We start from the raw sequence: 72,089 nt of genomic DNA on the forward strand, positions 1-72,089 counted from the left end.
ACAATCCTGTGGATTCTAACTTCAAAATATATGCAAGAGCTGACAACTTCTCGCTATCCCTACTCATACTATCCTGGCTTCAGCCACCATAGTCTATGACCTGGAATATTGCCAGTAGCCTCCTAGGTTTTCCTATGTCTACAACTGTGCTCTCAGTCTGTCCTTAACATGCAAGCTATAGTGATCCTGTTACATCCTGTTAAATCATCAGTTAAATTATGTTATTTCCTCTCCTAAAAACCCCCTCCATGCCTTCCTATCTCACAATAATTAAAATCCAGAATGTCACATAGGTTCTATGTCAATAGTGCACCAGCAATTCCTTAACACCCAGTTTTATATTAAAACAAAAATACTGCATATGGGTGTGAGTGGTGTGACACCCACCAGTATACATATGCACACATATTTATATTTAAAGTTTATTGTTTTAAAGAAGTACTAGCATATAATTTACAAATATTACTCAAATATACAACACTTTTTTGAAAATATCGAAGAACCTATTGATTCTTACAAAATGCTTTTATTGAATTTTGCCAAACTCTTGTTTCCATAACCAAACTATGGCTGCAGCTGATGAATGTGTTTAGTTTCTTTTCTTTTCTTTTTTTTTTTTTTTTATTTTTGGAGATGGAATCTCCTCACTCTGTCGCCCAGGCTGGAGTGCGGTGGCGGGATCTTCGCTCTCTGCAACCTGTGCCTCCCGGGTTCAAGCGATTCTTCTGCCTCAGCCTCCCGATAAGCTGGGATTGGATTACAGGCATGCACCACCAAGCCCAGCTAACTTTTGTATTTTCCGTAGAGATGGGGTTTCACCATGTTGACCAGGCTGGTCTCGAACTCCTGGCCTCAAATGATCCGCCCGCTTCGGCCTCCCAAAGTGCTGGGATTACAGACGTGAGCCACCACGCACAGCCATGTGTTTAGTTTCCACATAAATGTTGGTTGATATTTGTATGTGTTTTAATGAGTAAGATAAAAGTGAAACAAGAAAGATATATGTTGGAACATCACTGGTTCATCAATGACAGGAATAGCTTCTTCATTGAATCAGATAGTAGTTTTCAAATAGTGGAAGGATATTTTCTCAGTTTTTTACTATTCACAATGCAATGCCTACAGCCATGACACCCTTTTAGGTTAACAATCTGCATTGTTAACATTTTCTCCATCATATTTTTAAGTGTAGATGATCAGAAAAACAATAAACTAGCCCTTATTTGAAGCATTTTTAAATTTCCCTAGTGTAAATATTTCCACCATGGTTGATTTCAATGTGATGTCACTAAATGCAGAAATATTACTAGATTTTTAAAATGCTGCACTGCCATCGCACGTACAATAAATCTATACAAGCTGGAGTCGTGGTTACCTGTTATAGGACACGTGTTCAAGGTCATTCTTCTGTAGAGGAGTTGAACTGCTCCCTGAAAAATGGTAGCTGGATAACAGTAAGAGATTACAGATATAATTGCAAGGTGTCAGAATCAACCTAAGAACTTCCTGTGACTTTGATTGAAAGCTTTGAGGCTTAGGGGTATTAGAATATCTATAACTACAACACAATTTTACATATCTGAAATTTGAAACTTTTATGTTTTCTCCAAGCATTTGTTAAAGTCTGGTTAAATTGTTTCAACACAGCCTCATCTTATGCTGTAGAGAACTGAAGAAAAGGCCTTTTTCTATACTTGTGGAAAAACAGTAAAGGGAAGAATGGCAGCTGAGCAATGGAAGCAAGTTAGGAGCTGGCAGTAAGGAGATAACAAGCTGGAATCAGACAACTGGTTGAGATAAAAAATGAGAACAAGCTGGATGCGTGAAACATGGACAGATTCCGTTGGGATTTCTAGAGTTACATAAGGAAAGGAACTTGGTAGAAGACAGAGCTAGTAAAATGTTGATAAATATTAACTGTATCATCTTATGATGATAATGGTGCAGAGAAACTGGTACCTTTGAATACTGCTGGTAAATGTTCACAGGATTTTTTGAGAGGAAAATGATAATATTTATTAAAAGCTTAAGGAATTTATACCTTTGGACTCAGTAATTTCACTTATAAAAATTTATTTTAAGGAAATGTTCAGAGAGACACAGACTTATGTACAATATTGTTGATAATAGCATTATTTATGAGCAAAAAACCATGAAAACAGCCAGGTGCGGTGGCTCACGACTATAATCCCAGCACTTTGGCATGCCAAGGCGGACGGATCACTTGAGGTCAGGAGTTTGAGACCAGCCTGGCCAACATGGTGAAACCCTGTCTCTACTAAAAATACAAAAAATAGTCGGGCATGGTGGTGCACATTTGTAATCCCAGCAACTTGAGAGGCTGAGGTGGGAGAATCGCTTGAACCCAGGAGGTGGAGGTCGCAGTGAGCCGAGACGGTGCCACTGCACTCCAGCCTGGGCGACAGAGCGAGACTCCATCTCAAAAAAAAAAAACACAAAACCAAGAAAACAACTTAAATTCTATGCAGATGAGACTAGTAAAATAAGATATGGCATATCCATATAATGCAATACTACTTCGGTATTATAAATCATATTTTCAAAACATATTTCATGACATTCAGAATTTACGAAAAATAATATATAGTATCAAAAGTAGGATACAATCCACATGTACCATGACTCTAGTTTTGTTTAAAAAGAGTAATAATAGCAGAATAATAAAATAAAATGTTAGCACTGGCTATAATGTGGAGATAGAATTTTGGGTAATTTTTAGTTCTCTTTCTTTTTTCAACTATTCTAAAAAATATGTAATTATAAATATAATGTTTTTGCCATGATCCTGTATTTAAAAGTTTGTATTTAATATAGTACATATACAGAGAATCAAACACATTAGGAGGATTTATCTTGCTGAATTTTCACAAATTGAATGAACCCCATGTAACTTGCACCATGATTAAGAATAAGATATCACCATCACTGGTCCTCTTCATGCACCCCAGAGGTTTTCAGTCACTAACCCTCCCAATACATACACGAACGTGCACACACACACACACACACGCACACATACACAGCCTTTTCCACCTAGGGTCACAATTATTCTGACTCTAACAGATTATATTAGCTTTACCTGTTTATACAGTTTACACAAATACAATTATATAGCATGTAGTCTTCTTTTTCCCAACAATTTAAGTTGCATTTCTCTATCTATGTTTCAATACCTGCTATGATTTGAGTATGTCCCTTCCAAAATTTTGGTGTTGCCAGTGTGATGGTTTTAAGAGGTGGAGCCTTTAAGATATAATTAGGCCTTGAGGGCTCCTCTCTCACGAATGGGATTAGGTGCCCTTTTAAAGGGGCTTGATAGAGGAAGTTCTTCCTCTCTTGCCCTTCTGCCTTCCACTATTGAGGACACAGCAAGAAGGTCCCCATCAGATGTCGGTGCCTTCATCTTGAATTTCCCAGCCTCCAGACCTGTGAGAAATAAATTTCTGTTCTTTATACATTACCCCGTCTCAGGTATTCTGTTATAGTAGCCCAGACAAAGACAATGAACTAAAAGGAAAACATGAGGCTGGAAATAACAATGAACACTTCTTGTCTCCTGCAATGTCCTTTGTGAATGAGTAGCTCACAACACAGCTACTCTTTCTGAAATGTCAGGATTGTTTAGTTTCTGGACAATTCTCCAAATCATCATAAACTGATCAATTAAAATACTACTGTGGCACTATTCACAATAGCAAAGACTTGGAACCAACCCAAATGTCCATCAGTGATAGACTGGATTAAGAAAATGTGGCACATATACACCATGGAATACTATACAGCCATAAAAAAGGACGAGTTCATGTCCTTTGTAGGGACATGGATGAAGCTGGACACCATCATTCTCAGCAGACTATCACAAGGACAAAAAACCAAACACCGCATGTTCTCACTCATAGGTGGAAACTGAACAATGAGAACACTTGGACACAGGAAGGGGAACATCACACACTGGGGCCTGTTGCGGGGTGAGGGGAGAGGGGAGGGATAGCATTAGGAGATATACCTAATGTAAATGATGAGTTAATGGGTGCAGCACACCAACATGGCACATGGATACATATATAACAAACCTGCACGTTGTGCACATGTACCCTAGAACTTCAGGTATAATAAAAATAAATAAATTTTAAAAATAAAAAAGAAATAATAATTGTGATAGTAAAAATAATAAAACATAAATTCTCAAGAGGAAAAGACAATCTGTGGGAATTTATTTTAAATTTATACATTAGATTCTACATGAAGATAAATTAGTTGAGAATAAGGCAAATCAATAAATTTTATATAGTAGCTACTATTTGCATGTACCTGTTATATGCTAGGCATTTTACATATATTGTCTCATTGTTTAACCTTTACAATAAACTAAAGGATTAGAAGATAATATTCCTATACTACAAATAAGTAAGTCTCTGAGAGGTTTTCTGCTCAAGATTGCTAAAATGCAGAGAACAGTATTATAATCCAGGTTTCTCTGATTTTAGAGCCTGGACTGTTTCTGCTGTGATGCTTACTGTTAGTTATTTCAGGAAATTGTGTTTTTAGTTCACTTCCTTTTGAGTTCACATAGTAGCATCTGATTTTGATTCAGAGTGTGATTAACGCAGGGAACTTTGAGCGGTAACAAAGTGCTGATTGTCAGGAAGGCCTGTTTATACCTTACCTGTTTTACTTTAATCAGCAATACACTTATAAATTATGCATCAATTTATACTGATAATAAAATTTGCATTTTTTAAACATCCTGGATTCCATAGAAACTGAATGCATTGTTGCTTTTCAGTTAGATGTGGCAAAAAAAATGCTCAGAATTATTGAAATGACTATTTCATCAGAAACCACCTTTCAATGTTCAATGAATAACACACCATTTCAGCTTTGTCATGCTCCCGGCATGCTGTGCAGGTCTGCTTGTTTCCTGAGGGCGTGGGGTAGCCATGCAGTTTTGGATGTCAAGGTCTCAGTCATTCAGTCTGGCCTAGGCTCTGGGCAGCTGGGGTCGTGATGCTGCAGGCAACCATACGCACCTGGTGGCACGACGGTGGGACCTCAGAGATGAAGAGAGTCCGTTGCTACTGGTCCCCAGAGCAGGATGCACTGTATTAGTGGGTCCATTTCAAGATGGTGCTGAGTCACAGCAGTTTAGGTCGCTGGTGCGGAGGGTGCTCATGTTGAGCTCCTACTCTGAGGCAATGCAGCTACACAAACTCCCAGCTACTCTCCAAACTGGATTCAGAGACTGTGAGGACTGGGGGACTCTCTTGTAGCAAGGATTGTTAATGTTTGTGGCATAAATGAGGACTACTGTGGATCTCTAGCTTACCTTTTAACTGTAAGATTAATTTCCTCCTGACTCTGAGCTGATCCCCATGGGGGAAACGGTGTTGCAAAGGCAGGCTTCCTCATTCCCCTTGCTATGGTGCTGTCCTGGATTTCATTGCTCTGTGGGGTTTTCACCACTCCCCTGGTGCTCTCCAGAGTGCTTCCTCGGTCACTGTACACAAAATATAGTTGTTCACTTGTTTTTTGTCCCTTTTTGTGGAGAAAATGGGCACCACTTAACTCTTGTTAGCCATCTTGGTGACGTCACTCTGTACCCTGGTCTTTTAAGTGGCCATAGTTTGCCCATTTCTATTATGGAGGGATAGAAATAACCCCAACTGTGTAACATTATTTATTCACATAATTATTTTGCTTTTTTTCCTAGATTAGCCAACTGTCTTTATGGCCACTGCTTGTTCTGCCACCTGGGTCAGGCTGGCAGAACAAGCAGGAACATTTCTCAGCAGACTGCCTGCCTTCTGACTTCCTCATTCAACAGAAGCCAGGAGACTCGCTTGTCCTACAATTTCACTTTGCTTCCCTAATAACCATCTCATTGAATCCTTTAGACATCTAAGTCATAGGACCACTAGTTATCTTTCCTTGTCACCAGCAGTCTTAAATCAACACTGTTAAAACCTACCTTTGGTGACAAATAGCAAATTCAATGTGCTTTCCAGAGGTGAGCTGATAAAACCACTCATGTAGGTATATAAATGACTGGCAGAGTTTAATTTATAAGCTTTCATAAGGGTTTACTCCCCCAAAATGTGTATGTGGTGTGTGTGTGCGCGCGCGTGCACGTTTCAGTGTTATTTTGGAGAATCATTTCATAGATGACTAACCCTGTCTCTGTTAGGTAATCATCCATTTTTAATACATTTTTTATATCGTGGAAGACTCGGACCTCTTCACCAATAGATATTCATTGTGTGAAATTAAGCTTTTAACATTATTTTTCTCATGAGGCCAAATGAGTGTGGTTTTAGAGTTAGGTTTACTGCACCTCCTGGGACAGATCAGGCACCTATGCACGGACTTCCCAGCGGACTGCATTTTAGCTTCCTGGTTAATCAGAAATCTGCAGCTTGTTTTGTCCTGCCACCGCGCTTTCCCACCACAAGAACATGACTGATGCCTTGATCTCAACAGATGTAAGACTGTATAAGTGATGAGACACTTTCATATTCACTTAACATTGAAACTATAACATAGATAGCACCAACTTGATTTTAGTAGAGAAGGAAGGGAAAAGGGACAAGTTAAAAAAATCCTGTTTCTCAGAGAGAAAGAAGTAAAAGAAAAAGAAACTTTAAGGCAGGTGCCATTAATTGCCTCTTTCCCGGAGGGAAGTGTTTAGAGAGCTTGAAGCTAACAGGAGAGAAGATAGCTAGATAATGGCTACACATCTGTGGCTTCTTATTTAGAAAAATAATTGTTACGATATGTTGTAATCATTTTCTCACCAGCAACATTTTCTCATTGGCTACTATTGCACCAGGTGACTATTCCTTCACGTTTTGGCATCCTCTCTTTCCCTAGCAATAATGGAAAAGACAAGGGAAATGGATTCTGCTGAGTTCTTCTTCAGCCAATCACCTTCTGACTGTCCCGGCCTTTAACATCTTTCCAATAGCCCCAGCTATTCCCATTCAGATTTCTGTGTGTCCTATAAGCTCTGAGGTAATCTGTCCTACCCCAATAGCCCAACCTAAACTAAGACAAGGAAGGCTTCATCCTACACCAGAGTTTTCATCGTCAGCACTATTGTTTTAAGCCTGATAATTCTTTGCACAGAGACTCTCCTGTGCATTGCAGGATATTCAGAAGCATCTCTGGCCTTCACCCACTGTTAGGAGCACTCACCTCCCACCAGTTATAGCAACCAAAAATGTCTCCAGACATTGAAGAATGTTCCCAGAAACAAGGAGGTGGAAATCACTCCCAGTTTGATAATGACACTGATGGGAAAACATAATTGCAGGAGAGCTTGGTGTGAGACAGTGGGTCTTTTGTCCTCCCCTTACATGGCACCAGGACATGCTCTGTGTCCAGGTGTGAGTCTACACTATGGATACAGCATGCCCAGAGCACTCAGCAATGGCTGGAGCTCCTATGAGCTTCTGAGAAGACGCTAAGCCAAGGCCTGAGCTTTCTTGAGTGGTTGGCCCTACAGAACACAGATAAAACATAAAGGAGTAGCTGCTGATAAACACACACAGGTTGACTGACCTCCTCTGATCACTCCATGTCTCTCAATTAATATCTGCTCACTCATCAAAACTATGAAATAATTCCCCAATGTGGCATTCCAGCAAACAACAAAATTTCCACATTAATTTCATTTTGGTTGACAAATTGTGTTACACCCTTTTAGGCAAAATAAGCACATGCCTATGTATGGATGAAATGGAAAGCCTATTTTTTAAAAAATATGGCTCATTAAGAAATTGTCCATTGACTATCTCTCTGTAGAACACTACTGGAGTTTGGGGGGGCTTCTAACATCCTGCACAGGGAAAAGAGTCAATGTTTGGGGTAGCAGGTATCTCCCTGGGCCTCTTAGCACCACTCCTGCTCTTGGCTGCTGAGCTCACAAAAACACTGGCCTCCTTTATTCTCATGGATCCCAGACCCTGGCCCTAACATTCCTTCAAAGCATCCATCCATCATGCAGTACTTAAAATCATGAACTCTGTAGCTGCACTGTCTCGGTTTGAATCTTGGATCCACTATTTACTAGCTGCATGGCATGGGCTAAGCTAGTCATCCTCTCTGTGCCTCAATTAGTAAATATTGAGTACTCATATGTTCCAGGAATTATTTCTTCATTGTTTCTAAAAACTAAATTAGCTAATACTTATTTAAAAATTTAATAGTGTTGAATATGTATTAAGTGCAAATGCATTAGCTATTATTATTATGCCCAACTCCTCTCCTTTTTTTACCCCAAATCCAATTCATCAGCAAATCCTCTATGCTCTTTTAAAATACTTTTCAAACTGGCCCACTTCTCACCATCTCTAACATTACAACTCTCAACCAAATCATCATTATCCCTCATCTGGATTACTGGAATAGACTCCTACTTGGTATTTCTGCGCCATCCTTATCAATCTGTAGTTCATTCTGCACACAGCTTCTAGAATGATCTTTTAAAAATTTATCACATCACTCCTTCACTCAAAACTGGCAATGGCTTTCCAGCTCGCTCAAAGCAAAAAAAAAAAACAAAACACACTTTATGTCATTTGGAACCTGCTACCTCTGTGACCTTAGCCTCCATTATTGTGCCTGTTTCTTATTCTTCTTAGGTCGATATGACCTCCCCATGATTCTCTATATATGCCAAGCACATTTCTGCTTCAAGAATTCAGCCTTTGTCCTGAATGAAAAACAGTTCATTATTGTTTTGAACTGCTTTTCCTCAAATATCTACATTACTGGCTCCCTCATTTTCTCGCGGTTTTTTCTCAAATATCACCTTTTCAGTGAGGTTTTACTTGAACTCCCTATTTAAAACAACATCCCCTCAGCATTCCCTGAACTCCCATGTTCTACATTATTTCCTCCATTTCAATGTATACTATCTCAAATAGTATATATTTAGCATATTTATTTTCGCTTATTGCCTGCCCCCTCTCCCCAGAATATAAGCCACGTGAAGGAAAAAAAATAAATGTTTGTTCACTGCTATATCTCTAATATCTAGAGCAGTGCTTGATTCAAAATATGTGCTCAATCAATTAAAGTATGCATTGAACATAATAAATAATTATAAGCTAATTGATTGGTTTTCTTTCTGAGATGGAGTCTCGCTCTGTTGCCCAGGCTGGAGTGCAGTGGCATGATCTCGGTTCACTGCAACCTCCACCTCCCGGGTTCAAGCGATTCTCCTGCCTCAGCCTCCCAAGTAGCTGGGATTACAAGCATGCACCACCATGCCCCAGCTAATTTTTGTATTTTTAGTAGAGACGGGGTTTCACCATGTTGGTCAGGCTGGTCTTGAACTCCTGACCTCGTGATCTGCCCGCCTTGGCCTCCCAAAGTGCTGGCATTACAGGCATGAGCCTCCATGCCCGGCCAGCTAATAGAATTATTGGTAACAGTGATGTTAATGTAGCTGGAGCATGTGATACAGGGCTAAGTAAATATAAAGATTTTATATGAGATGTGATCTTTGGAAATGCTAACGAATGTTTATTGAAAGCTTACCTATTATCTCATTTAATCCTTGAAGCAACCATATAAAATTGATAATCTAATTATTATTTCACAGATGCAGAAAATAAGGCCAAGGTGGTTAGGGTCACACAGTAAGTGGCTTAGAGAGGATTTTAACTCAAGGTGTTTGGCTTCAGAGCCCTTGTGCGTAACAACTAAGTGTTTTATTGTCCCTAAAATGCAGTTTGGGTAATAGTTTGAAAGATGAATATTTAATCAGAGAGCAAGAGAGTAGAGAAACTGGCTTTGAAACTACACTTCATTGAGGAATTATGTACTCATTCTTTTGAACAGCTAATATTGATCAAGCTCTGTACTAATCGTGAATAATGTACAGAAGAAATAGCATATTTGCAGTCTTTCTAACCCACAGTTAAATGAGGAAACAAACACATAAATAATTTGTGAAAAAACATAAGATAAGCACTGTTCTACACATACATATGAGGATTTACAGAAATTTAGAGAAAGAATCAGTCAACCAGTCTCCAGGTAAGTGAAGGTGAGTTTACTAGAGGAGATGATATTTAAGTTATCTTTATAGTATAATTAAGAGTTCACATTGACCAAGATGGAAAGAATATTCCAAGCAAAGGAACCAATAGCATGTGGAAGTATTAGAAATGACAAAGATCATAGCCCACTCAAAAACTCAGAGAAATTCAAATTTGCAATTAAGGTTTTCTGAGGGGAAAACGTAGCAGGTGAAGACATGAAGGAGAATGGGGTGCAAATCCTAAATAATTTATATATTTTTAAAAGCTTCAGAATTTTTGTGCAGATCATAAAAACTCTTGTTCCCCTTCTCCTCTATCCTCTCAGGCATTTTTCCCAATAAATCTTTTGCACTTCTAATTATGCCTCGACATCTGCTTCCCAGACGTCCAGAAATGACACATAATGTAGTAAAGGGTGCTCTTTCACAAAATATTTTTAACTGTAATCCAATCAAGCCTTCAGATTGAACTACCAGTTTATAGAAAATACAATAGCTATCAAAAGTAAATTACACCATGAGTAAATAAGCACACAATTTCAGAATCCTGGGATCAAGATATCCGCCCATCTTGGTATTGCAAATGTTGAGATTACGGGCATGAGCCACTGTGCCTGGCCTTAGAAGATATTACTTTTGTTTGCTATCTTAATAGTATTGCAGTTTATTTTTTAATGTTGCTTTTTAGAGATACATACTAATATGGTTTGGCTGTGTTCCCACCCAAATCTCACCTTGAATTGTAGTTCCCATAATCCCCATGTGTCATGGGAAAAATAGGTGAAGATAATTGAATTATGGGGACAGATTCCCCTATATTGTTCTCATGATAGTGAGTTAGTTCTCACAAGATCTGGTGGTTTTATAAGAGGCTTCCCCCTTTGCAGGACACTGATATGGTTTGGCTGTGTCCCCACCAAAATCTCATCTTAAATTCCCACATGCTGTGGGAGGTACCCTGTGAGAGGTAATTAAATCATGAGGGCAGGTTTTTCCCATGCTGTTCTCTTAATAGTGAATAAGTCTCACGAGATCTGATGGCTTTATAAGGCAGAGTTTCCCTGCACAAGCTCTCTTTTTGCCTGCCACCATTCATGTAAGATATCACGAACTCTCCCTTGCCTTCCGCCATGACTGTGAGGCCTCCCCAGCCACTTGGAACTGTAAGTCCAATAGGCCTCTTTCCTTTGTAAAATTGCCCAGATTCAGGTATCTCTTTATCAGTTGCCTGAAAACAAATGAATACAATAAGTTGGTGCCAGGGGCATTGCTGAAATTATACCCAAAAATGTGGAAGTGACTTTGGAACTGAGTAACAGGAAGAGGTTGGAACAGTTTGGAGGGCTCAGAAGAAGACAGGAAAATATGGGAAAGTTTGGAACTCCACAGAGACTTCCTGAATGGCTTTACTAAAATGCTGATAATGATATGGACAATGAAATCCAGGCTGAGGTGGTCTCAGATGGAGATGAGGAACTTGTTGGGAAATGGAGCAAAGGTGACTCTTGTTATGTTTTAGCAAAGAGACTGGTGACATTTTGCCCCTGCCCTAGAGATTTGTGGAACTTTGAACTTGAGAGAGATGATTTTGGGTATCTGGCAGAAGACATTTCTAAGCAGCAACACATTCAAGAGGTGACTTGGGTGCTGATAAAGGCATTCAGTTTTATAAGGGAAGCACAGCATAAAATTTTGGAAAATTTGTAGCCTGACAATCCAATAGAAGAGAAAATCCCATTTTCTGAAGAGTAATTCAAGTCAGTTGCAGAAATGTGCATGAGTAACCAGGAGCCAAATGTTAATCCCCAAGACAATGGGGAAAATGTCTCCAGAACATGTCACAGGTCTTCACAGAAGCCCCTCCCAACACAGACCTGGAGGCCTAGAAGGAAAACATGGTTTCGTGGGCCAGATCCAGGGTCCCTGTGCTGTGTGCAGTCTAGGGACTTGGTGCCCTGCATCCCAGCTACTCCAGCCATGACTAAAAGGGGTCAAGATGCAGCTCAGGCTGTGGCTTCAGAGGGTGCAAGCTCTAAGCCTTGTCAGCTTCCACATGGTGTTGAGCCTGTGGGTGCACAGAAGTCAAGAATAGAGGTTTGGGAACCTATACCTAGATTTCAGAAGATGTAAGGAAATGCCTGGGTGTCCAGGCAGAAGTTTGCTGCAGGGGTGGGGCTCTCATGGAGAACCTCTACTAAGGCAGTGTGGAAGGGAAATGTGGGGTTGGAGCCCCCACACAGAGTCCCTATTGGGGCACCGCTTCGTGGAGCCGTGAAAGGAGGGGTACCATCTGCCAGACCCAAGAATGGCAGATCCACCGACAGCTTGCACCGTGTGCCTGGAAAAGCCACAGACACCCAACACCAGCCTGTGAAAGCAGCTGGGAGGGAGGCTGTACACTGCAAAGCCACAGGGGTGGAGCTGCCCAAGACCATGGGAACCCATCTCTTGCATCAGCGTGACCCAGACGTAAGACATGGAGTCAAAGGAGATCATTTTGGAGCTTTAATATGTGACTCCCCTACTTGATTTTGGACTTGCATGGGGCCTGTAGCCCCTTGTTTTGGCTAATTTCTCCCCTTTAGAGTGGCTATATTTACCCAATTCCTGTACTCCCATTGTGTCTAGGAAGTAACTAACTTGCTTTTGATTTTACAGGCTCATAGGTGAAAGAGACTTGCCTTGTCTCAGATGAGACTTTGGACTGTGGACTTTGAGTTCATGTTGAAATGAGTTAAGACTCTGCGGGACTGTTGGGAAGGCATGATTGGTTTTGACATGTGAAGACATGAGATTTGGAAGGGCCAGGGGCATAATGATACAGTTTGGCTGTGTTCCCACCCAAATCTCAACTTGAATTTCCACATATTGTGGGAGGCGCCTGGTGGGAGGTAATTGAATCATGGGGGCAGGTCTTTCCCATGCTGTTCTTTTGATAGTGAATAAGTCTCATGAGATTTGAAGGCTTTATAAGGCAGAGTTTCTCTGCACAAGCTCTCTTTTTGTCTGCCGCCATTCACATAAGATGTGATTTGCTCCTCCTTGCCCTCTGCCATGATTGTGAGGCCTCCCCAGCCATGTGGAACTGTAAGTCCAATAAACCTCTTTTTTTAGTAAAATTGCGCAGTCTCAGGTATGTCTTTATCAGCAGCATGAAGATGGACTAACGCAACACTCATTTTTCTCCCTGCTGCCATGTGAAGAAGGATGTGTTTGCTTCCTCTTCTGTTATCATTTCTAAGTTTCCTGGGGCCTCTGCAGCCATGCTGAACTGGGAGTCAATTAAACCTCTTTCCTTTATAAATAACTCAGTCTTGGGTATGTCTTTATTAGCAGCATGAGAACGGACTAATACACATACCAATAAATTAAGTTACAAAATGTCAAAATGTCTATAAGTTTAAATACTTCATAATGTAAAAATATAGATGAAATAAACATGTAAAAGAAATCTCTAAAGGCTATCATCCCTAAGATAAAGAGCAAAATAAAGATGTTTACTTACACCACTATTATTTCTCTTTTCTTTTGAAGTTGCGGCCAATAAAATAATATTAATAATGGCAGCAGCAACAAAAAAACCCTTTATAGTGCTTATTATGTGATAGGCATTGTTCTAAGCATTTTGTCTAAATGAACTCATGTGATCCTTTGATGGTCCAAATCACCTTGTGTGTTAAGTAACTGTCTCTCGGTTTTAAAGAAAGTTGAGGTTAAGAGATGTAAAGTATCACAGCTGGTAAGTGGTGAAGCCATATTAAAATATATGAGCTCTAGTTCCTATAAATAAATAAACAAATGAATATACACATATGTGTAATAACAATGTGTAATTCCTTATAAGATATGTAATTATCTGTAGATTACATTCTTATATACCGAGAAAATCTGAGAAAATTCATTCTATATCTTTTTAGAACTAATTAGAGGTTCAGTATGGTAAAAAGTGGGCATATTTATTATAGTAAACAACAACAGAATGTATTTAGGAATAATCAAAGTAAAAATTTCTATTTTATGTAAATGTAATTATAATTTTTATTCTGTTCCAATCAAAATATTATTTAAAAATAAACTGGCAAAAGGACTCAAAGATATACCTGGAATAACAGGTGATACTAAGATACTTTTGATAAAGACGAATGAGGGAAGACCGGTCCCAACATCAATGCCATTATAAAGATAGAAAAAACAAAACAGTTGGTATTGGCAAAGAGCAATAGCTAAAAGGAACACAGTACAAAGTCTGGATTTAGACTCAAGAATATATAATTTAGTATATGATAAGGCAGCATTTAAAATAAACACAGTCATATCAAATTGGCATGTAATGTACCCCATCTTGAAACTTGCTACTATCTTGTCTTGTGTGTGGATAGCATATTATATTAATGCCGAACAAATTAGTAATGCCGAAGTAGCTGGCACCTAAATGGCTTAAACGCGGAGAAACCACTTACTGATGATGGAACAAAAACTGACCAATCAGATTATAGAGCGGGCTTTTTAAAATTTAAGAAGCTTCTTTGTAGCTAAACCAACAAGAACAAAGACACAACATACCAGAATGTCTGAGACACATTCAAAGCAGTGCGTAGAGGGAAATTTATAGCACTAAATGCCTACAAGAGAAAGCAGGACAGATCTAAAATTGACACCCTAACATCACAATTAAAAGAACTAGAGAAGAAAGAGCAAACACGTTCAAAAGCTAGCAGAAGACAAGAAATAACTAAGATCAGAGCAGAACTGAAGGAGATAGAGACACAAAAAACGCTCCAAAAAACCAATGAATCCAGGAGCTGGTTTTCTTAAAAGATCAACACAATTGATAGACTGCTAGCAAGACTATTAAAAAAGAAAAGAGAGAAGAATCAAATACACGCAATAAAAAATGATAAAGGGGATATCACCACTGATGCCACAGAAATACAAACTACCATCAGAGAATACTACAAACACCTCTATGCAAATGAACTAGAAAATCTAGAAGAAATGGATAAATTCCTCGACACATACACCCTACCAAGACTAAACCAGGAAGAAGTTGAATCCCTGAAGAGACCAATAACAGGCTCTGAAATTGAGGCAATAATTAATAGTTTACCAACCAAAAAAAGTCCAGGAATAGAAAGATTCACAGCCAAATTCTACCAGAGTTATAAGGAGGAGCTGGTACCATTCCTTCTGAAAATATTCCGATCAACAGAAAAAGAGGGAATCCTCCCTAACTCATTTAATGAGGCCAGCATCATCCTGATACCAAAGCCTGGCAGGGACACAACAAAAAAACAGAATTTTAGACCAATATCCCTGATGAACATAGATGCAAAAATCCTCAATAAAATACTGGCAAACGGAATCCAGCAGCACATCAAAAACATTATCCACCATGATCAAGTTGGCTTCATCCCTGGAATGCAAGGCTGCTTCAACATACACAAATCAATAAACGTAATCCAGCATATAAACAGAACCAAAGACAAAAACCACATGATTATCTCAATAGATGCAGAAAAGGCCTTTGACAAAATTCAACAGCCCTTCATGCTAAAAACTCTCAATAAATTAGGTACTATTGGGATGTATCTCAAAATAATAAGAGCTGTCTATGACAAACCCACAGCCAATATCCTGCTGAATGGGCAAAACCTGGAAGCATTCCCTTTGAAAACTGGCACAAGACAGGGATGCCCTCTCTCACCACTCCTATTCAACATACTGTTGGAAGTTCTCGCCAGGGCAATCAGGCAGGAGAAAGAAATAAAGGGTATTCAATTCGGAAAAGAGGAAGTCAAATCGTCCCTGTTTGCAGATGACATGATTGTATATCTAGAATACCCCATCGTCTCAGCCCAAAATCTCCTTAAGCTGATAGGCAACTTCAGCAAAGTCTCAGGATACAAAATCAATGTGCAAAAACCACAAGCATTCCTATACACCAATAACAGACAGAGAGCCAAATCATGAGTGAACTCCCATTCACAATTGCTTCAAAGAGAATAAAATAGCTAGGAATCCAACTTACAAGGGATGTGAAGGACCTCTTCAAGGAGAACTACAAACCACTGCTCAAGGAAATAAAAGAGGACACAAACAAATGGAAGAACAGTCCATACTCATGGATAGGAAGAATCAATATCATGAAAATGGCCATACTGCCCAAGGTAATTTATAGATTCAATGCCATCCCCATCAAGCTACCAATGACTTTCTTCACAGAATTGGAAAAAACTACTTTCAAGTTCAAATGGCACCAAAAAAGAGCTCGCATCGCCAAGTCAATCCTAAGCCGAAAGAATAAAGCTGGAGGCATCACGCTACCTGACTTCAAACTGTACTACAAGGCTACAGTAACCAAAACACAGATATAGCATGGTACTGGTACCGAAACAGAGATATAGACCAATGGAACAGAACAGAGCCCTCAGAAATAATACCACACATCTACAACTATCTGATCTTTGACAAATCTGACAAAAACAAGAAATGGGGAAACGATTCCCTATTTAATAAATGGTGCTGGGAAAAATGGCTAGCCGTATGTAGAAAGCTGAAACTGGATCCCTTCCTTACACCTTATACAAAAATTAATTCAAGATGGATTAAAGACGTAAATGTTACACCTAAAACCATAAAAACCCTAGAAGAAAACCTAGGCAATACCATTCAGGACATAGGCATGGGCAAGGACTTCATGTCTAAAACACCAAAAGCAATGGTAACAAAACACAAAATTGACAAATGGGATCTAATTAAACTAAAAAGCTTTTGCACAGCAAAAGAAACTACCATCAGAGTGAACAGGCAACCTACAGAACAGGAGAAAATTTTTGAAATCTACCCTTCTGACAAAGGGCTAATATCCAGAATCTACAATGAACTCAAACAAATTTACAAGAAAAAAACAACCCCATCGACAAGTGGGTGAAGGATATGAACAGACACTTCTCAAAAGAAGACATTTATGCAGCCAAAGAACACATGAAAAAATGCTCATCATCACTGGCCATCAGAGAAATGCAAATCAAAACCACAATGAGATACCATCTCACACCAGTTAGAATGGCGATCATTAAAAAGTAAGGAATAAACAGGTGCTGGAGAGGATGTGGAGAAATAGGAACATTTTCACACTGTTGGTGGGACTGAAAACTAGTTCAACCATTGTGGAAGACAGTGTGGCGATTCCTCAGGGATCTAGAACTAGAAATACCATTTGACCCAGCCATCCCATTACTGGGTATATACGCAAAGGATTATGAATCATGCTGCTATAAAAACACATGCACACATATGTTTATTGTGGCACTATTCACAACAGCAAAGACTTGGAACCAACCCAAATGTCCAACAGTGATAGACTGGATTAAGAAAATATGGCACATATACACCATGGAATACTATGCAGCCATAAAAATTGATGAATTCATGTCCTTTGTAGGGATATGGATGAAGCTGGACACCATCATTCTCAGCAAACTATCGCAAGGACAAAAAACCAAACACCGCATGTTCTCACTCATAGGTGGGAATTGAACAATGAGAACACTTGCACACAGGAAGGGGAACATCACACACCGGGGCCTGTTGTGGAGTAGGGGGAGTGGGGAGGGATAGCGTCAGGAGATACACCTAATGTAAATGACGAGTTAATGGGTGCAGCACAGCAACATGGCACATCTATACATATGTAACAAACCTGCACGTTGTGCACATGTACCCTAGAACTTAAAATATAATTTTAAAAACTGTAAAAAAAAAGTACAAAAATAAAATAAAATAAAATAAGCAGCAAGAATGTCAATTATTTAATTTCCTTGTGATTACTAGTTAACCATTTGTTAAAAACTAAAACGGTTTCTCAACTCAAATAAATGCAAAGATATATCAAATACTTTAAAACATTAAAGATGAAGTGTTAACATAAATAATTACTAGTGACTTAACTACTAAATATCTTTAGGTAGAGTGGTTATTTCTAAGCATATAATGAAAGCTAAGAAACATAAAAAAGGTTAATAGAATTAAATGTAATATATAACCTTTATTTTAAAAAAGAACAAAATTTGTCAATGTATAAATAATAACTAAATGGGAGAGTATTTGCAATACCAGTAACAAAGGGCTAATATCTTGAAGGCAAAAAATCCCTTTCTACCAAAATATGATTACCCTCATAGAAAATTGCAAATATCAGTTAAAATATAGATGGACACTAAATAAGAAAATACTTTAAAATTCTAAGGTAATTAAAGATAATTCCTCATTTATCAAAAATTGTCGAGCACCTCATTGTATACAGATGCTGTTTCCTCTATCTGGGATGCTCTCTTCATAAATCCACTTGGCCAGCTCTTTCTCAAGATTAAATATCATCTCCTCATTGAAGTAGTTCCTGATCAAAAGCTTAATTTAAATATCTCCCCGAACAGTTTTCATTATAGCAACCATTACCATCTGACCTTATCTCACTCATTTAGTTGTGTTTTATTTGCCCCCTGAGGTTTCCCAAGGGTATGTGTAAATCCTCAGTGCCTAAAATAGAGCCTGATCCACAACAGACATTCAATAAACCTGTAAAAAATTGCCAAATGAATAATAGCTACCACGATTCCTTCCAGCTTCAAGATGTGATAGTGATCATAAGTAGAAATAGGGAAGCCAGGAAAGGTAAACTTGGGTAAGATTTGCCCAACTGTCTATTATACACACAATTGCAAAGTACCCACAAAACCAAGAGCATTGGAAATCTCTTTGCAAAAGGAATTATTTTCCCAAAATGAGTAAAATATTAGAGAAAAGTATATATTTTCAGATGATATACGTCATTTTTCTTATGTATTAGCCCCACCTATGTGTCTAATTTAGCCTAATATTTATTATCTAAGCAACAATTCCAAACACTTGGTGGGAAATTTTTAGCAATATCTACAAACTCAGACCTACTCGACAGATTAGGAAACAGAAGTTTCCACGGTTTTATAGGTGATCGTGTGGCTGCATTTTGCAATTTAAATTTAAAAAATGTCTTGGTGATAAACAGACACCTAGAGCTTTTGTCTGATCAACTGGAATAAAATGTGAAAACTTTCTATGGAAACCTCAGGGGAACGAAGGTGAGGTTGGTGATTTCACTGTGTTAGCAAGTGGAAATGCATTGGGAGTGATGACGAATGTTATTGTCTGTGTTCCTGGGAGATAACACAATTGCAATCCAGTGGCTTTTAATGAGTTTCCACTTGAGATACAGTGAGTACATCTGCATGTCAACTACAGAGACCAAAAATATATTTCTTGTCATCACTGCAGGAGGAGAAATCATTTCTGTGCTGTATAAAGTAGAAGGAAAGTAGGTTCATGTACTGCCTTTTGTATTAATGATAAATGATTGAGTTCAGTTAGCTTGTTCTTACACAATCTGAGGAAGAAGAACTGAGTACAGTGGCTCCCATTTTGTAACAGTTTGTTACTTTTTTCTGGGATGACCTGAAGCTAAGAACATGGGGGTAGACACATGTCTCATAATTTTTTTTTTTTTTTTTGACACAGGGTCTCACTCTGTCACCCAGGCTGAGAGTGCAGTGGCACAATCTTGGCTCACTGCAACCTCCCCCTTCCAGGTTCAAGCAATTCTCCTGCCACCACGCCCGGCTAATTTTTGTATTTGTAGTAGAGACAGGGTTTCACCGTGTTGGCCAGGCTGGTCTCGAACTTCTGACCTCAAGTGATCCAACTGCTTCAGCCTCCCAAAGTGCTGGGATAACAGGTACGAGCCACAATGACAGGCCCAAAATTTTTTCTTCAAGGTCTAAAAAAGTGTTTTCTTCCATCTGTGTAACTTTCTGTATGTGCTTTTAAAGTCCTTGTGCCATTGAGCTATAGGGCTTTGACTTCTGGGTCTAAAAAGGACACCAAGTTCTGCTATATCTTAAACACTGACAGCAATTACAGCCTTATCTTCAGGCCCAGTAGAAGATGCTAATCAAAGTAAACTGCGTTCATGAGATGCAGGGCCAGAAATTAAAACTATTCAACTCCTCAAGGCCCAAGGACTATTGTGGAAGAGGTGGGCATGTGAGATTGTAAGGGCTGATATTAAGAGAAAAGTAGCTCAGTTTCTCTAGGAATGAACCATTAATATCAAAGGCAAACTAAAGCAAAACCAGTATCTAGGTTGCTCTGTCAGTTTAACAAGGCTTTCTTGGAGCATTAACTCACTCCTTCATGCAAAATGATGAAGGTTACAAGGTTTGTAGGAATTGTATTTTATACTCAAGATGATTAAACTTTTATTATAAAATTTCAAAAAAACAAATTTAATTTGCCGCATCCTGTTTTTAATTAGGGCTTATTGTTTGGGATATTAAGCCTCCTCTCTCAAAGAATAAAGATTTTCACTATTTTTTTTTTTTTTTTTTTGAAATCTTTGAGTTACTGCTTTGGTTAAATGAATGACTTATTTTACAATGACCCATGACCCTATTTCGTGATATCAAGCATTTTAAACTTTTTATCTTTGATGAACTTTCCAAAGTCAAATTCTAACTTCATTCCTCCTTAATTTTTTGATATGAGTCCTCTGAAGTCCAAAAGAGACATATTGGTCTTATTTGGTATAAAAATCATACAAGAAGCATCGTCAAATATAAAATGGTGTTTGACTTTCTTTGGGCTCTATTTATAGAAATGTCAGTGATATGTGCTCCAAAATTATGGGAAACTCTTATACTTCTGAAATAACTTGTGTATGTTATTAATTATAAATTTTATGTTAAATTGTTGTATGCTACAGAAGTAACCAAAATTTCCTTGTCAATGGTGGTTTTAATAATGGCCGTCCTGGCTGGGTGTGGTGGCTCACGCCTGTAATCCCAGCACTTTGGAGGCCAAGGCGGGTGGATCACGAGGTCAGGAGTTCAAGACCAGCTTGGCCAAGATGGTGAGACCACCGTCTCTCCTAAAAATACAAAAATTAGCCGGGCGTGGTGGCACAGGCCTGTAATCCCAGCTACTCAGGAGGCTGAGCCAGAGAATCACTTAAACCCAGGAGGCAGAGGTTGCAGTGAGCTGACATCATGCCATTGCACTCCAGCCTGGGCAACAAGAGTGAAACTCCATTTCAAAAACAGAAAAAAATATACACCCCTGATTTGAAACAAGACTAGGATACACGGTAAAGAATGTTGATTCACTAAACTTTTGACAGACTGAAGGCCATTATTTCAGATTGGAGATAGGAAACTTAAAAGAACTACATGGACATTGGGTAAAAGAACATGGGTTGAAATTTGCCTGGCAGTAGCCCAAAAGTAAATGGTCTTCGAGGTGCATGTGAAGGAACTGTAGGAGGGAAATGGGATAATTCACATCTCCACCAATAAATAAATGTAGCCACACTAGCTTGGGGGATTTGAGGTGAGACATCGAAATACTAAGTCATGGTGAGGGCTGGAAGACAAAAGAATGAATCACTTAATAGGAATGGCTGTGGGGAAGGGCTTGAAGGAATCATCCTCTGACTTCCATGTGAACCATGAACATTAAACATGGAGAAACGAGGAGCGGCAGCAGATGGGTTTGGGATGCATCTTCAGGGGATGCTGAAACAACAACAGCATTTGGTTTGCTCTACACCCCTGTCACCCCTCGCCCGCAAGCCCAGGGAGTGGTCAGCAGTGGGGCTTTATGATGTGAAGCCACCCTAGGGCTGCCATTGGCTGGGACACTGCCTGTATGATCAAACAAAGCTCAAGGGTGTGGCTTTGCCTTGTCACCAGGAGGGTATATATAGGGAGGGCAAGAGCTCTGGGCCACTGCGAAGATTCAAAAGCTACAAAGCCTCCCGCAGACACTGACAAATTAATATATACAATGGACGAAAAATCCAGTTCCAGTGGGGTGAAGAGAAGCGCCCCCTGTGATTCCAACGAGGCTAACGAGGCGGTAAGATTGTTAGGTTTTGAAGCGAAGGCGAGGGTGAAAGAAAGACACACAGAGCGGGGGCGGCTCAAACAACAACACAGGAATATTGCAGACAATTGTGGAAGTGGGGGACCCGCTTAATGCCAGAGCCCACCGCCGCTTACAGGCTGGGGTGCTTGTAGGTAGGGGTGGGAGGGGCCTGGGCAGTATGGCTTGCTGCCCGGCAGGATATTGATAAGATGTTCTTATGATCAGGTGGTTTGGCCCTTTTTCTGGTGGAATATCATTGTGGTGTTCCGTAGAAATTGCCAAGCAAGATATGATAGGGATCTTTCTTTAGTTGGGCCTTTGTCCGCCTTGCAGACAGGTGGTTAGGCAGGATGTTTCTCATGGCCTGAACCCCCATGGGATGTTTCACTTTGACCAAGGTCTGCAAAATAGCAAAGAACTTACAAAATGGTGCAGTTTGGACTAACAGATGACCCTACCCACGCTCCTCTTCTTCTTCTTCCCCATAGATCTCTACTCTGTGGTTCAACCTTGTTCTTCTCTGGATCAAACCCCTTCCTCAACCTGCATTCCTTCTTCTCATAAAGCCCCCCTTGCTATCCAGTCTCTATCCTGTTCACCCAAAATAATGTCCTCCTGGCCTCTCCCTGTTTTCTTAACAGATGCCGGAGACCCAAAGTGGGGACTCACACCCACAACCTGCTCCTAAAAAACTCAAAACATCTGAGTCCTCGACCACAATAGTGCTTTCCTACAGGAGGAACGTTAAAATAACATCTGCACAGGAACTGGTGAATGACCACGCCCGAGAGAACCGAATCAACACCCTCCAAATGGAGGAGGAGGAATTCATAGAAATAACGACTGAAATACCTGAAAAGTAGCAACAGGCTGCAGCCCTAAAACTTGGGCAATGAAAATAAAGTTTGAGAAGCTGATGGCTGTGCATTATCTCTGCCTGTTTTCTGATGGTGGTGGGGGGGAAGGGAAGGGAAGAGGTAGGCATTTGAGAAGGGAGGGATATGAGGTCCTGTAGGGTTGGTGGACACACCCACAGGTGGACAGTAAGCCAGACATTGTAAATAAGGCCTGGGGGAGGACTGATTCCTAAAGAAAATTTCCTTCTTAAACTTTTATCTCACAGGAAGTGGAGATGTGTATATGTTCACGCAACTGTACCCGGCAGCACATAGTTCTGCTGAATGCACATATCGAAGGTATTCCCATCCCCTTTCCATTTGATATTTTCCTAGGTTAGAAATATATGCTTTATAAAGAGTAAATGTTCTGTAAAACACAAAGCACAATACAAAAGAAGATAGTAGATGTAGGAGTAAGTAAACGGCAGGAAAGCATTGCTTGTAATGAAATGATTGAAAAGCCAATTCTAAAACAAAATGTTCAATGCATCTTAAATATTTGTTACTGTTTTAATGACCTCAGCAGTCTTTAATCAAGATAAGTATGCTTTAGAAATGTGTTGATATCCGCAAAGTGTGAATATTCAAAATCGCCATGACTTGGGAAAAGGAAAGTAAAACATTCTTAAGTATGAGGAGCTTTTTTCCATGGAATGTGAACTGCAAGGTGGTGAGAAGGGTTAGGTGTGATGTGGTGAGATCATTTTTAGGAGAGTGTGTCTATTATCGGCTTCCTAACACTTCCATTTTGCATGATAATTTCCTGAAATTCATCATTTAATTAAGGCTATAGATTTTGATTACAATGTGTCTTAAAATGTCAAACAGTATAATATTTATAGTGAAAAAGAAAACTGCTTGGTGGATACACATCGGTTAGCGGGAAAAGACACCACAGGGATTCACCATGGAGTCACCCGTGGAAGGGGTTTTAGTTTCTGTCTTTGAATTGACCTTCACATAGTGTCTACCTCTTGAGAGTTCAGGGGATGTTGGACAGATCATTAGGTAAAACAAGAAGGTCTTCTCAGGATACATGAGGGAGTTAAATAAAAATGCAGGAGCAATTACAATTTTAGTTATTTGTAACTGTTGTTTGCTAAGTCATAACACGGTCATGGATAACATGAAAAAATAAAATATACTAAATATCAATAGACAAAAACCAGTTTGCTTTTCTCCAACCAAATACCTAAATACCTAGCACTGATTTCCAGAACAAAATCCCCCACGTACCATCTTTGGAATAAAAGAATATTCTTTCAAGTTGTCGGACCACAAGGTAAAAACAAAAAATCCCAATGCTTTTTTTCTTACTCTTTGATATGTACAATTGAAGGTATTCCTCATTGCAAACTAATATTTCCATCCAGCACGTGACATTAAAGAATTTTTCATATTGAGGATAGTAATACGGGATCACATTCTTTAGCCTTAGGCATTGCAGAGGAAAAACAAACAAACAAAAACAAACCAAAACTAAGCTGAGAGAGGCGGAGCAAGAAAAGCAGAATGGAAGGCTGCACACATCAGCCCCCTCGCAAGGACACAAATTTAACAACTATCCACACAGTAGAAAACACCTCCATAAGAACCCAAAATGAGAGGAACTCTCATAGTATCTGCTTGTATCACTGAAAGAGGCACTGAAGAGTTAGAAGAAACAGTCTTAAATCGCTGACCCCACCCCTTCCCTATCCTAGGCAGTGGCAGCGTGGTGTAAAGAGCATCTCTAGAAGCTGGAAGAGCAAGAGCAGAGCAGTTGTGGGTCACTGAACTCAGTGCTGTCTCTTACAGGAGAAAGGAAAACCAGACCAAACTTAGCTGACTCCCATCTGGGAAGGGAGCATTGAAACCACCTCTAGCCAGAGGGAAATTACCCATCCCAGGAATCAGAACTTGAGTTTCTGCAAACCTTGCCACCAAGGGCTAAAAAACAGTTCCAGGTTTCTCAGACAACCTTAAAGGCAGTCTAGGCCATAAGATCTCTAACTCGTAGGTGAGTTCTAGCATAGAATTGGGCCCAGAGGCAGTGGATTGTGGTGGGTATGTGGAGGGGTGCACATGACCTCCTGAGATACCAGCTGGGGCAGCCAAGTGAGTGCTGGTGTCACCCCTGCCCTAGCCCCAGACTGCCCAGCTAGCGGCTCCATAAAAGACCCCCTTCCTTCCACTTGAGGAGATGGAATAGTGAGGAGCGTTTTTTTTCTTGCATCTTGAATACCAGCTCAACTACAGCGGGACAGGGCACCGGTCGGGGTTGTGAAGCCCCTGTTCCAGGCACTAGCTCCTGGATAAACATTTCTAGACACACCCTAGGCCAGAAAGAAACCTGCTGCCTTGAAAGAAATGAAAAGAGAACACCTATACACTCTTTATGGGAATGTAACTTAGTTCAGCCATTGTAGAAAGCAGTTTGGTGATTTCTGCAAGAACTTAGAATTACCATTCATCTCAGCAATCACATTACTGGATATATACCCAAAGGATATATATCATTCTACCATTAAGACATATGCATGCGTATGTTCTTGACAGCACTATTCACAATAGCAAAGATATTGAATCAACCTAAAGGCCCATGAGCAGCAGACTGGATAAAGACAATGTGGTACACAAACAGCACGGAATACTCTGCAACCATAAAAAAACGAGATCATGTCTTTTGCAGCAACATGGATGGAGCTGGAGGCCATTACTCTAAGTGAACTCACGTGGGAACAGAAAATGGAATACCACCTTTTTCCATTTATAAGCAAGAGCTAAACATCGGTACGCATGGACACAAAGAAGGGAACAACAGACACCCGTGTCTACTTGGGGGTAAAGGATGGGGAGGAGGGTGAGGATTGAAAAGCTACCTATCAGCTATTATGCTGATTAACTGGGTGATGAAATAATCTGTACACCAAACCCGTGTGACACGCAACTTCCCTATATAACGAGCCTGCACATGTACCCCTGAACCTAACATAAAAGTTAACAAAAATTTAAAAATAAAATAATAAAAAATTAAGAAGTCTCACAGAGGTAGAGCGTAGAATGGTGGTGACTAGGGGCTCGGTGGTGGTGGCTGGAAAGACATTGCTCAAAGGATACCAAATTTCTGTTAGACTGAAGGAATAAGCTGCAGAGATACATTGTACAACACGGTGACTACAGGTGATCATAATATGTTGTATTATTGATAAATGCTAAGAGAGTAGACGTTAAGTGTTCTCAACACAAAATGATAACTTTGTGGGATGATGCACATGTTAATTAGCTATATTTATTCATTCTACAATGTATATACTTCAAACATTAGATACATGATAGATACATTCCATTTTATCTGTTCAGTTTAAAATAATAAAAATAAAGAAGAAAGACATGTCCAAGCGTTCTGTCTGGGAAGATGGGCCTGAGAGAGTCTTACATAGTTAATCATGTACTATGTTTTTCTGTGCAGGACAGCAGAGGGAGTGGGGCTACCTGAGAGCAGCACATAGTCAGTAAATGGCCTATAACAGCTCTACTTCCTTTCTTGAAGAATCAGAATGGTGAAAGAAACCAGTTTAATGTTTCTCATGCCCCTAAGAAGGACACTAAAGTGTTTTAAAGAGAGTTGATCTGAAGGTGCCCTGTGGTTGGGCTTGAGGGATGACATGAAAATGTTCTGCATGAATCAGCCATTTAGGGCCAGATGGGATGATACGCATCTCAGGAGATGTTCGATGGATACGACATTGGGAAATTCTGAGATTCTGAATTGATTAAGTGTGAGACTCATGCATATTAAGTGCAATTACATAAAATGGCATTGCATTTCTCATTCGGCCAAGCATTGTAACCAGGTATATTCATGTGCCAGCTATTTCAGTAAAAAGTGGTATCTCTCACAACCGTCTGCATTCCAATACAATTTTCTGAATGTAAGAGAAAGAGATATAGTTACAAGCAAGGTGTTCATCAATGAGAATAGTTTGCATCTCATCTTCTCTATTCTGCAGAAAGGCCCTTGAAGAGCATAGTGCATCATTTTCTTCATGGCCAAGAAAATCAAGAATCACTGATCTGGCCAGGCGCAGTGGCTCATGCCTGTAATCCCAGCACTTTGGGAGGCCGACGCGGGCGGATCACCGCAGGTCAGGAGTTTGAGGCGAGCCTGGCCAACATGGTGAAACCCTGTCTCTGCTAAAATACAAAAAAAAATTAGCTGGGCGTGGTGGCGGGCACCTGTAATCCCAGCTACTGGGGAGGCTGAGGCAGGAGAATTGCTTGAATCCAGGCAGTGGAGGTTGCAGTGAGCCGAGATCGTGCCACTGCACTCCGGCTTGGGTGACAGAGCCAGACTCTCTCTCAAAACAACAAAAACAAAAACAAGAAATCACCGATCCATTTGAAAGTCAGCAAATATTTTGTCATTGACTAAATACAGACCCTAGAGAGTGATCCCCATGCACCACACTACAACTTAAGACTGATTCTATTTCTTAATCATCCTTTGGAGGTCATCACGTTTTTGAACTCTTGTAATAACAGGGGACTTGAACTCATTTCAGACAGCAAACCTCGTCCTGTGTTATCTTATGCTCTGGGAGGAATCTAAAAGACAAGGAAGTAAGGAAGAAAGAAAGGAAGGGAGGGAGGGAGGAAGGAAGGGAGGGAGGGAAGGAGGGAGGGAGGGAGGAAAGGAGAAGAGGAGAGAAGAGAGGAGACGAGCTTAAACCTAAATTGGTAGAAAGCTTCACAAGTCTGAATACTTAACAAGTTAAATTAAGTAGCTAAAGATGTTTTTGAAAATCATCTGAGCAAACAAAAAATGATTCTGAAAAATATTTGGTAATGTAATAATGACAATGGGTTATTTCTTCTATCCTTGATCTCCTACAATATATTTTAAGCCAGATCATGTTTTTCCTTTGATGAAAACTCCACAGAGTTTTCATCTTGATGAAAATAAAATCCAAATTCCTAATAAGGCCGTACATGATGTGGGCACCTATTACCTCTCTGACATTAATACTTATTCTTCTCATGAATCACTCTGCTTCTATCACACTCCCCAATCTGTGACTCTTGTAACTCACCACGCATGTGATTCCTCTAACCTGCCATCCATATCAGGGTCTTTGCATACTTCTGCTTGGAAGGTTCTTCTCTAAAATATCCACTATGTATCCTAATTTTCTTTTCTTTTCTTTTTCTTTCCTTCTTTCTTTCCTTTTCTTTTTCTTTTTCTTTTTTTTTTTTTTTTTTGAGATGGAGCCTTGCTTTGTCGGCTAGCCTGGAGTGCAGTGGTACATTCTCGGCTCTCTGCAACTTCCACCTCCTGGTTTCAAGCAATTCTCCTGCCTCAGCCTCCTGAGTAGCTGAGATTACAGGCGCCTGCTACCACGCCTGGCTAATGTTTGTATTTTTAGTATAGATGGGGTTTCATTGGTTGGCCAGGCTGGTCTTGAACTCCTGACCTCGTGATCTGCCTGCCTTCCCCTCCCAAAGTGCTGAGATTACAATCGTGAGCCACCACGCCCGGCCTGTGTATCCAAATTTTCTTAAGGTCACTAGTCAGAAGTCACTTTATTGGAAAGGCTATCCTCCATTTAATGGTGAAGTCGTTAAATGGTACTTGTACTTCTTTCCAAAAAAATGATACTTTTATCAGTTATTTTACTACAGTACCTGGAACATGTAAACTTGCAAGAAATATTTGGTGAATGAATGCACGTTAATCTGAATTTAGTATTGCAGTCTTCATTACTAGAAAGCATTTACATGTTTTAACTGTCAGGGAGCAACACTGGTAAGTGATTAATTCCCTATCAATAAAATGGATAGAGTACTATTCATGCTACATGTTCTCACAGTTGTGGCAAGGGTTATTAAATTGCCAACTGTAGTACTAAACTTATATTAATGTTGTACTCATTAGTATTACTCTTGTTATGTTCAGAGGAAATATGGAATAAAAGTAAGATCATGGGCCTGGTTCAAATCTGAAATTCTGCTACGTCCTAGTTGGGTGATCTAGGTCAAGTTTCTTAACTCCTCTGAGTCTTAGATTCTTCTTATGAAAAATGGAAAAAATGCTAGCACCTACTTCTCAGGATTGTTTTGAAAAACAAATTAATTAATATATTTAAGCTTTTAGCACAGAGCCTAGTACATACTGTGTGTGCAGTAATTACAAACTATTACTAGTGAGTATAATAGGATGTGAAAATTCATGACATCAAACAACTAGAACCGAGATTTATACACACACACACACACACACACACACATATTTTTTTTTGCAACAGAGTCTAGCTCTGTCGCCCAGGCTGGAGTACAGTGGCGTGATCTCAGCTCACTGCAACCTCTGTCTCCCGGGTTCAAGCAATTCTTCTGCCTCAGCCTCCTGAGCAGCTGGGACTACAGGCGCGTGCCACCATGCCCGGGTAATTTTTTGTATTTGTAGTAGAGATGGGATTTCACCATGTTCGCCAGGACGGTCTTGATCTCCTGACCGTGTGATCCACCTGCCTCACCCTCCCAAAGTGCTGGGATTACAGTGTGAGCCACCATGCCTGGCCAGATTTTTGCAATAGAGAAAGCATTGGACATCATTTTATCATAGAATATTAAAGCTGGAAGAGACCATAGGATCATAGGAACCCACAGTCTCTTGCAAGAATCCAGGTCTCCAAACTCAGAAACATGCTGATTGTTCCTTCCTGAAAATGCACATTAGGCATGGCACAGCTTTTGCAATCAGTGACGATACCAAGGCATCAGGGGCTAGAGGCTTAGGACATCACCGACAAAGCAGGAGTATTGCCATCTTGAACAAGCTCTGTCATTTTAAAATTCACCTTAATCAAAAACCGCCAAAAGCCAAAGGGCATCAGCCTAATGGCTAAGGTCAGCATGACCATAAACCGCAAATAACATCTCCAACCAGAAACATTCCAGACTCCTCGCCGACCAGAGACAAGCTAGCCCCAAGATAACCCCACCCTGGCCAGGAAGATGCCAGCCCCAACATAACCTCCTCCCCTCCACCCAGAGGCGTGGTCTCGGCTCACTGCAACCTCTGCCTCCTGGGTTCAAGCGATTCCCCTGTCTCAGCCTGCCAAGTAGCTGGGACTACAGGCGCTTGCCTCCGCACCCGGCTAATTTTTGTATTTTTAGTAGAGACAGGGTTTCACTATGTTGGCCCAGCTGGTCTCCGAACTCCTGACCTCAAGATCCGCCCACCTCGGCCTCCCAAAGTGCTGGGATTACAGGCGTGAGCCACCGTGCCCAGCCGCGTTTATGTTTTTCTCTTCATAAATTTTGTTTTCCTGGAAAAGGTTTTTTCCTGGTCGACTAAATTACTTTTCTCCACTCTGTCTTGCCACTCTTGGTGCATGTATGAAAGACCCTGAAATGACTCCTGGTGGCCTGGGACTCCTTGGGAAAACAAAAAAGGTGCCGCAAATCCCGTTTTGGGAAAAACCTGTTTTCCTTATGAAACCCCTAGACTTAAAGATAAATAAGTACCTCTCAAAGATCTGTCTTTGTCTTCCAACTGTACTTGTTCATTAGGCCCTAGAAACTGTTTTCTTAGCCCTGTTCTTAAAAGGCCTCACCCGAAGGCCAATAATCCAATTGGAAAATTAGCAGAAAAAAAATCTCATAACTACTAAATCTTCTTCTGATTGTCGGTGTGGCTATATATGTTTTATGTGTGCGATGTCTATTAAAAGAACTCTAATTAACTGGCCAAAAAAATAAGCACTTAAATCAAATATTTTTAAGGGAAAAGTAAAAGCTGTGGGACCTTTCAGTTCTCGTAATTTTAATCTTTAGAACTTACTGGTACAGCAAAGTTAAAAGTTGAGTTGAAAGTCGTTAAGAGTTGCCAGCGTACGTTTTTATTTGCATTTATTAATCAAGCAATTTCATACTTATGGCTGCAAAATACTATAAGGTGTCAACATTTGGCACAGAGGCTACAAAACGACAACTCAGCCCAAACAAAATAATCTTTGCTTGTGTAATTTTTTAAATAAATAAAGCATGAATATTGGTTTAATGAAGATAGCTATATCTTAAACTATTTAGTAAAATATGCTAACTTCCAACCTTGTGGCCTTAGGCAGTCTAGTCCACAGACATGAAGGAAATTTGTTTTGGGAAAGAACTGTTATCATCTTTAATATTAAAGAAAAGATAATTGGTATAAGAAAGAATCTTACATGGTAAATTTTTGTCCTAAAGTAAATTAACTGTTGTTTAAAAACAGGGATGACTTTACAACAAGTCAGAAAGTTAAGGCATGTCAGAAATTGTCTGTGAAAGTCGTGAAAAATTTTATAAAAGGGAATTTGTGCAAGAAATGTCGCACAATTTAAAAGTAATTCGGCCTCCTGAATGCTGTATGCAATTTCACTGTAACTCTTAGCTGTACAACTTGCCTGCTTTGCAGCTGAATAAAACCTAGGACACATGGAGTTAAATGCTGGAAGAAGCCAGACCTTCTCCGCACTTCCGTCTGGGTCCTAGGCCCTACACCTAGCGCGTAATTAGATTCCCAGACTTACCAAGGTTTTCATCAAAAGTAAAGGTTGCTAAAAGTTAGCAGTGTAACATGTATTTAAAACTACCGAAGAAATACTTTATGAGCAAGGTGTGTAAGGAAAGTAAAATATACTTTTGGTAAAAAGATTATAAGGAGGCCTAAGAATGTGGATTTTTGCCTACATTAAAAGGTTAAAAAATTGTTTTAAAGGTTTAAGCAAGTTTTGGAAGGTTAATTGTAAAGAAAATTTCGTGTGTGTACATACTGGCTAAAGTTAAAGGGGTATCATTCAGGTTTTCTGTAAATCGAGCATTAAAATAAAAGCACAATGGGTTTCTGTTAAAGCACTAACCTGCTCTTTAACAAAACGTATAAACGGTTAAAAAGGGTCTATAAAAACCTTACCTTCTGGTCAAACACGAAAATTGGGTAAATGCGTCTACAAGGTTTTATTAAAAATGGAGCTTAACATTAATAGCACACTAATACAATGGTAAAATTTGGCTTCTTTGATATAAAATCATACAGGAAGCATTGTCAAATATAAAATGGTATTTGGCTTTCTTTGGGCTATAGTTGTATAAATATGCTATTGGGATGTGTTCCAAAGTTATGGCAGATTCCTATCATTCTAATATATCTTAGTGTACGTTATCAGTAATAATTGTTTTGTTAAAATTATTGTGTGCCACAGAGGTAACAGATATCTTTGTCAACTGTGTCTTTAACTATGGCTACCCTAAAACTTTTTGTCATCCATAAACAATTGTTGTCTTGTTTTAGTCCTCTTCAAAGGGTGGTTTTCTAATCAGCTATAAAGCTCTGAATGCAGGTTTCTGATAAAAAGCAGGACAGGAATTAACTGCATAAACCAAACTAATAGGAAACTAATCTGTTTAACGTTTTGCTTAAAATATTGCAATCCCTTTGTTTTACCTTTCAAAGTCAAAGAAACTCTTTTTAAGCGATTAACAGCTTTTAACTGTTAACTGTTAACTGCTAACTCTCATACGTATGGGAGTTAACTGTTCACTTTTAACTGTTTAACGTTTAACTGTTAACTCCCATCAACAACATTTGGAGGATACTTGCTTCTCTCTACCTGATTCTCTCCAAAATTTGGAAACTATCTATGAGTATTCTTAAGTTATGGCAATATAGTTATTTGCATAACTACAACAAGAATCTGTTTTCTTTTGTAACGGGACACGATTGGAAAAACTGGTTATTCTTACCAAGGCTTTAACTGGAATGGTGTGCTTTTCCTTTAAGGAATCCAGCTTTAACTTATAAAGCCAATAAAGCCCTTGAAAAACTGGCCTCCTATTTTGTGTACACAGTCCCCGTACAGGGTTTGTGATCTGTGGTAAATAAAACATGTCACTTTCTAACAGGCCAGGAACCCTAAGTTATCTTGAAACATCAAGAGGAGAGGAATTCACCCAACTCATAGGTATTTAATGGTACAAATCCATGGCTGGGCTTGGCTTTAAAAAGTCTTTTATCTCAGATTGCTTCTACAAAACCAAATTCCATCAAAGCCCATTTAAAAGGCCTATGTAACAAATAATTATTCTTGCAGCACTGTATGCAAATAATTAAGCCAAGTATCATAAAGCAAACCTACCATAATTTGTCTTTTAATAAAAATGGGAAAGTGGAGAGAGGAAATTATGTTTCCAAAACTATGACACACCTCTTGTTAAATTCTAGAGTTGCCTGATGTTTTTCAGTTATTATTTTCTACTGTTTAAATTAAGTTCTAATTTTTCTGACTACAAGTCTTCAAAATAAGCTGTGCTTTCTTAAAGCCCTATAAACTGGAAACTAGATGTTTCAGCAGGCACTGCCTCTAAGCCCCCTAACCCTCACAGGAGCAAATAAAGAAATAGGAAATCTTAAGCTAAAAATCATAAAAAATAAATAACCGAGAAAGAATTACTCGTCTTACTCAGTCTCACCCCTACCTCACCAAACACTTTTGTCATTCCGACCTCTCCTTTCAAGCCAAATATTACAACTTTTTAATGGAAATTATTTACTACACCACCCTTGTGGAAACTGCTTTACTCACTCTACTATTTGCAGTAAAACTATATACTGTAGCACCCTCAGGGTAAAATGTCAGACAAAAACAATCTCAATTACTGTAGCATTTTGCTTAATTATTAGCCTCTTAGCAGGAATAACGCTTACTAACAGAAACTAACACATGGGCCTTTCCAAACATGTGCTTCTACCTCTCATTAGGTAAGGAATATTGTTTCTTTATCATCCAATCAGGCCTAGTAAAAAAAACGCTGCTAAAACAAACTTAAAGAAAAGGCTAAAAAGCTAAGGGAGTACCAATACAACCAAATAAGTTCTTGGTTTGGGAACAAAATCATAGCATGGGTCATCCTATTTCTGGGCCCTCTCCTAATAATATGCCTGGGACTAATTTTCTTACCCTGCCTAATTGACCTTTTTCAGAAAATTTTAACTAACAGGATCACGGCCATTTCACAGACAACTGCCCAAAAACATCTACAGACGGCATTGCTCCTACTGTCAACCCAAAGCCAAAAAACTCTCCGTCCCCTCGTCAGCAGGAAGTAATTTTCATTTCAGGGAGATTTTCCAATTTATTGACATACACTTTCCCACGGTCACCACAATAGCCCTTTGAATTGTTGCAGCCTTAGCCTGTAATGTCTCCTTTCAATTTTGGACTTTATTTATCTCCATCTTCTCTCCTTTTTCTTCCTTAGATTGGCTACAGGTTTCTCAATTTTGTATAGCTTTAAAAAAAAACCCAACGTTTTGTTTCCTTGATAGTGTTTTGACTTTCTTCCTTTTACTTTCATTTATTTCTGCTCTGGTCTTTTATTATTTCTTTTCTTCTACTGATTTGGGGTTCACTTTGAGCTTATTTTTCTGTTTTTTTTAAGATGCGTCATGAATTATTTGCAGGTGTTCCTCTTTTTGAATGGAGGCACTTATAGCTATAAACTTCCCTCTTAATACTGCTTTTGCTGTATCCCATAGGTTTTAGTATGTTGTGTTTCCATGATCATTTATTTTGAGGAATTTTACAATTTAGTTTTTAATTTCTTCATTGACCTGTGGGTCATTCAGGAGCATATTTTTTTTTAATTCTATGGATTTGTATAATTTTCAAAGTTCCCCTTGTTATTTTCGGGATTTTCTTTTTTTGTTTTTTGGTGGTCAGAGAAGCAGCTTGATATTATTTCAATTTATTTGAATGTTGATGTTGTAAGACTTGTTTTATGACCTAACATATATTCTAACCTTGAGAAAACGTGCTGGGTAGAAGAAGCTGTATTTTGCAGTCCTTGGAAGAAGTGTTTTGTAAATGTCTGTTACATCCATTTGGTCTGTAATGTACATTAAGTGTGATGTTTCTGTGTTGATTTTATGTCTGGAAGAACTGTCCAATGCTGAAAGTAGGGTGTTGAAGCCCCCAGCCATTATGCTATTGGGTCCTATCTCTCCCATTAGTTGTAATAGTATTTCCTTTATATACCTTGGTGCTACAGGGTTGGGTGCACATATATGTAAAGTTCTTATAGCCTTTTGTTGAACTGATCCCTTCATTATTATATAGTGACTTTTTTTCCTCTTACACTTTTTGTCTTGAAATCTATTTTGTTTGCTAGGAATATAGCTAATCCTGCTTCTTTTTGGTTCCATTCGCATGGAGCATCTTTTTCTATCCCTTTATTTTCAGTCTATGTGTGTCTTTAGAAGTGAAGTGTGTTTCTGGCAGGCAACAGATCAATGTGTCTCGTTTCTTCATACATTCAACCAGTCTATGTCTTTTCATGGAAGAGTTTAGCCCATTTACCTTCAATGTTACTGTTGATAAGTAGGAACTTACTCCTGTCATTTTCATTTTTATGTTCAGATGTTTTTGTGATCTTATCTTCCTTCTTTCTTTCCTTTCTGTCTTTTCTTAGTGAGGATGATTTTTCTGTGGCTAGATGATTTAGTTCCTTGCCTTTGAATTTTTGTGTATATATTGCATGTTCTTTAGTTTGAGGTTACCTTGAGGCTTGCAAATAATATCTTATAAACCATTATTTTTAATCTGATATTTACTTAAGACGATTTTGACAAACAAACAGCAAACAAAAATAAAATTAATAAAGCTGCATCTTAACTTTGTCCCACCGCTTTCTAATTTTTTGTCATTTCTTTTTGTATCTTATTGTGTTGACTATGTCTTGAAAAGTTGTGCTTTTCCATTTTCATTGGTTTATCCTTTAGTCTTTCTACTTAGAATAAGAGCGGTTTACACACTACAGTTACTTTTTTATAATATTCTGTTTTTCTGTGTACTTACAATGACCACTGAGTTTTGTACCTTCAGTTGATCACTTATTGTTCAGTACCGTCCTTTTCTTTCTGATTGAAATACTCCTTGTAACATTTCTTGTAGGACAGGGCTAGTGATGATGAAATCCCTCAGGTTTTGATTCTCTGGGCCCATTTTTATTTCTCCTTCATGTTTGAAGGATAGTTGTTTCAGATATATCATTCTAAGGTTAAATTTTTTTTCTTTCAGCACTTTAAATATGTCATGCCACTCTCTCCGGGCCTGTAAGGTTTCCACTGAAAAGTCTGCTGCCACACATATTGGAGCTCCATTGGATGTTATTTGTTTCTCTTCTCTTGCTGCTTTAAGAAAAATTCTTTATCCTTGATTTTTGGGAGTTTCATTACTGAATAACTTGAAGTACCCTTCTTTCAGTTAAGTCTCCTTGGTGTTCTATAACATTCTTGTACTTGGATATGTGTCTCTTTCTCTAGGTTTGGGAAGTTCTCTATTATAATCTCTTTGGAGAAACTTTCTACTCATATGTGTTTCTGTACCTCCTCCTTAAGGCCAATAACTCTTAGATTTGTCCTTTTGAAGCTATTTTCTAGATCCTGTAGACATGCTTCATTGCTTTCTACTCGGTATTTCCTTTGTCTTTTCTGACAAAAGACTATTTTCAAATAGCCTTTCTTCAAGCTTATTAATTCCATCTTCTGTTGATTGATTCTGCTATTAACAGAACTTGAGAGATTCTGCAGCCTATCACTTGCATTTTTCAGCTCTACAATCTCTGCTTGATTCATTTTAATTCTTTGAAACTTATTGTTAACTTTCTGTCTCATTGATCTGTCTAATGTTGACAGTGGGTTGTTAAAGTCTCCCGTTATTATTGTGTGGGAGTCTAGGTCCCTTTGTAGGTCTCTAAGGACTTCCTTTATGAATCTGGGTGCTCCTGTATTGGGTGCATATATATTTAGGATAGTTAGCTCTTCCTGTTGAATTGATCCCTTTACCATTACGTAATGGCCTGCTTTGTCTCTTTTGATCTTTGTTAATTTAAAGTCTGTTTTATCAGACACTAGGATTGCAATCCCTGCCTTGTTTTGCTTTCCATTGCCTTGGGAGATCTTCCTCCATCCTTTTATTTTGAGCCTATGTGTGTCTCTGCACGTGAGATGGGTTTCCTGAATACAGCACACTGATGGGTCTTGACTCTTTATCCAATTTGCCAGTCTGTGTCTTTTAATTGGAGCATTTAGTCCATTTACATTTAAGGTTAATACTGTTCTGTGTGAATTTGATCCTGTCATTATGATGTTACCTGGTTATTGTGCTCCTTAGTTGATGCAGTTTCTTCCTAGCCTCGATGGTCTTTACACTTTGGCATGTTTTTGCAGTGGCTGCTACTGGTTGTTCCTTTCCATGTTCAGTGCTTCCTTCAAGAGCTCTTTCAGGGCAGGCCTGGTGGTGACAAAATCTCTCAGCATTTGCTTGTCTATAAAGGATTTTATGTCTCCTTCACTTATGAAGCTTAGTTTGGCTGGATATGAAATTCTGGTGAAAATTCTTTTCTTTAAGAATGTTGAATATTGGCCCCCACTCTCTTCTGGCTTGTAGAGTTCCTGCCGAGAGATCAGCTGTTAGTCTGATGGGCTTCCCTTTGTGGGTAACCCGACCTTTCTCTCTGGCTGCCCTTAACATTTTTTCCTTCATTTCAACTTTGGTGAATCTGACAATTATAAGTCTTGGAGTTGCTCTTCTTGAGGAGTATCTTTGTGGCGTTCTCTGCATTTCCTGAATCTGAATGTTGGCCTGCCTTGCTAGATTGGGGAAGTTCTCCTGGATAATATCCTGCAGAGTGGTTTCCAGCTTGGTTCCATTCTCCCCATCACTTTCAGGTACACACATCAGACGCAGATTTGGTCTTTTCACATAATCCCGTATTTCGAGGAGACTTTGTTCATTTCTTTTTATTCTTTTTCTCTAAACTGCTCTTCTCGCTTCATTTCACTCATGTGATCTTCCATCACTGATACCCTTTCTTCCAGTTGATCGCATTGGCTACTGAGGCTTCTGCATTCGTCATGTAGTTCTCAAGCCTTGGTTTTCAGCTCCATCAGGTCCTTTAAGGACTTCTCTGCATTGGTTATTCTAGTTAGCCATTCATCTATTTTTTTTTCAAGGATTTTAACTTCTCTGCCATTGGTTCGAACTTCCTCCTTTAGCTCGGAGTAGTTTGATCGTCTGAAGCGTTCTTCCTTCAACTCGTCAAAGTCATTCTCCGTGCAGCTTTGTTCTGTTGCTGGTGAGGAGCAGTGTTCCTTTGGAGGAGGAGAGGCACTCTGATTTTCAGAGATTCCAGTTTTTCTGCTCTGTTTTTTCCCCATCTTTGTGTTTTTATCTACCTTTGGTCTTTGGTGACGGTGACGAACAGAAGGTGTTTGGGGGGGATGTCCTTTCTGTTTGTTAGTTTTCCTTCTGGAATTCAACTCAGCTCTGCACCAAGCGGACCGAACAGACATTTACAGAACTCTCCACCCCAAATCAACAGGATATACATTCTTCTCAGCACCACACCGCACTTATTCCAAAATTGACCACATAGTTGGAAGTCAAGCACTCCTCAGCAAATGGAAAAGAACAGAAATTATAACAAACTGTCTCTCAGACCACAGTGCAATCAAACTAGAACTCAGGATTCAGAAACTCACTCAAAACCACTCAACTACATGGAAACTGAACAACCTGCTCCTGAATGACTACTGGGTACATAACGAAATGAAGTCAGAAAAAAAGATGTTCTTTGAAATCAACGAGAACAAAGACACAACATACCAGAATCTCTGGAACACATTCAAAGCAGTGTGTAGAGGGAAATTTATAGCACTAAATGCCCACAAGAGAACGCAGGAAAGATCTAAAATTGACACCCTAACATCACAATTAAAAGCACTAGAGAAGCAACAGCAAACACATTCAAAAGCTAGCAGAAGGCAAGAAATAACTAAGATCAGAGCAGAACTGAAGGAAATAGACATACAAAAAACCCTTCAAAAAAACCAACGAATCCAGGAGCTGCTTTTCTGAAAAGATCAACAAAATTCATAGACCGCTAGCAAGACAAATAAGGAAGAAAAGAAAGAAGAATCAAATAGACACAATAAAAAATAATAAAGGGGATATCACCACCGATCCCACAGAAATACAAACTACCATCAGAGAATACTATAAACACCTCTATGCAAATAAACTAGAAAATCTAGAAGAAATGGATAAATTATTCGGCACATACAGCATCCCAAGACTAAACCAGGAAGATGAATCTCTGAATAGACAAATAAAAGGATCTGAAATTGAGGCAATAATTAATAGCTTACCAACCAAAAAAAGTCCAGGCCCAGATGGATTCACAACCGAATTCTACCAGAGGTACAAGAAGGAGCTGGCACCATTCCTTCTGAAATGATCCCAGTCAACAGAAAAAGAGGGAATCCTCTCTAACTCATTTGATGAGGGCAGCATCATCCTGATACCAAAGCCTGGCAGAGACACAACAAAAAAAGAGAATTTTAGACCAGTATCCCTGATGAACATCGATGCAAAAATCCTCGATAAACTACTAGCAAACCGAATCCAACAGCACATCAAAAACCTTATCCACCATGATCAAGTTGGCTTCATCCCACAGATGCAAGGCCGCTTCAACATACGCAAATCAATAAATGTAATCCAGCATATAAACAGAACCAAAGACAAAAACCATATGATTATCTCAATAGATGCAGAAAAGGCCTTTGACAAAACTCCACAACCCTGCATGCTAAAAACTCTCAATAAATTAGGTATTGATGGGACGTATCTCAAAATAGTAAGAGCTATCTATGACGAACCCACAGCCAATATCATACTGAATGGGAAAAACCGGAAGCATTCCCTTTGAAAACTGGCACAAGACAGGGATGCCGTCTCTCACCACTCCTATTCAATATAGTGTTGGAAGTTCTGGCCAGGGCAATCAGGCAGGAGAAAGAAATAAAGGGTATTCAATTCGGAAAAGAGGAAGCCAAATTGTCCCTGTTTGCAGATGACATGATTGTATATCTAGAAAACCCCATCGTCTCAGCCCAAAATCTCCTTAAGCTGATAGGCAACTTCAGCAAAGTCTCAGGATACAAAATCAATGTGCAAAAACCACAAGCACTCTTATAACACCAATAACAGACAAACAGAGCTCCAAATCATGAGTGAACTCCCATTCACAACTGCTTCAAAGAGAATAAAATACCTAGAAATCCAACTTACAAGGGATGTGAAGGACCTCTTCAAGGAGAACTACAAACCACTGCTCAATGAAATAAAAGAGGACACAAACAAATGGAAAAACATTACAGGCTCATGTATAGGAAGAATCAACATCAAGAAAATGGCCATACTCCCCAAGGTAATTTATAGATTCAATGCCATCCCCATCAAGCTACCAATGACTTTCTTCACAGAATTGGAAAAAACTACTTTAAAGTTCACATGGAACCAAAAAAGAGCCCGCATCGCCAAGTCAATCCTAAGTCAAAAGAACAAAGCTGGAGGCATCACGCTACCTGACTTCAAACTGTACTACAAGGCTACAGTAACCAAAATAGCATGGTACAGGTACCAAAACAGAGATATAGACCAATGGAACAGAACACAGCCCTCAGAAATAATACCACACATCTACAACCGTCTGATCTTTGACAAACCTGACACAAAACAAGAAATGGGGAAAGGATTCCCTATTTAATAAATGGTGCTGGGAAAACTGGCTAGCCATATGGAGAAAGCTGAAACTGGATCCCTTTCTTACACCTAATATGAAAATTAATTCGAGATGGATTAAAGACTTAAATGTGAGACCCAAAACCATAAAAACCCTAGAAGAAAACCTAGGCAATACCATTCAGGACATAGGCATGGGCAAGGACTTCATGACTAAACTACCAAAAGCAATGGCAACAAAAGCCAAACTTGACAAATGGGATCTACTTAAACTAAAGAGCTTCTCTTCTGCACAACAGAACAAACTACCATCAGAGTGAACAGGCAACCTACAGAATGGGAGAAAATTTTTACAATCTACCCATCTGACAAAGGGCTAATATCCAGAATCTACAAAGAACTTAAACAAATTTACAATAAAAAAATCAAACAACCCCATCAAAAAGGGGGCAATGGATATGAACAGACACTTCTCAAAAGAAGACATTTATGCAGCCAAAAGACACACGAAAAAATGCTCATCATCACTGGCCATCAGAGAAATGCAAATCAAAACCACAATGAGATACCATCTCACACCAGTTAGAATGGCGATCATTAAAAAGTCAGGGAACAACAGGTGCTGGAGAGGATGTGGAGAAATAGGAACACTTTTACACTGTTGGTGGGACTGTAAACTAGTTCAACCATTGTGGAAGACAGTGTGGCTATTCCTCAAGGATCTAGAACTAGAAATACCATTTGACCCAGCCATCCCATTACTGGGTACATACGCAAAGGATTATGAATCATGCTATAAAGACACATGCACATGTATGTTTATTGTGGCATTATTCACAATAGCAAAGACTTGGAACCAACCCGAATGTCCATCGATGATAGACTGGATTAAGAAAATGTGGCACATATACACCATGGAATACTATGCAGCCATAAAAAACGATGCGTTCACGTCCTTTGTAGGGACATGGATGAAGCTGGAAACCATCATTCTCAGCAAACTGTCGCAAGGACAGAAAACCAAACACCACATGTTCTCACTCATAGGTAGGAACTGAACAATGAGAACACTTGGACACAGGATGGGGAACATCACACACTGGGACCAGTCAGGGGGTGGGGAGAGGGGGAAGGGATAGCATTAGCAGATATACCTAATGTAAATGACGAGTTAATGGGTGCAGCACACCAACATGGCACATGTATACATATGTAACAAACCTGCACATTGTGCACATGTACCCTAGAACTTAAAGTATAATAAAAAATAAATAATAATTAGAGGAAGACACACACACACACACAAAAAGAAAAAAAAACAAATACTAGTTGTTAATACCTTCAAAACACATTTCCTTTTTTTTGTTTTGTTTTGTTTTTTGAGACGGAGTTTCGCTCCTGTTGCCCAGGCTGGAGTGCAATGGCGCGATCTTGGCTCACCACAACCTCTGCCTCCCGGGTTCACGTGTTTCTCCTGCCTCAGCCCCGAGTAGCTGGGATTACAGGCATGTGCCACCATGGCCGGCTAATTTTGTATTTTTAGTAGAGACGAGGTTTTTCCATGTTGGTCAGGCTGGCCTCAACTCCTGACCTCAGGTGATCCACCCGCCTCAGCCTCCCAAAGTGCTGGGATTACAGGTGTGTGCCACCATCTCCAGCCTAAGATAATTTTAGAAGAAGATTAATGAGAGGAAGTTATATCCCACCAGATATTAAAACCTTATAATCATGTATTTAACGAGGTAATTACACAAGTATATGTAGATGTAAAGATGTGCCATAGGGAGTGCTCACAAAGATTCTATGTGTTTCCCTATATTTTATAGCCTGTTTTATAATCAGATTGAGATGGTTTCAAAATTGACTAGCTCTGGGCAGTGAACCGGGTGCAGAAAACATACACATCATTTTAAGGTTGAGGCAGTTATGCCCCCATGTGGCTTTTTCATTCTCTTCTTCTGTCACAGTGACCTTGACAACCATGAGTTGACAAGGAAATGAACAAGATGGAGGAAGCCTGGCTCCATAAGGTATTGGATGGAAGAGTCTCTGCTCACCCAGATAGAAGTTTCATTCATCAGAAAACAAACCTTTGTTATGTTAAATCACTGAGATTTTATTTTGTGATTGTTGTGGAGTCAGCACAGCCTAGCATTACTCTTACGAATACAAACGCCAATAAAAAGATATTAGTATTTATCTACTGTTAAAAATAAACTAGTAGAAAGAGAATGTGCTATTCACTAAATGGAAAACTGTTTTAACCATTTCCACAACAAACTGTAGGCAAACTACGAAAATGTATAATTTCTAAAGTATGCATAAAACAGCTATCAAAACTAATAACTATATAGGAAAGATTTCTTTTTTAGCTCACTTTCTTTTTCTTCTACCAACTTTGTGTCTTTTTCTTCTTTCCTTTTTTTTTTTTTTTTTTTATCTTTTTGAGACGAATGCTCGCTCTGTCACCAGGCTGGAGCACAGTGGCGCGATCTCGGCCCACTGCAACCTCTGCCTCCCAGGTTCAAGCAATTCTCCTGCCTCAGCCTCCCGAGTAGCTGGGATTACAGGCACATGCCACCACGCCCAGCTAATTTTTGTATTTTTAGTAGAGACAGGGTTTCAGCATGTTGGCCAGGTTGGTCCCAAACTCTTGACCTCAGGTGATCCACCCGCCTCAGCATCCCAAAGTGCTAGGATTACAGGCATGAGCCACCGTTATATCTTTTTATGCAATGATTGCTAATTCCTATGCATTTATGCAATGCCTTCCTATGGTAGATAGCAATGATGGCCATATTATTTTACCCCTTCCTGAATCTACCCTTACATGATTTTGCTTTCTAAAGAAAAATGTAAACTTTCTAAAGAAAAAGCACAAGGTCGTCACAATTTTAATATAAACCTGATATTTGCTAATACTCTCTGTCATGCCATAGAATTCAAAATAAGATGGGCTCTTGGATTTAATCTAAGAGGATTTACTTTTTCAAGCATTACAAGGCCTTTTACTTGTTGTTTTCTTCCACCTGTGTGATGATATTTCAACAGGAATCCCAAAGGTACTGCTAAAGTTAGACTCTGGTATATTATGAGAACATAGCTGTGTCATCTTTGGGTTTCTCTTCAAATATTGAACATGTCCAGCAATGCACTTCAGCTACGTAGTCAGCTGTCGTCAGATTTACACGTTTGGCCCAAACAAGCAAGTAGCCCTTGGTGGAGACAAATGGAAATACTTCTGGGGAAAATATAATGATGGTTTATTATAAATAGAATTCCATATCATATTGTACCAGAAGAGATCTCAATTTCAAGGAAATCTGTTTCCTTAAAATGAAATATTATTGACTTGTTTTTTGTATTTAATTTTTGTTTGCATTGGGTTCATTAGAATTTTCTGAAACAAGGCCTGTTACAGAAACAATTTCTGCTCCTGTTATTGGTCTATTCAGAGATACCATCTCACACCAGTTAGAATGGCGATCATTAAAAAGTCAGGAAACAACAGGTGCTGGAGAGGATGTGGAGAAATAGGAACACTTTTACACTGTTGGTGGGACTGTAAACTAGTTCAACCATTGTGGAAGTCAGTATGGCGATTCCTCAGTGATCTAGAACTGGAAATACCATTTCACCCAGCCATCCCATTACTGGGTATATACCCAAAGGACTATAAATCATGCTGCTATAAAGGCACATGCACACGTATGTTTATTGCGGCATTATTCACAATAGCAAAGACTTGGAACCAACCCCAATGTCCACCAATGATAGACTGGATTAAGAAAATGTGGCACATATACACCATAGAATACTATGCAGCCATAAAAAATGATGAGTTCATGTCCTTTGTAGGGACATGGATGAAATTGGAAATCATCATTCTCAGTAAACTATCGCAAGAACAAAAAACCAAACACCGCATATTCTCACTTATAGGTGGGAATTGAACAATGAGATCACATGGACACAGGAAGGGGAATATCACACTCTGGGGACTGTTGTGGGGTGGGGGGAGGGGGGAGGGATAGCATCGGGAGATATACCTAATGCTAGATGACGAGTTACTGGGTGCAGCGCACCAGCATGGCACATGTATACATATGTAACTAACCTGCACAATGTGCACATGTACCCTAAAACTTAAAGTATGATAAAAATATATATATATATAAAATAAATAAAAATAAAGTTTAAAAATCTGAAAAATAAAAATAAAAATAAAAGCTGAACCCCAGGAAAAAAAAAAGAAGAAAAATTTTGCTTGTCTCTCCCTTGTAGTTAAAGATAAACCTCTGTGCTTCTCAGAAAACAAAGCTGCTGAAATCCTAGCTTGTAAGTCAAATAATAAGACACAATGACTTTCTGACCTGAATGATAATTTCAGCACACCTAATTAGATCAAGTACATAGCATCTTGGATAACTGAAATGAAACTTCAAATGATAAGCAGTTGAATTTCAGCAAAATTTTGAAGAAAATTATATAAATTTTTCTATAAAGAAGAGAACTAAATTCCATCTTTAAATAGTCTCCTTTTATAGCAACATAGGATTAGGGTGAGATAGTGAATGAAAAAGCAAAAATAAGTGATGGTGCTAGTTTTAAAAGTCAGCATGTTATTGGAATATACAAACAGTTGTATAATTTCTAGAAGCCACAACATAATTTTTTCTAGAAATAAAAGTGACCTCTTGGCTACTGGGCTGGCCTTTCTGGAGGCAAAAACTGGAAAAAAAACTTAATAACCCTTTATTTTTCTCATGAGTCTATGAGTCATCTTTTTCTCATCTTGGCTAGACTATGTGTCAGCAGTCAGCTGTGGGTAAGGTAGGAAGGAAGCTCTGTTGATCTTAGTTGGGTTGTCTTACATATTTGGGAGTGTGCTGGAATAGCCAGGCTCCCATCCACATGGTTTTTCTTCCTCCAGCAGGCTAGTGCAGACTTGTTTTCATGGCATGGCAGAGTTTCAAGAGGGAAAGCAGAAGCGTACAATGCCTCTTGAGGCCTGTAGATGGAAATGGCATGCCATCACTTCTGCCACATTCAGTTGACCAAAGCAAGCCACAATGCCATCCCAGATTCAAGGTGTGGGGAAGTAAACTCCACCCTTTATTCTGGAGAACTGCAAAGTCACTTTGCAACAGGTGTGACTATAGGGAGTCTATTAATAATGACCATCACCGCAGTTAATCTACCACAGTTTACCTTCTGCCCCCAATTAACCTCATCAACCCACATGCAAAATACACGCTCCCCTATGAAGAAGTTCATCTGCCCTCCACACACTGGACATACAATGGTGTGGCAGACATGAGGCAGCCACAGTAAATTCTCTCATACCAAAAGAAGAATGAAAGGCACATAACAGTCACTGATCTATAACAACTATAAAATTTCAGAAGAATGTCAAGGGGTAAGGTATGTCCTTGATTACAGTCTGGTTCTAATCACTGTAAGAGGCACCATGGTTTATCGTTCTCCATGGATCTTGACTCTGCCTTCTAAGAATATCTCAGATATTCTTTCTCTTCTTCTATTCTGGGCCATTGGCAAAGAATATGTTGGAAGATATGCTCTTTGACCAACTTCCTTAGTGTGCTTTCTGTTCATAGAAAGTTGGAGCCCAAGAATCCATTTGCATTCTGAATTATTTAGTCCCTTTTAGTCTAGATTGGCAGCACTTTTACCAGCACAGACCCTCAAAATTTTGTGGGTTTTCTATGAATCTGAATCTACTTCATTGGACAAAAGCCATACCTAAAAATCTTTTAGAGACCAGCATTATCTCCACATGTAATCCCATCTATTTTAAGCATATCAGTCTGCTGTGGGCCAATACCAGACACCACTTAAATTCTTTCAGAGATATTATCAAAGTGTCTTACAGTTATAACTTTGATTATATCTTTATAAAGAGATCATGTCTTTTTGGCAATTACTTTATTTGATGTTTTACTGGATTGAGGGGTTGGAGGAAAAAACAGTTTATGTTTCAACTTAGTAAGTTCTGGCCCTTCTGTGCTCCCTCTAAATTCAGCTTACAAACTGTCCAGGTCTTTCTTTACCTCATGTTCTTCTTGCTGTACCTTGTCACACACAGGTACGGGTAACCAAGTGATATTTTCAATGTTCTGTGTGGAGATTTCCTTAGCCTCAGTTTCAATTTGGCTTAGATTAGGGTTTCAGTTGCCTTTGCCTTTCTAGGCCTTGATTTTCTGTGAAGTTTCTCATGTTAGTCTATAATTTCTCCTTCCTCACTGCTCTCCTCTTCAGTGTACACATAACTTTAAACCTGAGAAGTAGACTTGGGATGCTATTCACATGATATTAGTTGACTTCCTCTCCTATCTTTGATTGCCTTTTTCACAATAGGCTTTGTTTAAAAGCCAGTTTGTAATATCTTTTGGGAAATTTCCCCAAACCTGAAAACATTTTACTCTTTTCCTTTCATGATCTCTTAACATTCATTTTTATAAAAAGAAAGGCAGAATGCTTTTCACCATGCTACTGCCACCTACCCACCCGTGCACTTGGCTTAGTAGCCACAGAAGCCAAGGTTTCAAGTGAACATTTTAACATGACATTGAAGGCAAAGGGGAAAAATTCTCCCTAAGATTTCTAGCCGTGAAATGAACGTCTGTGAAAAATTGTTGTTGTTTTTTTTCTGGGTGTCTTGTCTTTTTTATCTCAACCAGGTACTGACCAGCACAATCACCTTATTAAACAAATAAAGTCTGAAACACAGTAGTTGGTTGTTTAATGCTTTAGTTGAATTATCTCAATATCATTTGAAATTTGTACTGTTATTTTTCCATTTAGAAACTATCTTCTGTAGAAAACTTTTTCTGAAATATTTTTCTGTGAATTAAAAAAGAAAACGAAATTTGTTTTTAACATACTTGCACAAATCGCAGTATGCCAGGGCCATAGTTCTCTTTCAGATTTTTTCCTTTTATTTTTAGTTGACATGTAATAATTGTATATGTATATGGGATAAAGAATGATATTTTGAGATATATATATACAATGTGCAATAATCAAATCAGAGTAATATATCCATCACCTCAAAAATTCATTATTTCTTTGAGTAGAGAATGTTCAAGAATCTTCTCTTTTAGGTTTTTGAAAATATACAATAAATTATTGTTAACCATAGTCACCCTACAGTGCTACAGAACAACAGAACCTAGTCTTCCTATCCAGCTGTAAGTTTTTATCTGTTAACTACCCTCTCCCCTCACCTTCAGATTGTCTTTGTAAAAATCAATTACCTTTTATATGTTAAAGCAGCGTATTATTTGCAGTTTTAAAAAATATAGACTTTAATTTTTTTCCTTTTTTTTTTTTTTTTTTGAGATGGAGCCTCGCCGTGTCACCCAGGCTGGAGTGCAGTGGTGCGATCTCGGCTCACTGCAAGCTCTGCCTCTCGGGTTCACGCCATTCTCCTTCTCCTGCCTCAGCCTCCTGGGTAGCTGGGACTATAGGTGCCCGCCACCACACCCAGCTAATTTTTTGTATTTTTAGTCGAGACAGGGTTTCACCGTGTTAGCCAGGATGGTCTTGATCTCCTGACCTCGTGATCCGCCTGCCTCGGCCTCCAAAGTGCTGGGATTACAGGCATGAGCCACACGTCTGGCCTTTTTTTCCTTTCAATTAAAGCATTTATTGGCTCTTCTCTCATTCTGTCTTTCCTCTAAATCCTCCACCTTCTTTAATTATCTTTTGGATCCAACTGATTCCAGTTAAGGAAGGAGTTGATGAATTCTACTATTTTATAGTCCCTCTCCCCAAGGAAAATTCCACAGTAATCTAGCAGTCTCTTGCCTTAGGCTATTGAGTTTTCACACGGTTAACCTCCTATCACAATTTTTTTTAACAATTTATTTATTTATTTATTTATTTATTTATTTATTTATTTATTTTATTATACTTTCGGTTCTAGGGTACATGTGCACAACGTGCAGGTTTGTTACATATGTATACATGTGCCGTGTTGGCTTGCTGCACCCATTAACTCGTCATTTACATTAGGTATTTCTCATAATGCTATCCCTCCCCCAGCCCCCCACACCCCCAACAGGCCCCAGTGTGTGATGTTCCCCGCCCTGTGTGCAAGTGTTCTCATTGTTCAATTCCCACCTATGAGTGAGAACATGCGGTGTTTGGTTTTCTGTCCTTGCGATAGTTTGCTCAGAATGATGGTTTCCAGCTTCATCCATGTCCCTACAGAGGACATGAACTCATCATTTTTTATGCCTGCATAGTATTCCATGGTGTATATGTGCCACATTTTCTTAATCCAGTCTATCCTTGATGGACATTTGGGTTGGTTCCAAGTCTTTGCTATTGTGAATAGTGCCGCAATAAACATATGTTTCCTATCACAATTTTTAATTTTATTATTTCTTTCATTTCCTTGCCAACCGTTTTTATCTCAACCAGCTACCAACCAGCAGTTACGTTATTCCTAAAAAAAAAAAAAAAAAATCATGTCTGAAACACGGTAGTTGGTTGTTTGATGCTGTGGTCGAATTGTCTCAAGATCATTTCAGTTTGCCATTGTTCCCAATTTCTTCCCAAATCTGATGGTGGTTGTGGTGTGTTTATTTAGGCTAGTCCCACTTCCAATATCAACTACAGTATTTCAGACAGTTATGAAGTGGTGGAAAGAGAGACCATATAGAAAATCACTCACGCACACCCACACAGGTACACATGCACCTGGTAGGACTTGATATTGCCCTGATTGGTTTATGTAAGAATTCAGAATAATATTGGAAGCAAGGTAAATATCAAAACTGGGGACATATGCAGCCAATATCCTACCAGCTTCCATTGGCGCCCAGAGTCCCTTTCAGGGGTACAGTTGCCATTGACATTGTTCATACAGAAAAGAATCATGACAGACATGAGAAGCTCAAGTGTTCCTGAATTGTCTTCCTATCATTCAGAAGAATTATGTCACTATTCAGGAACAGTATTGTTACAGACTGAATTGTGTCCCCTCAAAATTTTAAAGACCTAAACCCGCAGTACCTCCGAATGTGGTTGTATTTGGAGACAGGACCTTTAAAGAGGCAATTAAGTTAAAATGAGGCCATTAGAATAAGCTCTAATCCAATCTGACTGGTGTCTTCAAAAGAACAAATTAGGATATACGGAGAGACACCAGGGATGTACACATACACACAGATGAAAGTCCATGTGAAAACACAGCTAAAAGGAGGTCATCTGCAAACCAAGGAGAGAGGCCTCAGAAGAAACCAAACTTGCTGACAGGAGGCTCAGACTTGTAGCCTCCAGAATTGTGAGAAAATACATCTCTGTTATTTAAGCTACCCAGTCTACTGAAGTTTGTTATGACAGCCCAAGCAAACAAACACAAGTATACAAAATTAATCAATGAGCTTTCATTGAAGAGACTATTTTCAAATAAAATCCCCACGTTACTGGAAATTGTCTCTGCCCCTATGTGATAGCTTTCTGGTATATCCAAAATTTGTTTTCTTTCAGAATGGTATTTTGGACTCAAAATCCTTCGATTTCATAATTCCATAAACACCATCCCAATGTCTATTAGCAGTCCCCATTGTGAGTGGAGAATTCAATACCAGGTAATAGTTCTAACCTTTTATTCCGCTCTTTGATTTCTTACATGATTTTCTCTTTATAATTTACAAAGCATGGGCATCTGTTAACTTTTGTTGTATAAGAAACCATATGAAAACTTTGTGGCTTAATAAAGGAGTAACAGAAGATGCGCTTCCCTGCCTGAAGACTATTACTGTGAAAAAAATGCTGAAAAAAATGACTCACTATGATATATTGCTGCAAGGCCAAAATTATTCCCCTTTGACTATTCACACCCTTTTGCAATGTGACTGAAGTCCCTCTTAGTGAAAGTGAAATTTATATCCCCACCACTTGAATCTGAATTGCCCTTATGACTTGCTTTGGCTAATAAAATGTGGTGGAAGTGACATCATGCTAGTTCCAAGCTATGTCTTGAGAGACCTTGCATGCTTCTGTACTTGCTGTGACTACTATATAAACAAGCCCAGCCCAGTCTGCTGGTGGGTGAAAAGTCAAGTGGAGCAGACATGAGCCATTACATCTGAGGCCTTCCTAGCACCCAGCTGACCTACCAGGTGATCACAGGCACATGAGCGATCCCAGCTAACATCAATACATTTACCCAGCTGAGCTCAAAGCAAATTGCCAACCCACAGACTTGAAGGAGCTAAAGGAAGTAATTCTGTGGATAGGCAATGGAAGAGAAGAGTATTCCAGGCAAAGGCCTTAAGTTGAGAACATGTCTGCCATTTCTGAAGAATAGCAAGGAGGACAGTTTGGCTGGAGGTAAGTAAGTGATAAAGGGAGAGGCAGGGGATATATCAGCAGGAAGAAAATGGTAGATTGTAAAAATGGCCACGCATTTTTCCCATTTCTGCATGTTTGCCCCTGCAATATGATATTGCAGATACTCCCATCAAGAAGCAGACTCCTCCATTTCCTTTTCTTTATCCATTTTTCCTTTTCTTTCTTTCTTTACCCATGTATTAGTCCATTCTCACACTGCTAATAAAGACATACCTGAGACTGGGTAATTTATAAAGAAAAGACATTGAGTTGACTCACAGTTTCAAAGGACTGTGGAGGCCTCAGGAAACCTACAGTCATGGTGGAAGGGGAAGCAAACACGTCCCATCTTCACATGATGGCAGGAAGGAGAAGTGCTGAGCAAAAGGGGAAAAAGCCCCTTATAAAGCCATCAAATCTCATGAGAACTCACTATCAGGAGAACAAAATGAGGGTAACCACCCACATAATTAAATTACCTCCCACTGGGTCCCTCCAATGACATGTGGGGATTATGGGAACTACAACTCAAGGTGAGATTTGAGCGGGGACACAGAGCTAAACCATATCATTCTGCCACCAGCCCTTCCCAAGTCTCATGTCCTCACATTTCAAAACACAATCATGCCCTTCCAACAGTCCCACAAAGTCTTAATTCATTTCAGCATTAACTCAAATGACCAAGTCCAAAGTGTCATCTGAGACAAGGCAAGTCCCTTCCACCTAGGAGCCTGTAAAATCAAATGAAAGTTAGTTACTTCCTAGATACAATGGTGGTATAGACATTGGGTAAATACACCTATTCCAAATGGGAGAAATTGGTCAAAACAAAGGGGCTACAGGCCCCATGCAAGTCCGAAATCCATTAGGGCAGTCATTAAGTTTTAAAGTTCCAAAATGATCTCCTTTGACTCCATGTCCTACATCCAGGGCATGTTGATGCAAGAGGTGGGCTTCCAAGGCCTTAGAAAGCTCTGCCCATGTGGCTTTGCAGGGTACAGCTCCCCTCCTGGCTGTTTTCACAAGCTGGCATTGAGTGTCTGCAGCTTTTCCAGGCACATGGTACAAGCTATCAGTGGTTCTACCATTCTAGGGTCTGGAGGACAGTGGCCCTTTTCTCACAGCTCCACCAGGAAGTACCCCAGTGGGGACTCTGTGTGGGGGCTGTGACCCCACATTTTCCTACTGCACTGACCTAGCAGAGGTTCTCCATGAGGGCTCTACCCCTGCAGAAAACTTCTGCCTGGATATACAAGAATTTTCACACATCCTCTGAAATCTAGGCAGAGGATCCTAAACCTCAATTCTTGACTTCTATGCACCCACAGGTTCAACACCATGTGTAACCTGCCAAGGCTTGGGGCTTGCACCCTCTGAAGTAATGACCTGAGCTGTACGTTGACCCCTTTTAGCAATAGCTGGGACACAGGGCACCAAGTCTTGAGACTGCATAAAGCTGCAAGGCCCTGGGCTCAGCCCATGAAACCATTTTTTCCTTCTAGGCCTCTCGACCTGTGATGGGAGGGGATGATGCTATGAAGATCTCTGACATGCCCTGGAGACATTTTTCCCATTGTCTTGGTGATTAACATTTGACTCCTCATTACTTTTGCAAATTTCTGTAGCCAGCTTGAATTTCTCTTCAGAAAATGGATTTTTCTTTTCTATTGCATCATCAGACTGCAAATTTCTCACACTTTTATGCTTTGCTTCCCATTTAAACATAAGTTCCAATTCCAAATCATATCTTTGTGAATACATAAAACTGAAAGCTTTTAACAGCACCCAAGTCATATCTTGAATGCTTTGGTGTTTGGAAATTTCTTCCATCAGATACCCTAAATTATTTCTCTCAAGGTCAAAGTTCCACAGATCTCTAGGGCAGGGGCAAAATGCTGTCAGTCTCCTTGCTAAAGCATAACAAGAGTCAGCTTTGCTCCAGTTCCCAAAAAGCTCCTCATCTCCATCTGAGACCAACTCAACCTGGACTTCATTGTCCATATCACTATCAGCATTTTGGTCAAAGCCATCCAACAAGTCTCTAGGAAGTTCCAAGCTTTGTTATATCTTCCTGTTTTCTAAGCCCTCCAAGTCTATATGAAGTTTCAAATTTTCCCACATTTTCCTGTCTTTTTCTGAGCCCTCCAAGCTGTTCCAACCTATGTCTGTTACTCAGTTACATAGTCGCTTCCACAGTTTTGGGTATCCTTATAACAGCATTCCATTATACTGATTTCAATTCACTGTATTAGTCCATTCTCAGGCTTCTAATAAAGACATACCCAAGACTGGGTAATTTACAAAGAAAAGAGGTTGAATAGACTCACAGTTCCACAGGGCAGGGGTGGCCTCAGGAAACTTAAAATCATGGCAGAAGGGGAAGCAAGGATGTCCTTTTTCATATAGTGGCAGGAAGGAGATGTGCCGAGCAAAAGTGGGAAAAGCCTCTTATAAAACCAGCAGATCTTGTGAGAACTCACTATCAGGAGAACAGCATGAGGGTAACCACCCCCACGATTAAATTACCTCCTACTGGGTTCCTCCCACAACACGTGGAGATTATGGGAACTACAATTCAAGGTGAGATTTGAGAGGGGACACAGAGCCAAACCATACCAACCCATTGTCTTTTTTTTTGTTTATCATTTAGAATTCCTATAAGACAGACATTGACTCACTTATCTTTCAGTTGTCCTCTTCTGAGTTGTTCATGTTAATCATCAATGACCATAACATAAGTACTACTCCTGTTGTTTCTCACTCTAGATCACATATTAATAATATCAAGTTGTCTATTTGAGAAACAATTCAATAGAAAATCAGTCCTTGTAAATTGGTGTACTGTAATTTGTAGTATCTGACCTTGTGATTTTTAAAAAAGAGGCTCCTGTTTAAGCACTGCTTGATTTCTGACTCTTTGGCATCTTAATGCTTGTAGCAGGGCTTTCCTGATTAGCAATCATAGAGGCCTCTTGCTGAACCTCAGATACAGCTGCATTGCAGCATATTTTTAGGAATGTTTCCCTCCTGACTCTCAAAGTAAATCTCATGGATCTTACATAGTTTATATTTTGGGTTACACTATTCTAACTATACTTTACAAATTTGGTAAAAATGCATCCAGTCATTGTCATATGATACTGATATGTATTGGTAAACAATTCAACACAGTATTATTTATAATTTTTAAAAATTGAAAACCTAATAAAAACCTTTTGGCATATTATATAGTACATATTATGACATTTGTGTAGTGGAAGGATACAACATTATACCATATGAATTTTCCTTTTTTTTTTTTTTTTTTTTTTTTGAGACAGAGTCTTGCCCTGTTGCTCAGGATGGAGCAGTGCAATTGCGTGATTTAGGCCCACTGCAACTTTGACCTCCCAGGTTTAAGTGATTCTTGTGCCTCAACCTCTCTAGTAGCTGGGAGTACAGGCCTGCACCACCATGACCAGTTATTTTTTTTTTTTTTTAAGTAGAGATGGGATTTCACCATGTTGGCCAAACTGGTCTTGAACTCCTGGCCTCAAGTGATCCACCCTCCTCAGCTGCCCAAAGTGCTGGGATTACAGATGTGAGCCACCAAGCCTGGCCTTATACTCTTTGAATTTTCTAACCACGTGTGTGACATTTTTAAAATGCAACTCAGGGTAACTGATAGTGGCATTATGAGGATCTTTTGTTCCCTCCCTTTTACATATTTAATTGAAATAAAACAAATGAAACATTATTTAAAAAGCAAATTATGCATTATTAGCTCAATATAGAAAAAATGGAAGAAAATATGCCAAAATGTTATTGGTGATTATTTCTGGATTATGGATGGTTTTTATTTTTTGTTTCAATAGTTTTTCTGGTACTGGTAGTTTTGGGTTATATTGAAAATTTCTTTAGTGGTAATTTATGAAATTTTAGTGCACCTGTCACCTGAACAGTGTACATTGTACCCAATATGTAGTCTTCTATCACTCACCCACCCCAGCCTTTCCTGCAGTCACCAAAGTCCATTATATTATTCTTATGCCTTTGCATCCTCATTGCTTATCTTCCACTTATAAGTGAGAACGTACAATATCTGGTTTTCCATTCCTGAGTTATTTCACTTAGAATAATGGCCTCCAGCTGCATCCAAGTTGCTACAAAAGACATTATTTCATTCTTTTTATGGCTGAGTAGTATTCCATGCTGTATATATACCACATTTTCTTTATGTACTCATTGGTTGATGGACACTTAGGTTGATTCGATATCTTTGCAGTTGCAAATTGTGCTGCTATAAACATGGGTGTGCACGAGTCTTTTTTATGTAATGACTTCTTTTCCTTTGGGTATATACCCAGTAGTGGGATTGCTGGATTGAATGGTAGTTCTACTTTTAGCTCTTTAAGGAATCTCCATACTCTTTTCAATAGTGTTTGTACCACTTTATATTCCCACCAGCACTGTAAAAGTGCTCCCTTTTCACCACATCCACACCAACATCTATTATTTTTTAATATTTAATTTATGGCCATTCTTACAAAAGTAAAGCGATATTTCATTGTGGTTTTAATTAGCATTTCTTTGATGATTAACGATGTGCATTTTTTCATATGTTTGTTGGCTGTTTGTATATCTTCTTTTGAGAAATGTCTATTCATGTTTGTATTAGTCCATTCTCTCATTGCTATAAAGAACTACCCGAAACTGGGTAATTTATGAAGAAGAGAGGTTTAATTGACTTACATTTATGCAGGCTGTACAGAAAGCATGGCTGGGGAAGCCTCAGGAAACTTACAATCATGGCAGAAGGCAAAAGGGAAGCAGGCACATCTTCACATGGTGGAGTAGGAGAGAGAGAAAGAAAGAAGGGGGAAGTGCTACAGACTTTCAAACAACCAGGTTTCATGAGAACTCACTCATTTTCACGAGAACAGCAAGGGTAAAATTTGCCCCCATGATCCAATGGCCTCCCACCAGGTCCCTCCCACAACACTGGGGATTACAATTTAACAAGAGATTTGGGTGGGGACACAGAGCCAAACCCTATCAATGTTCTCTGCCCACTTTTTGATGGGATTATTTCTTATAGTCTGGCTGATTTATTTGAGTTCCTTGTAGATTCTGGATACTAGTCCTTTGTCAGATGCATAGTTTGTGAATATTTTCTTCCATTCTGTGGTTTGTCTGTTTGCTGATTATTTCTTTTGCTGTGCTGAAGCTTTTCAGTTTAATTATGTCCCATTTATTTATTTTTGTTCTTTTGCATTTGCTTTTGGGGTCTTAGTCATAAATTTTTTTGCCTAAGCCAATACCCAGACAAGTTTCTCCAATGTTAGAATTTTTATAGTTTCAGGCCTTAAATTTAAGTCTTTGATCCATGTTGAGTTGAGTTTTGTACAAGGTGAGAGATGGGAATCGAGTTTCTGTCTTCTACATATAAGTTTCCTGTTTTCCCAGCACCATTTATTGAATAGGGTTTCCATTCCCTAATTCATGTTTTTGTATGCTTTGTTGAAGATCAGTTGGATGTAAGTGTTTGGCTTCATTTCTGAGTTCTCTACTCTGTTCCATTGGTCTACATGCCTATTTTTATAGCAGTACCATGCTTTTTTGGTTACTATAACCTTGTAGTATAATTTGAAGTCACATAATGTTATGCCTCCAGATTTTTTTTTCTTAGTATTGCTTCGGCTATGTGGGCTTTTTTTTTTTTTTTTTGGTTCCATATGAATTTTAGGATTGTTTTTCTAGTTCTGTGAAGAATGATGATACTATTTTTATGGGAATTGCATTGAATCTGTAGATTGTTTTTGGCAGTATGGCCATTTTCACAGTATTGATTCTACCCATCTATAAGCATGGGATAGGGTTCCATTTGTTTGTGTCATCTGTGATTTCTTTTATCAGTGTTTTGTAGTTTTTCTTGTAGAGATCTTATACTTTCTTGGTTAAGTATTTTCCTAATTATTATTTTTCAGCTGTTGTAAAAGGGATTGAGTTCTTGATTTGATTTTCATCTTGGTTCTCATTGGAGTATAGCAGTGCTACTAATTTATGTACATTGATTTTGTATCCTGAGACTTTGCTGAATTCATTTATGAGATCTAAGAGCTTTATGGATGAGTCTTTAGGGTTTTCTAGGTATGTGATCACATCATTAGTGAACAGCAATGGTTTGACTTCCTCTTATCCAATTTGGATGCCTTTTATTTCTCTCTCTTGTCTGATTGCTCTGGCTAGAACTTCCAGTACTAAGTTGAATAGAAGTGGTGAAAGTGGACATCCTTGTTTTGTTCCAATTCTCAGAGGAAATGCTTTTAACTTTTCTCCATTTAGTATGATGTTGGCTGTGGGTTTGTCATAGATTTCTCTTATTACTTTGAGGTAAGTCTCTTCTATGCCTATTTTGAGATTTTTTTTTCCAGAAAGGGATGCTGGATTTTATAAAATGCTTTCTCTGCTTCTATTGAAATAACTATATGATTTTTGTTTTAATTCTGTTTATGTGATATAACACATTTATTGACTTGTGTATATTAAACTATGCCTGCATCACTGGGATGGAGCACACTTGATCATGATGTATTATCTGTTTGACGTGCTGTTGGATTTGGTTAGCTAGTATTGCGTGGAGGAGTTTTGCATCTATGTTCATCAGAGATATTGGTTTGTAGTTTCTTTTTTTGTTATGTCCTTTCCAGGTTTTGGTATTAGGGTTATACTGGCTTCATAGAATGATTTAGGAAGTATTCTGTCTTTATCTTTTGGAATAGTTTCAGTATGACTGGTACCATTTCTTCTTTGAACGTCTGGGAGAATTCAGCTGTGAATCCATCTGGACTTTTTTTGGCATTTTAAGATTACTGATTCAATTTTGCTGCTTGTTATTGGTCTGTTAAGGGTTTCTATTTCTTCCTGATTTAATGTAGGAGGATTGTAAAATTCCAGAAATTTATCCATTTCCTCTAGATTTTCTGGTTTGTGCATGTAAAGGTGTTCATAGTAGCTTCGAATGACCTTTTGTATTTCTGTGGTATCAGTTGTAGTATCTCCCATTTTGTTTCTAATTGAGCTTATTTGGATCTTCTCTCTTTTCCTGGTTAATCTTGCTAATGGTCTATCAATTTCATTTAAACTTTCCAGTCTTTTTTTTTTGTTTCAATTTCATTTAGTTGTGCTCTGATCTTTGTTATTGCTTTATTTCTTCTCAGTTTGGGTTTAGTTTGTTCTTATTTCCCTAGTTCCTTAAAGTATGACATTAGAGTGTCAATTTGTGCTCTTTAAAACTTTTCAATGTAGGCAATTAAAGCTATGAATTTTCCTCTTAGCACTGCTTTGGCTGTACCTTAGAGGTTTTGATAAGTTGTGTCACTATTATTCATTTCAAAGAATTTTTATATTTCCATCTTTATTTCATTGTTAACCCCCAAATCATTCAAGAGCAGATTATTTAATTTCCATACATTTGTGTAGTTTTGAATGTTCCTTTTGGAGTTGATTTCCAGTTTTATTCCACTGTGGTATCAGAAGATACTTGATATGATTTTCATTTTCTTAAATTTATTGAGACTTGTTTTGTGGCCTATCATATGGTCTATCTTGGAGAATGTTCCATGTGCTCATGAGAAGAATGTATATTCTACAGTTGTTGGGTAGAATGTGCTGTAAATATCTGTTAAATCCATTTCTTCTGGGGTATAGTTTAAGACCATTGTAGCTTTGTTGACTTTCTGTCTTGATGGTCTGTCTAGTACTGTCAGTGGAATATTGAAGCCCCCCACTATTACCGTGTTGCTATCTATCTCATTTCTTAGATCTGGTCGAAATTGTTTTATAAATCTGGGAGTGCCAGTGTGCATATAAATTTAGGATTATCATATCTTCTTGTTGGACTGATCCTTTTATCATTATATAATTCTTCATCTTACTGTTGTTCATCTTACTGTTGTTGCTTTAAAGTCTGTTTTCTCTGTTATAAGAATAGAGCTATTCCTGCTCATTTTTGGTTTCCATTCGTGTGGAATATCTTCTTTCATCCCTTTACGTTAAGTTTATACGAGACCTTATGTGTTAGATGAATCTTTTGAAGACAGTAGATATTTGGTTGTTGTTTTTCTTATCGATTTGTCTATTCTGTATCTTTAAAGTGGAGCATGTAGGTCATTTACATTCAGCATTAGTATTGAGATGTGAGGTACTGTTCTATTCCTTATGCTATTTGTTGCCTGAATACCTTGTGGGTTTTTTTATTGTGTTATTGTTTTATAGGCCCCATAAGATTTATGCTTTAAAGAGGCTCTAGGCCCCATAAGATTTATGCTTTAAAGAAGCTCTATGCTGGTGTATTTTGAAGTTTTGTTTCAAGATTTATAACTCCTTTATAACATTTTTTGTAGTGGCTGGTTTTGTAGTGGAAAATTCCCTCGGCATTTGTTTGTCTGAAAAAGACTTTAACTCTCCCTCATTTATGAAGCTTAGTTTTGCTGGATACAAAAGTTGTGGCTGAAAATCATGTTGTTTAAAGAGACTAAAGATAGGACCCTAATCTCTTCTTGCTTGTAAGATTCCTGTTGAGAAATCTGCTGTTAGTCTGATAGGTTTCTTTTTTTAATAGATTACCTGGTGTTTTTGTTTCACAACTGTTAAAATTCTTTCCTTCATGTCGACTTTAAACAGCCTGATGACCATGTACCTTGTTAGTAATCTTTTTGCAATAAATTTCCCAGGAGTTTGTTGAGTTTCTTGTATTTGGATATCCAGATCTCTAGCAATACCAGGGAAAATTTTCTCAATTATTCCCTCAAATATGTTTTCCAAACTTTTAGACTTCTCTTTTCCCTCAGGAACACCAGTTATTCTTAGATTTGGCCATTTAAAATAATCTCATATTTCTTGGAGACTTTGTTCATTTCTTTTGATTCTTTTTTCTTTATCTTTGTCTGATTGGGTTAGTTCAAAACCTTGTCTTCAAGCTCTGAAATTCTTTCTTCTATTGGTTCTATTGTATTGTTGAAACTTTCCACTGCATTTTGTATTTTCCTAAGTGTATTGTTTATTTCTAGATGTTTTGATTGGTTTTTCTTTATGATATCTGTCTCCCTGGAAAATTTTTCATTAATATCCTGACTTTATTACTTTATTTATGTTGGTTTTTATCTTTCTTTGGTATCTTCTTGAGTATCTTAATAATCAACCTTCTGAATCTGGCATTTCACAGGTTTGAATCCATTGCTGAGGAGCCAGTATGATCCATTGGGGGTGTTATAGAACCTTGTTTTGTTATATTAGCAGAATTAATTTTCTGATTCCTTCTCATTTAGGTGGACTATTTATTCAAGTAGTTCTTGAATTTATTTTTGATTTGACTGTGTTCTTTTTTAATTTCATTTTTCCCTCCTAAGGATCTGGCTTTAATGTTTACAGTTTATTATACCCAAATTTGATTCTTGCTGCTTTTAGGGGTGAAGACGCTGTATGAGTTCCTTAGTTATAGAGAGTCTTTGTGCACTGACTTTCCCAGATGCTGGTTGCAGTAGTTATGTACTTGGTGTGTGGGCAAGTTCATTGTCTCTTATGGGGTTGGAATGTCAGAGATCTTTTGAAGCCTATCTCATTCTCTTGTGTTGTACACTTTATTGAGTTTTTCTTCAGTATTTTATTTAGTGAGTTGATTATGCAGGCTTCAGGATCGTAGGGGAGGTATCCCTGGGTAGGCACCAGTTGTAGCTAAAGCAGATGGATAGACGTAATACCAAAGGTGTGCAGAGGTCCAGGCTTGATGAAGATGGCTGAGGGAGCTCTCTATTAGATGTGCTGAGGTTTCATCAGAGTAAAGGGTAGGAGCTACATCAGGTCACCTGCCAGGCCAGCAGGAAAGCTATCCACTTCCTGGCCTCACTCCTGTCCCAGTGTTCCAGCTATTGAGATCAGACAGGCACCTCTTTTCATCTGCAGGAATATTGATGTTCCAAGTGTGAAAGAATTGGGACTCTGCCTCTTGTGCATGCCTGAATCTGGGGAGTGCTCCTCCTGTGGGGCTGCAATCACCCTGAATTGTTCCAGGAAGGCTGTCTATAGGTGCATCTATGCTGTGTTCCCATGGGAGAAGCTGCAACTGTGTCTGCAGTGGTGTGCAAGCGGGGAACAAGGACCCCTTCTCCAAGACCCTTCATGATCATAGAGGCTGCCTACCTATTGGGTAGAGGTACAGACTTTCCCTACTGTGCCCAGCGCTGCAATTGTGTCTCTGCTGTAGGAAAATTTCCACCAATGAAAAAATCTGGGACACAAGGCCTGCCATTCAGATTCTTTTGTCCCATGGGGCATTCCCCTAATGTGGTGCTCTCCCTCTTCCCGTAGGAATGGGACTTCCTGAGAGCCAGAATACAGTGATTGTTATTGCTCTTCTAGGTCTAGCCACCCAATGGGGCTACTTGACTCTGGGTTGGTGCTGGGAAATATCTGCAACAGACCCACTGATGTGACCTGTTCAGTTCTCCCAGATGTGGATACCAGCGCCTGCTCTGATGGAGGAGGCAGGGGAGCAGTGTAGACTCTGTGAGATTTCTTAGTTGTAGATAGGCTTAGTGTGCTGGCTTTCTCAAATGCTGGTTATAATAGTAGTGAACTTGTCATGTGGACAGACTGAGGACCTCTAGTTACTCACACTGTTGCGGGCAGTGGTGATAGCTGAGGTCATGCAACCATTTTCTTCTTGAGTGCAGTGTTATTCTACCTAGAGGTGCTGTAATGGCCTGTGTTGGTTGGTCTCCAGCCAGGAGGTGGCACTTGCAAAAGAGCATCAGCTACAGTAGTAACAGTGGGATTTGAGTTGCGCTGTTTCCCAGGGGAATTATTCTGTTTTCTCAGGTGATGAGTGGGGCTATAAGGCTCCTAAAAGTTTATTTCTTTTCTGTTAAGCTACCGGGGTGGGTGGAAGGATATCATCAGATAGGGGCAGGGTTACGTGGGTCTGAGCTCTCATTCTCTTTGAGTGGGGCAGGCCACAGCCCCTGTGAAGGATGGGGGTGGTGCCCAGGCCACTAGGGTAATGTTCTGGAGGAAGGTATAAGTGCCTCTGCTGCACAGAAGAGTTTGCAAAGGGAGTCTGGAGTAGCAGGCTGCAACACTAAGCCTTACCCAGCTCCCACGCAGTTGGGGAGGCCAGTCTCACTCCTGTAGTGCCCTTCTAACAGCACCTGGTTTAGATCCAGGCATTCTGCGCACAGATCTCAGACATGCCCCAGGCCAAGAGACAGCAACCATGGCTTGCAAACCATGCTCCTACCCGTCTGCCCGCAGGGCAGGGTGCCAAACTTCTGTGCTCGAGTCTGAAGCATACTTCCTGCTTGATCCCCGGGGTCTGATCAAGGGACTTGGTCCCCACTTGAGATTATATCACAAAATTCGTTTGGGAGCTTCTTTCACTCTGCAACCCCTTCCTGAGCTTGTTGGCTGTCTTCCCTGAGGGCCCCTGTGAGATATGGTCGGGAAACCTTCCTGATTATATATAGTCAGGAATAGGTTCTCTATTCCCTAGGGATAGGAATGCCTGCAAGGCACTTTCTGCTGCTGCTTCTACTTTTATGTTTTACACCGCTCCCTAAATCCATCCCAGCTCTGCGTAGGGTTAAGGCCTTCTCCCATGGTCTGAATTTTCAGATTCCCCAGTGGGGATGTATGCTCAGAGGCAGACTCTCCCCTTCTCACACTCTGGGAATTTACAGGTGTTTTGCCTGTCTCACTGAGTATGTTGCAGCCTGCCACTTCTTTCAAAGGATCTGTAGATTCTTTCAGTTTTCCTGTTAAGTTCCTGTGTTGGTTCTCGGGGGAAAAAATAGTGTGAATTTCTATCCACTATTCTGTCTTTCCAGGTGGGAGAGCCACACTAAAACTGCCTCCAACCTGCCATCTTTTTTTTTTTTTTTTTTTTTGAGATGGAGTCTCGCTCTGTCGTCTAGGCTGGAGTGCAGTGGCGCAAAGTCGGCTCACCGCAAGCTCCACCTCCCAGGTTCACGCCATTCTCCTGCCTCAGCCTCCCGAGTAGCTGGGACTACAGGGGCCTGCCACCATGCCCGGCTAATTTTTTGTATTTTTAGTAGAGACGGGGTTTCGTCGTGTTAGCCAGGATAGTCTCGATCTCCTGACCTCGTGATCTGCCCGCCTCGGCCTTCCAAAGTGCTGGGATTACAGGCGTGAGCCACCGCGCCCGGCCACCAATCTGCCATCTTAAAAAAAAAAACTAATTATGGATTTTTTTTGTATCATCCAACAAAATGTTTAACTTTTATTTTAATTGCAGGGGTGCAGGTGCAGGTTTGTCATATAGGTCAATTGTGTGTTACAGGGCTTCTGTGTAAAACTTATTTTGTAGCCCAGATAATAAACATAGTGATTGGCTCTGATGACTGGAGGAACACCAGGGCCCTTGGTCTCATGCTGATAGGATTAACAACACGGACACGCGTGGAGTGGTTTTAAGGAGCAAAAAGTTTAATAGGCAAGAAGGATGGAAGAAGAGAACAGCTCCCTGTACAGAGACAAGGGAGGGGGCTTGGAACAAAAAGAAACCCCATGTGCGGCAGAAAGGCAGTCCATTATATCTGGAGGCTGGAGGACGTGGTGTCTTGTTTGCATAGGGCCCAAGGGATTGGTTTGACCAGGTGTGTCATTCACGTAGCCGGTGAAAAACCCGGCCCACCCAACTTAGTCCTTTAATATGCAAATGTGGGTCGCCATGATGCTTTGAACACATGGTGTTATCTGGAGGTGGCCATCACACTTGGCACAGGTGGTGACAAGAAAAAGGCAGGAATCACCATATTGGGTGAACCCAGTTTCTAATGGCAGGCATTTGCATATCAAAGCTTGCCGGCCTGGCCCTTCAAGCCACCTTTTCTGTTAGAAAAGAGATGGTTCGGGGGTTGTTTCTTATTACAGGAAAATTTCCACTGAGAACCTATCCTACCTAAAATAATTTCTCAATAACTCCTGTATTATTCCCCCCTCAAAGAGAAGTAAACCTAACTGCTGTTAGGAGGTGTTGGGTGATGATTCTTTCTGGCTACTTCCTGCCTAAAAGGAGCCCGTGTGTGGCTCTGCTCGCAGCGCCATTTGGAGTTTCATTGCTTCTAGGTGAAAAGAGATAAATTTTTACAAGAAGTTTTAAAATATAGAGTTAGAATATGAGTATTAACGTTACCACCATTAGTGGGGGTCCTATAGAACCTAACTGACAGAGTTTGACACTTGTTAGATACACCAATGGATTGCAATACCGATTTGCCTCCACTAGATGTCGATGTACATTACCAGAAACGTAAATATAAAAGCTACTTTTCCCTAGAGAAAAGCATACATTTCCCCCTTGATTTGCCATTAGAGAATAACTTTAGTCTTAGGCCATCTTTTTAACTTGCAATATGATAGGGAGAAATACGTTATTGGCTGGCTAAAATAATTTTAGCGTTAATTTTGACAGTTCCTTTCCTTTAATTATTAGAGTTTTTCATGACTTTCCCAGACCCTCTCACAACATCCTTAAACTTTCTCACTTGTCCTAAACGTCTTTCCCTTAAACAACCAGTCATTTCCTTTTAGGACAAGTATTTACCATACAAAATCCTTTCTTATATAAAATTTCTTTCTTTATAACCTACTTTTCGTAGCTAAGAGTGCCTTATATTACCAACCTTTAGTAAAAATTCCTATTAAACTTAATGATAGTAAAACTTTTATGCTTGCAATTATACAGCAATTATAATTTTACAAACAGAATTCCACATTGTGAGTGCTGCCACAGTGCATAGTTCTATTCCAAATAGTAGCATGACCTATAACAATTTTCACAAGAGTGGCATGGTAAATAATTGTCATTTAAAACTTTACTTGCCCAGATATAACATTTCCCTTTGGAGATTTACAAAGTTACAAATGCGATTCAAGGAATAATTAAATCTCCCTGCAAATATGCATTAAGAAGTTGTTCTAATATTTGGTGGCAAATTTTGAGAGGGAAGGACAGAAATGACAAAAAGTATCTATTGAGGTAAAGGTGGGACTCAGTAAGATGAGTAGCCCTCACTCAGTTTCTTATCTTTTATGATTTTTAGGTTAAGATCTTCTATTTCTCCACATTGATATTCAGGACGTTCCTCTGGGCTGTCAAGGGTTGCTCCCTCAGCTCTTCAGGCTTTGAATTCAGTGTGCTGTATCCAGGAGTTGATTCCTGTAACGTTTACTGCCGAGAAGGTTGAAAGAAGAACAGTGGAGGTCCCTTCCCAGGTTGGCTTATGGAAGGACAGAGATGAGAATTTTCACTAATACCAAATTTCCTGGGTTAAAGTAAGGTGGTTTTATTTCCTGGGGTTGGTCTTCTGCTGGTTGTGTTCGTTCTTGTTGGAAGTGAGCTAGAGGTCACATGCTTAACCAATGTGGAGGTTTTCTGCCTGAAAACAATCTCTGAGCACATTGATAAGTTTTATCCTTTCTCCAGTGAAAAGCTTGGGGAAGGATTTTAAGGACCTTCATTGGCTGGAGGCTGGCAAATAGAGTTTGCCATCCTGAGGGCTGAAAAGTATGCCCTTGAGAAGTGGCCTATTCTATTTCTGCAGGGGAATACTGAGGTTTAATTTCTTTTATGGAGACCTCCTAGATTGGAAGGGCTTGACGTGTGTTAGTGCCTTGAGGCTTCCTTGCCTTTGACTTAGATGCCTGATCAGCTCATCTATTTTCCTTGGCTACCTCATCTGTTCCCTTTCAATGTTCCCTGCAATACATCCCTGCTATTTCTCATGGAAGAAAAACTGAGGATAATAACCTGCTAGTTTCCTGGTAATATTTTATAGGAGATCCATTAGTGGTAACAAAATTCCTTTCCTTTTCAATGGCAGCATGAGCATGGAAAATCAGGAAGGCATACTTGGAGTCAGTATAAATGTTAGTTACCTTTCCCTTGCTTAATTTAAGTGCTTTTGTAAGAGCTATTAGCTCAGCTAATTGAGCGCTTATGTTTGGGGACAGTGACTACTGCTTATCCTGCCTTACGTACTTCTTGCTTTACCAGCTGTTTGCTAGCTAAAGGCTCCCCCCAGAGAACAGTGATCCTGCCACATTATATGGGGTGTAAACAGTTCAATTATGTCCTGGAGTTAACTTGGAGGCTTTTCTGACTAATAAAGCTATCACGACAATGGCTTGGAAGCATGTATAAATAGGTCCTTCTAACTACAACCAAGGTGGAGAAAAATATTGGATTAGGGTTTTTCCTGAGATGCCAATTACGGTCAGGCTATAGGAAGAGGAGAGACCTGAATTAGAGAGAAAAAAAAGAGAGAGACTGGCTCTAGTGTTTAGAAAGAGGTCCGCTTTCCTTTCTTCAATTTCCAGAATCACCTGGGACTCCTGTGCTATGATGGCAGTTTGAGTTGCTGGAGCCGAGTTTTGAGCCCCGGGATACGTCGGTCCTGCTGTACCATCTGTGAGATTGGTCCTGAACCCAGTGACCTCCACCTCTGCGGGCAGTTCTCTCTCCAGTGGTTTTCGCCACAGGCTGGACGGGGTCAAGGTGGCTTCATCTTGCTGTCTGGGAATTCCTTTTTAAAATGCCCTGGTCAGCCACACGAATAGCAACTAGCGGATGCACCTTGGGGATCCTGGACTTTGCAAGCCTGCAAAGCTTCTGCTAGAGCCTTTGTCCTTCTCCTGAGCTTTCTCTTTCTTGTGGGCCTCCTCCCGGTCCCTATTATAAGAGACCGAAGTGGCCCCCTTCAGGAGGTTCTCTAAAGTGCTATTCGGTCCTACAGCTTGCTTCTGTAGTTTTCTTCTAATATTGGGAGTTGCCTGTGTAATAAACTTGTCCTTCAGGATAAGCTGTCCCTTAACTGGATCAGGGGGATAAAGAGGTGTGTTCTATTAGTGCCTCTCTCAGCCTTTCCATAAAGGCTACAGGATTCGCACCTGGCTTTTGATCTATTATAGACAGTTTAGAGTAATTGAGAGGTTTGACCCTGGTTTTCCGTAGGGCTTCTAAACTGCATATTAAAAACACTTCCTTTTCCATTCATTCTCTGAGCTATTTCCCCAGTACTATAGCATTTCCTGATCTTGCCTAACGGGATTACTTCCCTAGGCTGTAAAAATTCCCACACACTCAACACACAGGGAGTAAGAGACTGCAGATAGAGAAAGAAGGAAAGAAAGAAAGTTTTGCGACAGGATAGCTGGAAGACAGCCTTGAGATTAAAACAGATTTGAGGTTGAGATTCGCTCCATACTCACCACTCTGAAGAATGAATTCCAGGCCCATGCACCAAAATAATGACTCTGATGACTGAAGGAACACCAGGGTCCTTGGCCTCGCGCAGATAGGAGTAACAACATGGACACACGTGGAGTGGTTTTAAGGAGCGAAAAGTTTAATAGGCAAGAAAGAAGGAAGAAAGAAGAGAACAGCTCTCCCACACACAGACAAGAGCGGGGGACTTGGAACAAAGAGAAACCCCGTGTGTGGCAGAAAGGCAGTCCATTATATCAGGAGGCTGGGGGAGGGGGTGTCTTGTTTGCATAAGGCCCAGAGGATTGGTTTGACCAGGTGTGTCATTCACATAGCTTGCCAAAAACCTGGCCCTCCCAACTTAGTCCTTTAATATGCAAATGTGGGTCATCAGGATGTTTTGAACACATGGTGTTATCTGGAGGTGGCCATCACACTTGGCACAGGTGGTGACAAGAAGAGGGCAGGAATCACCATATTGGGTGAACCCAGTTTCGAATAGCCTGCATTTGCATATCAAAGCTTGACAGCCCAGCCCTTCAAGCCACCTTTTCTGTTAGAAAAGAAATGGTTCGGGGGTTGTTTCTTATTACAGGAAAATTTCCACTGAGAACGTTTACCCTTACTATCTGCCTAAAATCATTTCTTATTAACTCTTGTATTAATCTTACCCAATAGGTAGTTTTTTGATCCTCACCCTCCTCCCACCCTCCATCCTCAAGTAGGCCCTGGGGTCTATTGTTTCCTTCTTTGTGTCCTTGTGTATTCAATGTTTAGCCCCCACTTACAAGTGAGAACAAGCTTAGTATTTGGTTTTCTGTTCCTGCATTAGTTCCCATAGGATAATGGCGTCCAGCTTCATCCATGTTGCTGCAAAGGACATGATTGCATTCTTTATTATGGCTGAATAGTATTCCATGTTGTATATGTACTTCGTTTTCTTTATCCAGCTCATGATTAATGGACATCTAGATTGATTCCATGTCATTCCCTGAGCTATTGTGAGTAGTGTTGCAATAAACATGTATGCATGCATCTTTATGGTAGATGGATTTATAATCCTTTAGGTATATACTCAATATTGGGATTGCTGGGTCAAACTGTAGTTCTGTTTAAGTTATTTGAGAAATTTCTGAACTGTTTTTCACAGTGACTGAACTAAGTTTTATTCTCACCAGCAGTGTATAAGCATTTCCTTTTCTTCACAACCTCACCAACATCTGTTATTTTTTGACTTTTTAATAACAGCAATTCTGACAGGTGTCAGATGGTATCTCATTGTGGTTTGGATTTGCATTTCTCTGTTTAGTGATGTTGAGCATTTTTTCATATAGTTGTTGGTCACGTGTATGTTTTCTTTTGAAAAGTGTCTGTTCATGTCTTTGCCTACTTTTTAATAAAGATGTTTGTTTTTCCCTTGATAATGTTTTTAAGTGTCCTTGATAGTGTTCATTTGAGATTCTTCTAACTTTTTGATGTGAGTGTTTAGCAGTATAAACTTTCCTCTTACCACCGCTCTAGCTGTGTCCCAGAGATTGTGGTATGTTGTATTTTTGTTCTCATTTGTTTCAAAGAATTGCTTGATTTCTGCCTTAATTTTATGGTATACTCAAAAGTCATTGAGAGAAAAGGTTGCTTAATTTCCATGTAATTGTATGGTTTTGAGAAACATTCTTAGTATTCATTTCTATTTTTATTGCACTGTGGTCTGAGAGTATGTTTGATATGATTTTGGTTTTGAAAACATTTCCTGAAAATTGTTTTATGGCTGATTGTGTGGTCAATTTTACAGTGTGTGCCACGTGGAAATGAGAAGAATGTATATTCTGTTGCTTTTGAGTGGAGAGTTCTGTAGATGTCTCTTAGGTATATTTGGTCAAGTGTGGAGTTCAAGTCCCGAATATCTTTGTCAGTTTTCGGCCTCAATGATCTCTCTAATACTCTGTGTGGTGTTTCAGTTCTCCACCATTATTCTGTGGTTATCTAAGTACCTTTGTAGGTCTCTAGGGACTTCTTTTATGAATATCGGTGCTCTTGTGTTGGCTGCATATATATTTAGCATGGTGAAGTCTTCTTGTTGAATTGAATCTTTTAACAAACTGTGATGCCCTTCTTTGTCTTTTTGGATTGTTGTTGGTTTAAACTCTGTTTCATCTGAAAGTAGAATCGCAATTCCTCCTTTTTTGTGTTTTCCATTTGCTTGGTAGATTTGGCATGCTCTAACTCTGGGGGGCTGGTTCTAGACCCCCAACTTGGATTCCTTGCCTCTTGAGGTTCGAAACATGTTTTTGTTGGAGAGGCCGAAGTGATCTGCTCTGTAGACCACAACACTTTGATGGGGAAGTGCTGGCCAAAGTTTTTCACACAGGCAGTGCCAGCCAGGTCTGTGCTCACTTACATGTGCCAGCAGATGCAGTGGCACAGAGGGGTGCCCACATGGGGGTGGGGTCTGGGCAGCCTGGCAGACATGGCATGGCAGGGACAGGGCACCAGTATGGGTGTGGTCCTGGCACCTGTGCATGCATTAGCACTGCAGCAGTGGAAGTGGTGCAGTGGGCTGCCTGTGCCTCAGTGGGACTGGGGCGCTGGTAGTGTTGGTGAGAGTGGCAGGGTGTGCTCATGCCAACACGGTGGGAGGCTGGATCGGGGGAGGAGTGGAAAGGGCCATCCACTTTTTCCCCTTTCAGTCCAGGATCTGTGCCCTCCCTTCATCCACTCTCAGTGCCTTCCCTCTGAAGATCTGCTCAGAGTGTGCCAGTCTTCCCAATGTTCCTGTCTCTCACTGGGATTTGTTCCTTCCGGCTGCATCTAGTTGGCTATCTTGGCTCCCTCTCTTCTTCAAAATTTTCAAAGAGAATGTATTTTCTGAGCAGAATATAATAAACATTTTAATGAAAGTAAATTTCACGTAACGAACAAGAATACACGACTTATATATTGTGTTTATACTGTATAATTTATGAGTTTATCATTATTATGTTGGTACCTGAAAATGTTTTTCACTATAAAGGATAACTGATGCATTTCTAGAATCATTTATCTTCATAATGTTGGTGCTGGAAATCATTGGTTTCCTTTCCCTTTACTAAGGAATGGTTGACCTATTTCTGGAATAGTTAGGGAAGACAACTATGGCTTTGCTAAAAGTGATTAGGTTTTAAATGAGGAAAATATGTAGACTGTACTCACACTGTGGCCCGGGAGCAAAGTGGTTTCTCTCCCCTCTGAACTCTTGGAAGGCTTATTGTGCATATTACTCATTGAGCACATGTCCTTTACTCCAGTACTTACAATAAGGTGCTTTCATGGTTCCATTTCTTAAAAATCATCATATTGTGTATAATGGCTAGTGCAAAATAGTCACTTAAATTAATATGTGATGTCTAATGAAAAAAGTCGGGTAGCCTGTTTTATGCTGTTACTGGACTGGTTATTTGACACAGTAAACTTGCTCTTTTATCATCATTGAGGCTTAGATAATAATGAATAATATTAGGAAATCAAGACACAGAAAGGTTATTTGTACCTTGGGCAAAATCACATAGCTCAAAATTGAGAGGGTTATCTCTTACTCCATTTTGTGCTGCTATAATAGAATACCTGAGACTGGGTTATTCGTTTATCTTATTTTATTTTTACAACTTTTAATGTTAGGTCTAGGGGCATATGTGGAGGTTATTTGGTAAATTAATGTCGCAGGGATTTATTGTACAGATTATTTCATCACTCAGGCACTAAGCCTAGTACGCAATAGTTATTTTTTTCTGCTTATCTCCGTCCTCTCACCCTCCACCCTCAAGTAGGCCCCAGTGTCTGTTGTTCCCATCTTTGTGGCCATATGGTCTTACCATTTAGCTCCCACTTATAAGTGAGAATATACAGTATTTGGTTTTCTGTTCCTGCATTAGTTTACTGAGGATTATGGCCTCCAGCTCCATCCATGTTCCTGCAAAGGACATGATCTTGTTTTTTCACGGCTGCACAGTATTGCGTGGAGTATATGTACCACATTTTCTTCATCCAGTCTACTGTTGATGGGCATTTAGGTGGATTCCATGTCTTTGCTATTGTGAAAAGCACTGTGATGAACATACAAGTGAAGTGCATATGTCTTTTTCGTAGACTGATTTATTTTCCTCTGGGTATGTGCCCAGTAATGGGATTGCTGGGTCAAATTGTAGTTCTGTTTTCAGCTCTTTGAGGAATTGCCACACTGCTTTCTACAATGGTTTAAATAATTTACTCTATCATCAACAGCGTATAAGTGTCCCCTTTTCTCTGCAACCTCATCAGCATCTGTTATTTTTTGACTTTTTACTAATAGCCATTCTGACTGGTGTGAGATGGCATCTCATTATGGTTTTGACTTGCATTAATGCTTGTTGGCTGTATGTATGTCTTCTTTCGAAAAGTGAGACTGGGTAATTTATAATGAACAGAAATCTATTAGCTCAAAGTTCTAGAGAATTGGAAGTTCAAGGTCAAGGTACAGCATCTGGCAAGGACCTTCTTTCTGGGTCATTACATGGTGGAAGGTGGAAAGACAAGTGCATAAAAGAGGAAGCCAAACTTGCCCATTTATAATAACATTAATATCACCCATAAGGGCACAGTCCCTACGGACTAATGACCTTTCCAATGTCCCAACTCTTAACACTGTTACAATGTCAGTTAACTTTCAACTTGAGTTTTGGAGGCAATGAATATTCAAACCACAGCTGTTGGGATGTAAACTCAGATTATCTGGCTGTAGAACTTGGGGTCTTTACCACTCATCTCTAGGTTAAGCTGCCTGACATATTAAGCTGGAAAAACAGAAAACATTAGCCCAAATGTATTCAGACAGTGTATTACTTACATAGACAGCAAAAGCATGATCAGTATATTGTCAGCTCCCCATACTGCTTGTCCCACAGGAGGACACCAAAACAAAAGTGGCC

At 39.5% G+C, this 72,089-nt stretch overlaps 1 protein-coding gene across 1 annotated transcript; it reads left to right on the forward strand.

Moving 5' to 3' along the window:
* The first annotated feature begins 21,608 nt into the window (after positions 1 to 21,608).
* On the forward strand, positions 21,609 to 22,946 carry LOC117978075 (sperm protein associated with the nucleus on the X chromosome C-like). The gene is made up of 2 exons (XM_034950980.4): positions 21,609 to 22,012; positions 22,663 to 22,946. Exons 1-2 carry the CDS (start codon positions 21,803 to 21,805, stop codon positions 22,882 to 22,884), a joined length of 432 nt encoding a protein of 143 aa, XP_034806871.3. The 5' UTR covers positions 21,609 to 21,802; the 3' UTR covers positions 22,885 to 22,946.
* The last annotated feature ends 49,143 nt before the right edge of the window (positions 22,947 to 72,089 follow it).

The sequence above is a fragment of the Pan paniscus genome, chromosome X (genome assembly GCF_029289425.2).
Source record: "Pan paniscus chromosome X, NHGRI_mPanPan1-v2.0_pri, whole genome shotgun sequence".
Classification (NCBI taxonomy): Eukaryota; Metazoa; Chordata; class Mammalia; order Primates; family Hominidae; genus Pan; species Pan paniscus.

Bases quoted from the DNA above. Each gene is read 5' to 3' on its own strand.
- LOC117978075 (XM_034950980.4), top strand. From the start codon at position 21,803: ATGATCAAACAAAGCTCAAGGGTGTGGCTTTGCCTTGTCACCAGGAGG. The intron at 22,013-22,662 runs GTAAGATTGTTA...TTTTCTTAACAG, and splicing joins CCAACGAGGCTAACGAGGCG to ATGCCGGAGACCCAAAGTGG.